This window comes from Malus domestica, chromosome 08 (genome assembly GCF_042453785.1).
Source record: "Malus domestica chromosome 08, GDT2T_hap1".
NCBI lineage: Eukaryota > Viridiplantae > Streptophyta > Magnoliopsida > Rosales > Rosaceae > Malus > Malus domestica.
Window position 1 is genome coordinate 4746041 of NC_091668.1, and position 70700 is coordinate 4816740.

Sequence of the window (70700 nt, forward strand, 5' to 3'; positions counted from 1 at the left end):
GTAAAAAAAATCCATGATCGAAAGCTTGAATTTTGAGTATACCCGGTGGTTTTTGGATGAAAATCCCAATTGGAGGAGACCCAAATCCAATATAACGCAGATAAATTACAGAAAAAAATTAAATCCATATTCGTTTTCTGGAAAATTGATAAAGTGAGAGAGGGATGAAGAAAAATGAAAAAACACAAAAGCTGAGAGGAAAGAAAGCAAGGTGTGGGGGCTGCAGAAAGAAGAAGAAGAAGAAGAAAAATGGAAATTGTAGAGAGAGATGTGATGGGGGAGAGATAGAGAGAGAGAGGGGGGGTTGGAAGGAATGACGAGCTACCAGGCGTCCAAATATAAAGTTCAAATATGAGCAGGATCACTGCACTTCCCAGCGCACCGATGGTGCATGCAAGGACCCAATTATGTTGCCATGAGTCCAAATATACAAGTTCCAAGTTCACAATGTGAAGAAATGGTAGAGAATTATTGTGATGCTCTAGGTGTTCTATCCGAAATTACAAATAAAATTATTTTGTATTATTTTATAAAATAAAAAATACTAATATTTTATTATCTATTGTCAGGGCTATTCAGTTTTAGGGGTGAAGATGCAAAATGCAATTACTGTTCATTAATGACAGTTACTGTTCACTAGGTGGATTAAATAGTGAATAGCCTTATGGGGCCTTTGCAACGGTGGAGTTGCTCTAAATAAGTACTCAAAGGTAGTGATGGGAGTAATAGGGACTCACATTGGAGATGCTCTACTCCTAATGTACATGCATACAAATACTATTATCAAATGTATATTCTGAGCTGGTTCAATTGGTAAGGTTGTTGTCTTGTATGTCACTCTACGAAGGTTTGAGTTTCGGTGCCAAAAATTTTGTGGTAGTGGGCGATCTTATAAAACCAAAAAAGGAGACACAGATTCTTCTGTAAATCCTCAAAAAGGTTTGTGGTATACCTTGGTACTGTGGTGGGGTAGCATGTCCTCCATCTAAACTCTCATTCACTGAAAGATCATATATTCTAAACTAATAATTTGAGGCTACGTGTTGTAATTTTTCACATATCGTCATATGATTTGTCTTAAAATCTTAATTTTTTGCAAAAAATTTCAGTGCAATATGTGTAAAAATTTTAAACTAAATAGAATCTGACATTAATTTTATTAATCTTATATCACTTGAGTTAAATCTTTTACGCAAAAATAAAGGCATTTAACTTCGACGTGTTCTCTTCTCGCATGTAATGAGAGGGATAAATTACAGAGAAGGCTCTATATATCGTTGGTGACACTAGCTCAAAATTATTAAAATACAAAAAAAAAAAAAAACTTTAACGAAAAGCACTTGATACTGTTCACTTTAACGAAAAATCACATTTTAAAACTAAAAAGTCAATCATGATACTATTCACTTTACCCTTTATTTTGTCCTTATCATTAAAACTCAAAATTTTCAAACTCTTTTAATTAGTTTTCATAAAAAAAACTGTACTGATAACATGTTGAATATTAAAAAAATAAAAACTAATGAAAAAAACTTAAAAGCTTAAAAATTTAACTGTAAAGATAAAATAAAGAAGACGAAAGAAAAATCAAACAGACACCGTGAATTACTACCGTGCGCGACTGTCTTTTATTGATAAAGAAGCGGGTGGATACGAAGTGGCGCGACGACCTTTTGACTTCTACATACTGTCATCTATTGATATATCACAGACAATTTTACACCATTGATTACCAACATCAATCCCACGTGGGATATTTATGGTCCTGACACGTCTGGCCTGTAGCCAAACCAAAACAACAAAACAAACGACTCGACGGGTCCATTCCGAAAGGGGCTTTTTCCACCACCACCACCACCACAAACCACCACCGCGAAGGTGCCGAACCAGTCAGTAACGTTTGTCGAAAAGAAAGTTGGCACTTCGTCGAACATATTCGAATCATTAGTAGAAAGAGGAAAGAAGCGCAGTGAGTGAGTGACTTTTAGAGAGAGAGAGAGAGAGGGATGGTGTGGATGGCAACTCAGCAGCTTGCAATCAGAGGGAAGAGAAGGCGGATATGGGGAGGAGCGTTTCTGTGTTGGGTTTTGTTAATTCTGGTCACTCCCAAGATTCCTCACTCCCCCAAACACCATCTGTACGCCGACATGCGCAATCTTCTGGGTAATTTTTCTCATTTTCTCTCTTTTTTTTCTGAAATTTATGTTTTTGTTTGATTTTATGATCTGGGTTTTTCACAGGAGTGCCTAATACCTTGAACGTGATCACAAATTTCCCCTTTTTGGTTGTTGGCGCTCTGGGTTTTGTGCTCTGCGTGCAAGGGGGGTTTTTCAACATCAGGTTTTGCACTTTCTGGATTATGTATTACTTCGTGCAGTGATTTTGTTTGTTGCATTGATTTGAATGGAGTTTTGAATATTTTTTTTTTTTTTTGTTGGTGTTGTTTGGAAACTGGTTTTAGTTTGCCAGGCGAGGTTTGGGGTTGGGCGCTATTCTATGCTGGAACAGCAGGGGTTGCATTTGGGTCTGCTTATTATCATTTGAAGCCTGCCGATAGTAGAGTAGCGTGGGACACCTTGCCGGTTAGTATTTCAATCAGTCTCAAGATCACTCGGTTTTAGCTGTTATTAGTGACACTTGCTCTGGTTGTTTGTTTGTTCATTTGTTTTCGTTTTCGTTTTCGTTGAGATGCTTGAGAGAGTTATTAGTGACACTTGCTCTAAAAATATCCATTAGTTGATGATGAATAATTGAGAAAACAATCCTGAAACATTCCCGAGTTGCAGTTTTGTACATGAATTCGAAAGTATATTCTGTTGTCTTTAGTCTTGAACTTCTGTTGCACCGTTGATCCTTCCGTTAATTTCAAAATCAGAAGTGTGTACTTAACAATTAATCAATTTTTCACTCAGAAGGGAAATATGAATGTGTTGTGGTGCAATTGTTTACCACGGGAGGTTCCTAGAAAGAGCATGAGTGAAAGAAAGTAATCAATTGTTGAGGTCCATGATTTTGTTGTTAACCAAGTATCTGGATCCTAGTCATGCACAATCCGTTTCTCTCTGTTTATTTTCATTGTTGAAGTAGATTCTGAATTGCAGATGATGATTGCATACTCCTCCCTTTTCTCTAGTTTTATAGTGGAGAGACTGGGAGGACGGATCGGTTTAAGCTGTCTGTTTGCACTTCTTTTCATTGCTTTTCTTAGCATTGCATATGACAGGTTAGTGTTGTGCTTTAAGTTTTGTATTATCTCCGCTGCGGTCTTGTGTTAAACACTTAATGGAGGTATGGATGAGTTTCTTTGCAGAACGTGTAATGATATCAGGTTGTACATGATGTTCCAGTTGATTCCGTGTATAGCAATTCCAACAATGTCATCTGTGTTCCCACCAAAATATACTCACTCAAGATATTGGCTTTGGGCCGCAGGTAGGCCATGTTCGTTAATCTTTATTTTCTTGAGTAAAAATAGTATGATTTGTTAATCAGTCCATTTACCGCTCCCTGCACAAGTGATTCTGTGTACAGAAATGGTATTTTTATTAGTCCGTTGTAAACCTTTTCGTTTGTGAGTGTAGCTTATTATAATATCTATATTACTAAAGCATTCCACCAAGGATCATTCCGATCCAATGAGAACTGTTGATTACTACAAAGTATAGAAGCAATTCATTCTTCAGTGAAAAATAAAAGCAAATTCTTTACAGGGGTTTACCTTCTCTCCAAATTTGAATCTGTTGCTGACAAAAAAATCTACCGTGCAAATCATTTCATTATCAGCGGACACTCGTTGGAGCATTTGTGTTTAGTGATGGTCCCTGTTCTGCTCAGTATTATGCTCATGAATAGAAAGATTAAATGTCAAAGGTGCGATAGTTTTGTATTTCGTTTGTACTTTTCTCACTATATCATAATCTGTATGAAATGAAAGGTTAAATTGTTTGCGTTTTCTTGTTGGTTTAAAATGGCTATCCCATGTTTCCGTTTTTTACTGATGTGATTGAATTTATCGGCTGAAACTTGGGGAAATTCGGGAAAGTACTTCCTCCTCTTACATAATAGTCTTGATAACAGAATAGACGCCCTTAAAGAATGCTTGTGATAGAGGCAAGGCAGAGATGATGGCGTTTTCTGCGCAGCGGCTATCAGATGCTCGAAAACTTTCTGTAAATGAGGAGTCATTGGAGGTAAAGACTGCTCCGTAGTACTCTCCAGTTTTAGTCAAACATGTGTCTCTGCCATTGAGCAATTAGATTAATCAATTTTGGGTTGAATAAATTATTATCCAAGTGCAAAACAAACATGAATTTAGTCAAGCATGTCCCTTCCCCTCTAATGAACTGCTCTCTCCCTGCGGCTGTGACGTGGTGACCGCCCATTGGCCGCCACAGCGCAGGGGAAAGTGAAAGAGGTTCAAAGGCCAAAGTTTTGTAACTGTAGTTACTGTAATTGTGTCAAACCCTAAATTTGAGTATGGATATAGTCTGTGCGAGGGCAGCCGACCTCACTTACTGGAATAAGACTTTGATGTTGTGGTTGTAGTAAAGCTTCTGAGGGAATAATTGAAATTACACATCACCTTTAGAGCACATGTATGGCATTGGCACAAAATTCCTTCACATGCATACATGTGCACAAAGGAACACAGGCATGTTTTTGTGTCATGTGATGTCAGCATTGTTTTAGAATTTAGGAAAGAGATCCTCTCCGGATCCCTTTCTCCTAATCCACCAAATCAGAGAATCTATGCCGTTAAAATTGGATCCAAAGGCTACAAACAGGGACTCACTTTAAAAGTTATAATAATTTCAATCGTTGGATCAATTTTTAATGGCACGGATCCCTTGGTTTGTTGGATTAGAATGAAGGGATCCGGAGAGGATCCCTTTCCTAGAATTTATTTGAACATTTATTTTTTAGAATATTATGTATTAAAAGTATATACACATATAATGTAACAATTATATTTTATGGACTGGAGGAAAGCAGCCCAAACCAACACATTCCCATTTCAACCCAGAATCCAAAGTTGGTGGACCCATCAGCATCAAACTTCTGTTTCCTTGGCAAAGCCCAAACTGATAAAAGAACGATGACAACTATACACCTCAAAGTGAACCGATATTGTAATCTACTCTAATTTACGGGGAATGAGATCCGAACTAGGGTACAAGAGAGTCAAGACACTGTCGTGATCAATTGTCGTAACTTGCATCTGTCATTTCCTTCCATCATTTTGTTGCTTAATCGAAGTGAAATTAGGGTTCATCAAAATCAGGTTCAACCGTTTTAAATGAAAATCTTGTGCAATTGGTGGATTGTCCTAGGATCAAACTCCGTCAGTTGATTGACATACAGCTGGTTCCAAAAGCGATAAAAAACTTTACGATACGAGGGGAATTTCCATAGAAACTTTACCAACAAAATTTGGTGGGCACAAGGCTTAGTATCCCATTATTGTCACACTCATATTAACAATGAGAGTAGGAGATAATTTTGTTAATTGTGTTCAAGACTTAGGAGTAAAGTTAATGCAACCACTGACTGAGCCACACTGAGCGTGATTAGTTAACTAATTACTGTGGAAGCTGCGTCAAAGTCATGATTAATAAATTATTGTTAACCTGCTACCTAGAGTCGTCGGTGGGGGTACTATTTGCTTTTATGGACCTTGCTTCCTTGTCTCTTCTCTCGTTTCCCTTACTATAAATAACATTTTACATATTTCCCAATTTTAAAAATAAAATTAAAATTGATCCTTCACCAACCAAAATGCTAAATGGGTCCAATTTAATGTCGTAATACAATATTTAAAATATAAAAAAAAAAATCATTTCTACACCATAACTTTCTTTTTATGCGCACGTCTTTTTTTTTTATCAAAATATATTATTTACATTAAGAGGGTGAGTGAGTGGGAGTGAGTTAAGGCTCACAATTGACTAACAATAATGTGACTCAAATTCATCTTTGGCAAGAATCGAACCTAAAACCTCTCACTTAAAGGTGAATAGGAATATTAGTAGACCGTAGTACTAAGTGGCCTCTCGGTTCAATAATAGCACGCACACGTCCGATTTAAGGTAAAAATTACACTAGTGTGTATATACAGAGAAAATGAGTGCATGAAAATCATTTTTATTAAAATTTAAGTTGTTTATAAGCATATAGGCTGATTTTGGTCATTCATGCATGTCAATGAAGATAGAGCTTTTGTGTTTGCAGATTCTCAAATTGCTGCTTTAGTGCCTGCTTCGTGGGGTGGTGAATCAGATACTTGGAAATTATTCTCAGAAGTATGAATTGTCAAGATCAGCTCACACGGTCGTGCTCCTAATACTTCGCCATTTAATATTCATATCATGTTCTTTTCTTAATGTCCGATTACAAATCAAATTATGCGCGTAACAAATACTCGACGCTTATTACAGCATGATCTGGTTACTTACCACCTACCTACCCTAAGTATGTTCATGAAAATATATAAAAATAAAGGTGATGTTATCCACACGCATTATTTTAGCTTCTACAGGCTACACACATCATGTTAATTTCTATTGTTTAATCATTTTTAATTCATTCAATTTGACAATTAAAAATTAAGGGAGATATGAAAAAAATAAAAAATAAGTGTGTGGATAGCACCGCTCGTAAATATGGAAATTGCCATTATGTCAATTTTTAAGGAAGGTTAGGCTCTGACCCAAAAAAAAAATGGAAGGTTAGGCATCAACATTTGAAGGAAAAATAGAAATCCATCAACAAAATGGAAATTATGCAGAAGAGATTGGACCCCGCATTTCTGACAATTCACTCCATCACATCTGGACCATACAAACTAGATCACATGTCGAAATCAAACATAGGAGGATTTATTTGTCTTCTCATTTGTATTATTTTTATTGAAAATTAATTATTGGAGGCTTTAGTTGGTAAGCTTGGAAGGGATCCTCTTCGAATCCCTTTCATCTAATTCTCCTCATCAAACAATTTAGATTCTTGAAATTTGATCTAACGACTGAAGTTATTATAACTTTTAAATATGCCTGTATTTTTAGCCGTTTGATCAAATTTCAAAGGTCCGGATTATTTGATGAGAAAATTAAGGTGAAAGGGATCAGGAGAGGATCCCTTTCCTATGAGGATCCCTTTCCTATAAGCTTAGTGGCAGCGATTAGTGATTAGTAATTAATGATTAGTGATTGGTAATATTTACAGGTGAAGAAATTTACAGGAAAGATCCATCTTAACATTGTGTGAGGTGGAAGCATCATCCCCCTATTTTTTTGGTTCCTCCGTTCTCTTTCCCTTCTCATCCTTCTCACTCCTCCATCTTCCCTCTCCAAAACCTCACAATTTCCACACCAATCCAGACCCTCTCTCTCAAATCCAATTCCAACCCATTTCTCGCCATGACAGACCGAGTCTACCCATCTTCCAAACCCAATGCCAACGGCGGCGCCGCCGCAGCACCCGCCGCACCCGCCGCCGCAACAACCGCCGGTACCACAGCCAACCCACCAAGTACCAAACCCCAACTCAGACAGCCATACCGCCCGAAACCCCAGTACCACAACCGTCACCACCGCCGGAGCAGCCGCAATTTATGCTGTTGCTGCTGCTTCTGGTCCTTCCTCATCCTCATAGCCGTCGCCCTCCTCGCCGCCATAGCTGGCGCCGCGGTCTACATCCTCTACCGCCCCCACCGCCCCGAGTTCACCCTCACGTCCGTCCGCATTGCGAAGCTCAACCTCACCACCACCGCCGACTTCTCGACATCCCACCTCGCCACCCTCTTCAACCTCACCCTCACCTCCGAAAACCCCAACAACCACCTCACCTTCTCCTACGATCCCTTCACTCTCTTACTCTCCACCACCAGAGACGTCCAAGTCGCAAACGGGTCGATCCCGGCGTTCACGAGCGCCACGAAGAACAGCACCTTCTTCCGCTCCGTACTGTCAACGTCGCAGGATCTCGACGTCGAGTCGGTGAAGTCGCTTAGATCGGATCTGAGGAAGCAGAGCGGGGTGGCGCTGAGGCTGCAGATAGACACCGAAGTGAAGCTGTCGATGGGGAAGCTGAGGAGCAAGAAGGTGGGGATTAGGGTTACGTGTGAAGGAATCAAAGGGGTTGTACCAAAAGGTAAGACACCGTCGGTGGCTTCCGTTTCCAACTCCAAGTGCAACGTTGATCTTCGGATCAAGATCTGGAAATGGACCTTTTAATCACTTTTATTTTCTTTATTACTTAAATCGTGGGTTTTTCGATGGGGGATTTGTAAACTTTTGAGAAGGAGGATTAAAAAGATAAAACAAAATGGTGATCACAAGAAAAATTAAGTAGGATTTTAAGTGCAAATTTGGGGTTCAAATTTGAATCCATCTCTTCTTTTTTCTTTTCATAATACTTTTTGGGGATTGTAAGTGATGAATTTGGCTTTTTTATGGCAATTAATTTTCATATTATTTTCTATTTCATGCTACATTATTATTATTATTATTATTAGTATTGTTGTGTAATTTGTCTTCCAATTATGTGGCATTTGGCTGAGTGTAATAAGTGCATACTTTTCAGTGAAGGCCAATGAACAGAGCATCACTAAAATGCCCTAATTAGAACACAACCTTTGATTACACGGTAGAATCTCTCGTAATTAGGCAGCTCGGTTGCATTTCTCGTAATTACGTGTAATTGTGCATTCAAGGATAACAGAACCAAAAATGCTAGCTGTTTTGCTTTGCTTTTAAGCTGTTTTTATGGTGTTATGATTCTTCTTCTCCGCTCTACGTTTTGTTTTGGAGCGATAATTTGTTTACCTATCTCTCTCATGTTCTTTGATTTGGAATCTTGATGCTAGAAACAAAAGAATAAGTGCAGAAGAAGAAGAATAATGAGTGCGAAATCACTTTGCTTGTATTCGTGTGTCCCATCAACTCAAGTTAGAGAACAAATTTCCTAGAAAAGTGCTTTTCTTGGGTAAAATACTTGTCTACGCATTTAGGTGGAAAAAGTAAAAGGCAGTGCTGTTCATGCACGCACCTCTTTTTATATTTCTCACATAATTTCTGTCATTTAATTTTCTTTAATTTATTTGTTTGCTCGACCGGATGTGTGAAAGATAAAAATTGTTTGCTCGACCGGATGTGTGAAAGATAAAAAATAATGTGTAGATAACATCATCTAAAGTAATAGCACAAAACCTGCGGAAATCTAGTGATCAGATGAAAAAAGAGGGGCGGTGGATTTTAGTGGCTGTCCTTACCAATTACGATGGACTTTTTACACAGAATCTCACAGATAGATACATTGACCTCTTTCGAGTCTCTCTGATTTGGTAACTGTGAGTTTTTCATGTTCACATTAATAAAGTGGCGTTATTTACACATTTATTTTTATCTTTCATATATTTTTTTATTTTTTATCGTCAGATTAAATGAATTTAATAAAATTAAAAGATAAAAATGTATAAAAAGTTAAAAAAAAAAAACGTATGTGAATAGTACTGCCCGAGGAGAATATATAATAAAACCCTAGTTGTTTTTGGCATTCAATAAGCTCACGCCACTCTCACTGACTCACTGGTTTTTGAGGTACTAGAAATCTAAGGGGTACCCACTTCTTTAGGTGACCTTAATGGATTTGATGGCCCTCTGGTCAACTCTCATATGCCCTATATACTTTCGGTAAAAAGGATATTATTGTTTACCAGCAAATGTGTCTTTGTGATATACTTTCGGTAAAAAGGATATTATTGTTTACCAGCAAATGTGTCTTTGTTGGTGCTGATTAGTATAGCACATCGTGCTCGAGTGCTCCAAATCCAATGTCCTCATTTTCTACTACCTTCAAATAACTAAGGACAAGGGGTCCTAGGTGACGTGGCGTCCTCGGGCGTGAGCTGATTATGATCGTTTATGTTTTGTGAGTTTCACATGCATGTATGGCTAGATTAGCTCGCATTTGTGTGCATGATTGATCTTAATCAGCATGTTTTTCAATAAGCATACGAATTAGGGAACATGTTGAGCAAGATCTTATGGATTCAAATGATATATTCATAACGGATTAATCGCACTTATGACAATTATCTTTTTGTTACATTAGAATGTCGAACTTTAAACCTATTTGTAATCCTAAAACATTTCCTCATTCTTCTGAGTCTTCTCACTACTTGTGCGCTCACTCTAGTGACAAAATGATAACTATTTTGTGGTCCGCTATCATATTACGCTCATATGTTGTATACTGAAGTTCCATATGACAAATTTGATTTGCCAGGCTGTTGTTTGTTAGAAATGAGAATAATAATAGCATCTGTTAGAACGTTTGCCTCTCTAAAAACGTACTTGATGTTTTTCAAGATACGATCGTGAAGGAGAAGAACCCACCCTTTTTCTTTTTGTGGGTAATAATAAGAATGGTATATAATTGGATTACATTTTGGTAAGTAGACTTGATTTGCAAGTAAAAACGTGATTACCCCAATCATGGTGGTGTCTACTGAAAATGATTAAGACTAGACCTTAGATATGCAAACTTGATCGCATTTTTGGTACATTATTTGTGAAACTATTTTTATAAAAGAATGATGCGTTAGTATTGCGATTAATTTTATGTGTCTAATTAGCATTACATTTTACAATAAATGATTTTGGTTTTGACAATAAAGCACTAAGTGTATTTGAAACAATGAGATGTCGTATATTCGAAACAACTATATTTAATGATTCATTTGTTTGCCTCCTTTCCTTTTGATTGGGATACATCGAACTATGGAAGACAAGTTCACTTAATCAACAAATATTAATAATGGCAAGTTGCCATTTGTCACAATGGTGAAAAGGTTATGAACTTTGCATAACAGCGTGAGTTCAAACCCCGTAGGTGACTAATCTAACAAAATATATCGTTTGACAAACAAACAAAAAATAATAATAATAATGCAGAAGACACCACACACACTCATAGTGGTTATAAGCAGACACAATTAAAGTAATGAAAATCAAAACAAATGAAGTTGTCTCTTTTAATACTTACTGGCAGTGGCCACCACCCTCCCTACCACCTCAGAGTCGACCTCCCAAAACGTGTTTATAGCAACAACAAAAAACCTGCACCAACAAATGAACCCTTATTTATTATAAATACTTTACCCCACTCACATATTAGGAAAAATCTTGTGTAGCGGTGTCTAATCAAGTTATCTGAATGTTTCGTTGCTTTCGCATAAGAATGTAGGACTATTATGTACGTCAATTTCACACGACGCTTTATTTGATAGTTGTTTTGTTAGAATATGAGTATGATTTTGAATGCTACGAACTGGTTGTAGCGTTTTAAATTGATATGTAAAGGTCTTGTTGAAGAGTTTAAACTTGCTCTAATCTGGTTTGGATTGAAACTTTAATTAAATCTTAATACTCAGCACTCATAGATGGGAATTGTGTATCGTCTTCTTACATTGATTTTAATAGGAACATTACAAGATTGTTTCAATATAGATAGTAATCGTTGCTCTCACAAAATAAACACTCAATATTGAACTAAAAACTATTATTAACTTAAATACTTTTAATTTTGCATGAGAGAAGAATGTGTACTATTTAGAGGTCTGCTTTTAACTTCTCCTTCTACGTTAGTCTTACACCTTCTAAGCAGACAGACCTATCGAATATCTCATCTAGAAACTCTCCCGCAGTTTTGGAACACTCTTTGGAGTCATGACAAATTAACAAGTGGACTCAACCCATTCTTGTTTACAAGAAATTTTTAGTTATAACGGGAACACAAATGGTACATCACGTGTTTTTATGTAAGTGGTGGGAAATTTTATTTTTTAAGTTATTAACTTTTTAACACACACATCTCACCATTTATATAACGACACGTGATGTACTATCTCATGTGACGGTTACATTGAAAAACGTCTCATCGTTTACCCAACGTCTCTTTTTTTTCCGTCTCAAGAGCTAGTTACTGGCCGTAATTTACCAATCTTGTAACTGACTCTCTTTTTGTTTGAGAGATTTTTTATTATGACCGAAATATAGAATAGTATATTACGTACAAACATGGTCCGAAATGCCGATAATATCGGCGATATATCGCCGATATTATCGGTTTTTAGGGGAACCGATTTTTTTTCAATATCCAAATGATTTTCGGGATAATATCGCGATATTATCGATAATATCGCGATATTATCGAAATTATCGATAATATCGGAACTGGCCTACTTGGAGAAGAACGCCGGAGCTGTAAAAGCTCCGACCGACTATAAAACAGGACCCTAGACTCCGATCTAGGTATGAAAATGAAATAGAAGACGAGATGAACGTTTTTATATATGAAGTTTGCCGTGAAACCGTCGGATGTGTTCGGAAAGTGAGTCGACACGCACGGCCTTGCTGGAGTTCGCCGAGTTGCAGAGACGAGAAGGAGAGGGAGAAAGACGAGATTGCTGATGATGATGGGTGTGCGTGTGTGTATGTGGGTCTCGGACCCTCGGTGCAGAGAGAAAGGAGAGAGACGACGGCGGCGACGAGGGAGAAGCAGAAGCTGATCTGCCGATGTGGGTCTCTGTGCGTGTGTGTGGGAGTGGGAGAAGGATAGATGATGATCAGTTGGGTGGGTGGGTGGGGGTGGTTTCTCAGGTGGGGGTGCCGAGATCTAGCGGAAGGGAGGGATAACGGAGGAAGGCGGAGGGGGTCGGACATGCGGAGAGTGAGGAATTTGAGAGAATATGGATGGAGAGAGAGAGATAGGCGACTAAAAGGCAAAGTGGGAATAAAAGGGAAAGAGTCTGACGGCAATAGGGATTTTGATAGGTTATGAAGAAAGATGCTGGGTTGGGATTTTTTGCATTTTTGGGAATTAAGTGGGACTCTTTCTTTGCAATTTTCTTAATGCCCATTTTGCATTTTGAAAATAAAATAAAATAAAATATTGTTTTCAATCACAATTTTACATAATTTAAGAGCATCTTCAATATAAATTTTAAATAAAACCCCCACAAACATATAATTCTTAAATCAAAAAAATAAAGGGTAATAAGTCACTCATGTATCTTACCATGCAATGTATAAAGTGTAAAATATTGTACTAATTCATTATATATAAATGATTATGATGTGTTTAAAATTCTTTCATTAATTACTACATATTTTCTACACTCACAATGTTTGTCAGCTCGTTATATAATCAACTTAAATTAGTTAAATCCATCATGCAATGCATTTCCTTCCAATTTTTTATGATAAACTAATAGATAATTGACTAAATAAACATCCTGCAAAGTTTCAATAAAAATTTCCAAGTTTTTCCTTACAATTTCCGTGGTTTCCATGTAATTTTTATCGATATCGATATTATCCCGATATTTCCATCGATATTTCCGTGTTTTCAGATTACCGATATTTTCAATATTACCGATATTTAATACCTTGCGTACAAATGATAGAATGCATTTGTTAAAAAGTTAATAACTTTTCTTAATACTACTGTATTCTGGTGCCAATGAAAATTTTCTGATTTTGTTTCCCTCTTCCTTCTCTTTCTTCCCCAACTTTCTTGAGAATCTGAAGCAAAATCAACAGAAAAATGTTGCAGAAGCAGAAGAGTTTTCATTTTTTCTCACTATTCTTATTCTTCTCCTTCTTCTCTCTCTCTCTCTCAAACCCAGAAACCACCGCCCTGCTGGCATTAAAATCCTCCACCGACACCTTCAATTCGCTCTCCTCTTGGGTCGCCTCCTCCGACCCCTGCTCCGGCACTTGGTTTGGCGTCGCTTGCGACCCGGCGACCCGCCGAGTCACCAGAATCGTTCTTGAGAACCTCAACCTGACCGGTTCGGCTCACCAGCTAACCCAACTCGCCCACCTCAAGCTTCTTAGCCTCAACCGCAATCGCCTCTCCTCCTCCCTCGACTTCTCCGCGTGGCACAACCTCAACCACATGTACCTCTCCCACAACCGCTTCGATGGAGCCCTTCCAGCCGGAATCTCCCGCCAACGCCACCTCCCGCGCCTCGACCTATCGCACAACCAATTCTCCGGCGAAATCCCACTGGCCGAGTTCGCTCAGCTGCCTCACTTGCTAACTCTCCGCCTCGAGTCCAACTCGTTCACCGGCGGGTCCCGTCTAGTGGCAATGGGCCTGGTGGTGGGCCCAGAGAAAGCGAAGACATGGCGGTGTTGGAAGGGTGCAGGGGAGTCGACAAGGTGGGCGATCTGCTGAAGGCGTCGGCGGCTATGAAGCATGGATACGGATACGGATACGGCGATATGATACGACACGACACGGTGATATGAAAAATCTCCAAAAATTAAAATACGATACGCTATGGATACGGTAAATAAAAATGTTTATATCAATAAAAATATACATTTTAAAACATAATTCATCATTCAAATTCAAGTACATTTGAGTTGTTAAAGAAAGAAAGTTCGAAATCTAATCCTCTTTATACAGTAGAAGAAGTGTGAGAGTCATATTCATGGTTTTAATTAGAGGGAAGCTCTTTGTATTTAGCAACTTTCAATTATAGATGTCTCATATTAATTTTCTTTTCCTCATTACCTTTTTTTGAAGGTGTAAATGTATCTTAAAAGCGGGATACGTGTATCCATCATATCAAATTCGTGTCCATCAACCAGAATACGTGTCGGACGAGATAGAATCGAGAGCATCGGGCAAGTTTCGTATCCGATCAACTATCGGATATGGGATACGGGAGGACCAAACAGAAGTATGCGTGCATCATAGGTCGGCGCAGATGCTGGGGAAGGGGAGCGTAGGGGCCACTTTCAAGGTGGTGATGGACAGCGGAGACACGGTGGTGGTGAAGAGGGTGAGGGAGAGGAGAAATGGCGAGAAGGAAATCGATGGGTTTTTGAGGCAGATTGGCGGGCTGAGGCACCCCAACATCGCCGCCCTCAGAGCCTACCACAATTCGAGCCACGAGCTGCTTTTGGTCTACGATTTCTTCCCGGGCGGAAGCTTGCATTCCGCGCTGCACGGAAACCGAGGACCTGGAAGAACGCCGCTTGCTTGGGCCGCAAGGTTGAAGCTCGCTGCCGGGTCTGCGGAGGGACTGGCCTTCCTCCATGGCTGCAGTAAATCCAAGCTCTTGCACGGAAACCTCACTTCGTCGAACATATTGGTGGATCGAATGGGGAACGCCTGCCTTGCCAACATCGGACTCCAGCAGCTCCTCCCTGCTCCGTTTTCATCAAGTGCATACAGAGCTCCTGAACTGATGGTGTCCAATGATAAAACTCCGAGAAAGTTTACACAGAAATGCGATGTTTATAGCTTTGGTGTGGTTCTGCTGGAGATTTCGACGGGGAGGATGCCGGCGGAAGAAGGAGAGACGAATTTGGCGGCGTGGGTTAAGACGGCGGTGCAGAAAGAGTGCAATACATGGGAAGTGTTGGATTTTGAGCTGTTTGGGGACAGAGCGTCGGAGGGCGAAATGTGGGCTCTTTTGGAGGTGGCCCTGCTCTGCCTGACTCCGTTGCCTAAAGATCGCCCGACGATCGGCGTTGTGCATCGGATGATCGACGGCATTCGGAACAAGGGTGTTAGAGAAGATGGGGCTAAGTTTATTTTAGATGAGCTCACTTCTGGTTCTTCTTCATCTTCGCATTCTGCAAGAACTTCATGATTCCCAAAAGCTTCACTGTGCCTAATTTAATGCATAGTGTGTTAAATGTTTTGTAAGAATCATTGAATAAAGAGAGTTTTGATTGTTTTAAATTGCGATAAGACGAGTCAAACCTAAAACCTGTTGACTTTAAGTTGTATCACAAAGTCAACGAGTTACAAGATGACTGACATTATGATAATTAGATATGAAAATAAATTCCAAACCTTCGTAGATGCGAAACGTTAATCACAATATCTTATCCGTGGATACGTTTGAGTCACGTTTCTAAATACACGCCGAATTCGCCGGCCGGAGAACACTATAAAAAGGCGCATGATGCCAAGGTCTTGCCCATCACTTTAATGGCTTTCTTTCCTTCGTCTATAGCGACGAATATATTGTAGCTAGAGTATTTAAGTTCAGCATTAGCTACGATTTTGTTACAGATTAATGCATACTTATGCTTGTTTGAAGAAATTTTATCGAATCAATGATTTACCAAAAGGAGATAAAATGAGCTTAACCATGAGCCCCTTACTTCCCCATCGTCGCCGATCAGAGGCGAAGCTCGACGGGGTTCTTGACAGTGTACCTGCCTCCACATCAGATTGCTCCTCTAATTAAGAACCATGTCAGCAGCATATAACAAAGTAGAGTTTGTCAAATACTGTGGTGATTAGTTAGACTAATCAGTCGTGTTAAGTTTAATTAATTGTATTTAGCTTGTACATAAATTATAGCTGAGTTTAGCCAAAGTATGTATTGAACGAGTTCATTTGTTTCAATTCAGAAAAGGGACTTCTATCTTTCGTCAATTCTGCACCAACACTGTCTTGTTTTTCTTGTTCTGGAAATAAGTTCTGCACCTGATGAAATTGTATATGATCACACACATTTCCGGTACGCACATTGTACTTAGAAAGTCCTCCAAAGTTTTCGCCATAACATCGCTGCCGCCGGGGCGCAATTCAAGCTGGTGGCGCACGCGGTCAAGTTCCGCCTGGTGCTGGTTGATGGAACAGAGTAGCGACCGGACAGCGGCCTGGCAGCTCCAACAGGGTTTTTGGCGCGCTGGTTGGCCTCGACGAAGATGGTAGACATGGCGGGGTTTCGGAGGTGGAGAGGAAGAGCGGTGACGAGTTGTTCGAGTCTTCCGACGCCGAACAGTTCGTGTGCGTTGTGAGAGTTGGTGGGGTAGTTGGAGGGGAAGTAGGGGGCCAGGGGCAGTCCCCTGTGCATTTTTTGCGCTGGTCTTTACAAGCGGCGCAACTTTGGGGCTTCGTCGTTGGGATTTTTTTAGGCTATTTTATGGGGGCTAACATCTGTACGGTACCGGAAGTTCAAGAAAGTTGGTGACCTGATGACAAGGGAGCCGGTGACAGAAGCTCCCATGAACGGCGGCCGTACCGTCCAAAGACAGTGACATTCCTTGTCGGCTAAGTTCCGACCCGCAGGAAAGGTGCAACGTTCTGGGATATACTTCGTGTAACACAATAAATGGCAAAACTGAATGCAATTTGCTTATAAAATGACCAAACGGTTCAGTTCTGAACACCAGAATTCCTCGGAACAATTTCTTGTAGGGGAGGGGGAATGAAAAGTGCAAAGGAAAAATAAAAAATTTGACCAAAATTTAGAATCCAGTACTTTTTATTGTATAAATAAAAACCATCAGAGGCCGAAATATGAAGAACAAAAAATAGACAGGGGATGTTATCCGGTGCCTTAATTAGAATTTATAACCCCTACACTGACTGATCGCAATTCAACTCGTCTAAATCCCAGTCATTCTGGCTACGGAGATACACAAAATATACCTCAGCGGCAGCAGCGTAATACAGTACGCCGAACAGATAGGCTGGTGAGAGTAAAATTTAACTATATGCACATTGACACGGGTAAATAGATGCCCGCAACTCATCAACCTGGCCTGTGCTAAGATCCGGCAGGAGCAATGCCTGTTGACTTGGCCGCAGCAGTTGCGGCAGCTGCAGCTGCGGCTGCAGCAGCAGCAGCAGATGCAGCCGCGTTGGGTGTGGAGGGTGGCACTGGCTTAGACTGCGAGTTATTCTTTGCTGCAACTACTTGCTGGTGCGGTTGCTGCTGCTGCTGTTGCTGGGAGTTTACTTGCGCGAGCAAGGACTTGATCTGAGTTCCGGTCAGTGTTTCCTCCTCTAGTAAAGCATTAGCGAGGGCGTAGAGTTCCTTGCTGTGTTCCGTGAGGATGGTTTTTGCATTGTTGTATGCCCTTTCCAAGAGGTTCTTTACTTCTTCTTCAATGAGCAGCCTAGTTTCTGTGCTCATACTCTTACCATTGTCGTCGTAATTGTGACTGACAAGCCCAACTTGTTTGCTCATACCATACTTTGTAACCATTGCTCTAGCAAGCGAAGTAGCTTGCCGGAGATCATCTGATGCACCGGAAGTAACTTCACTTTCTCCAAAGATGAGCTCTTCTGCAACACGCCCCCCCATACAAACGTCGAGCCGTGCAAGCATCTGTTTCCGGGAGACACTTGTCTCGTCCTTTTCGGGTAGCTGGGCAACCATGCCAAGCGACATACCCCTAGGAACTATTGTTGCCTTGTGAACTGGATGAGCACCATCGGTGTGGATAGCTACAAGTGCATGGCCACCCTCGTGAAAAGCTGTAAGCTTTCTTGACTCATCAGATATAACAGCCGACTTGCGTTCGCTTCCCATCATAATCTTGTCTTTTGCATATTCAAGGTCAGCCATGTTCACTGCTTTAGCACCGTCCATGGCAGCCTTCAGAGCAGCAATGTTGATCAAGTTCGCAAGATCAGCTCCAGAGAACCCTGGAGTTCCTCTAGCAATAATACTCAAATCAACGTCATTGGCCTTCAGAACCTGTCAAAATAACATCTTGATTAGTCATGGAATGACTTCTAGTTCTAAAGAATCTGCTGCACCAATGTGAGGATGTGGAGGTAAAAGAGTCCCACATCAGTGAAAGTAGAAACTTTGCAAGCGATTATAAGAGGTTGGGCTACTTCACATATTGCCAATTGGTTTTATGGACCTAAACTTCTTCAATCAATAAAATACAAAGTCATATAATGAAAACAATGACAACCAAAATATGCCCATAAACCATATTGCTCAAACATATTATGTTTCATTCCGATGTGTAATGCATGAGACTACTGCAGACGATGTTTGTAACCAAAGACCTTTCAAATTCTAGGCAGAGTCTATCAAAACCATCATAAAAAGATTACCTTCGACATGTGGGCTTCCATAATCTGCCTTCGCCCTTCAACATCAGGATTAGGGACAACAATGTGCCGGTCAAACCGTCCAGGTCTCACCAATGCCTTGTCCAAAGACTCTGGGAAATTAGTAGCAGCAATGACAATAATCCCTTCATTTTGTTTAAAACCATCAAGTTCAACAAGTAACTGATTAAGGGTCATCTTCATGTACTGCTGATCCTTTGGGTTCCGGCTTCCTCCTATTGCGTCTATCTCATCAATGAATATTATACATGGTGACCGTTTCTTTGCAGCCGAGAAAAGATCCCTCACCCTTCGAGCCCCAACACCAACAAACATCTCTTCAAACTCGCTGCCGCTGCATGAAAAGAAAGGCACCCCTGCTTCTCCAGCAATGGCTCTTGCTAACATGGTTTTTCCAGTGCCAGGTGGACCAACAAGCAAAACACCTTTTGGGAGCTTGCCACCTAGACGAGTAAAACGCTGCAACAAGGGAAATCTCATTAAGGGGTACGCTCTACAGTTATAAAAAAAGATAAATACAGTGCAAGCATTGGAAACAAATGGCACCAATTAAGATGGATTTGGCATATCATCTTCTCCACAAGATCAAGGTTTTTTAAGATTGTACTCTTGAATTGATTTAAGAACCACAATGCAAATGAGGGGAAATTTTATCGAGTGAATCGAAACCATTTCAAGCCCTTTGCTCCAATAGGTCACTTCCAAAATCACCACCTTATGTTGGATGAAGTAGCAATGATATTGCCCCCATCCCAGAAACCAGGAGACTTAGGGTAATGACTAAAAGGTCTTCATATTACATATTCTTCTATACATAATGTTGATTCATTTACCTTGGGATCTCGCAGATAGTGAACAATTTCCTCTAACTCGGATTTAGCTTCATCAACACCCTTTACATCACTAAATTTTGTGTTTGATTCCAGGCTAGGTTGAACCTCCTCATTTAGTCCAAGTCCTGAAATGTGGAAATGGAAAATTAAAAGGAAAAACTTTCACCATTTTCAAAATGCATCTTAATCAATTGGCAGAAGAGCCTAAAGCACCAAGAGATGGTAATACCTTTGCTTATTCCTCTATCCTCAATGAGTGCTCCTACACCAGATATCAAAAGAAAGGCCAGTGCGATAGTGCGAATCGTACGCCACAGCTGCTCCTTAAACTGACCACCTTCTCTAGCCACCATATGAATAGGAGCACTTGCAGTTCCAAGAATACCTTCTTTTGTTGATTTTCCAACATTACTGAGAACTGAGAAGCCAGCAAAGCTTTCTTCCTCCCTTGCAGAGTTGGCGACGCCTACAAAATTTGTAGACGAGGAGTCAAATTTATAAGCCAGGTCAAGGTGAAAAAACTCTAAAAAAGTAAGTGCTAAAAAAGTAAGTGCTAAGTGTAACATTGTTCGCACAGAAAATTCAACAGAAGGTTCAGATCCCTGTAAATTAACACAAGAAAAGGGAATTTAATTGTAAAAAAGCAGGGTACTAAAAAACCGTCATCCAACTAAGCTTCACTAAACTCTACTTCATCCATAAGCTTAGCACACTTTCAGACAAGTCTACAAGATAAAGACGAACTAGGGTATAATTTTGGTAGAAATTAAAAAGGAAACATAACCGTGTTCCATTACCCACCTCTCTGCAATGTCTTGAGTAACTCACTCTCATCCAGCCTGCCAACTCTTACTAATGCTTTCACATATTCAGAAAGTGCTGAAGGGTTAGAATGTAATGATGGCTGACTTTCAAATGCTCTTATCACTGCTTCATGATCACCCCGATGGTAAAGTTCTTTTAGATAGGAAATTTCACTAGCTTCATCGGTATCGCGTACTCTACGAGAAAAATTGCCAACATAACTGGACTTGAACCTTTCTTGAGTACTTAAAAACTTATTCCCTGCATAAGGTTTAAAAAAAAATGAGATCATTTCTATAAGTGAAGATAATGGAGAAGAGTATTCTGTCGTTCACTTAAAGCCTCACAATGAAGTACCTAAAGGAACAAATTGACAAGATAATGAACAAGAAACATAATTCTTTGCAAGTTTAAAATGAATGACAATAGAAATATACCAATCAAAATATTTTGAATATGTCCTACCTCCGGCACCTCCTCCTAACCTGTTGGCAGGAAAATAAGTTCTGGGAACCACTTTTGTCAATTGTCCCAACTCTGATCGATGCCTGGAAACCTGTTAACGAAAGAACATAGAGTTAAAAAGAGCCCGAAGAAACAACAGAAGTATGTCTAAGAAGGCAATTAAACGGTTCCATCCTTTTGCTCATTGAGATAGAAAATTAAAACTTAATTGGAAAAACACCCTCGAGCACAGCATTCATTAAGGCATTAATTGCAAGTTCTCAACGATGGAAAGGGAGGGACTTGGATGATAGTATACTCATTTTCCTCCTTCCAAGAAATATATCAATCCTCTTCATTCTTTTAAGATCAAACGAGGTGACCCGACCCTTAAAATATGACTACACAAACTCCTATTCAGAGGAACAACGCAACCTCAACCGATCCTAATAGGCCCTTAAACCACCTAAAAGGAATTATCAACTAACTCTTCCTTCATTTGCTGGTAGATAACACCCGATTTTCGTAACGAGTCCAAAAGGTCCACCTCATACTGGGTTCCCGATAGGTACAGATATCAACATCTAAATTACAAATTTCCAACGTCTCCACAATGTAAGCATCTCCTTATTTTAAACCCACAAAACTCAAGATCGAAACAAACCCGTATACCGCAACATCGTAAACATGAACAAAACGGGTGCAGAAATTAACCTAATACCAAACTCCTAAACTACTGAACAATCAAAATACAGGAATTAGGGTTTCCGAGATTAAGTAACAGAAACAAGCTATTTCATTGGGAAAACAATTCTATCGCATATAAAAAATTGCATAAATTTTATAGATTTGGGAACCCCCAGCTGAGAGATTCAACCGACCTGAGTGATCAGGCGCCTCAAAGCCATCTCTTGCTTGAAGACCAAAAATGTCTGACTGCTTCTCTCTCTAGATTCACCGGGCCTTTCTCTCTCTTAATCAAAACACCGGAGGCGTTGATGGGTCGGTTCAGAAGCTGGCGGTGGTGTTTGGCTGGCAAGAAAATGGGAAGGAAAACGGGGGAAAGACCGGAGCTTTGGAAGATTAAAAGGTTTTTGGGGGTAAGGGAAGGGGGGAGGAGAGAGGTATTTTAGGGTCCAAAGAGCGTGATTAGATGTGAAATGTCCATGTTGCCCTCGTGGGATGGATATTTAGAACCCCATTTTACCCTTGGAGGAGTGGATATTTGGAATTCCACATTGCCCTTGGAGGGATGGATTCTTTTTGAGTTCCATGGATGGACACCGACCTTCCTTTTTGCCTTGAAATTCATCGTCCGCTAATTTTTTTAGGGTTTTGTTAATTGTTATTGATAGACATTTGCTTTTTGTAACTTTGGGGTTCGTTCGTGGTATGGAAAGTGTTCCTACAAAAGCATTGTCTATACAAACTATATGGGAAGATAGAGATTCGGATTGAGTTACATATTATAATTATGTATAAAATTCGTTATTCATAAAAATCGAATTTGATGCCTCCCAACTTAGCAAACAAAGCGTGTGTAGCTTGAGTAGTGCTAGTGGGTTTAGTAGATAGTTTTATTCTTGTGCACATATGCATAACGAGCTTAGAATTTGTAGCTCAAATAATAATGTTTAATCTTTGGATCATGTGTTCGTTTCTTTCCTCCATTTTTTTTTTTTTGAGTTTTTTTAACCAAAATGGTCTCTGAGATTGACCTAACTCGTCACTTTGGTCTATGAGATTTGAAATTGATAGAAGTAGTCCCTGAATTTGTTCACCGTCAATTATTTTGATTATTTTGTGAAAAATCTTAGTTAAATAAATACCAAAAGAACAAATGCCCTTAGTATAATAAACAATGGGTCAAACTGATTTGACAAAAATTAAGGTAATTTTGTCATCTTCGACGGAATGAAAAAGACATATATGGTAGAAATGCAACTGTAGGGATGGTGAGAAAATATATAATTTTCATTTTTCATGATATTATGCGTGGATCAGATGTATCATGGTGAATTCTAACCCTCAATTTTTTTTCTTCTTATTTTAACAGAGATTTTTCATGGAATGATCAAAATAATTGGCAGTGGACAACTCAGAGACAATTTCTATCAAATTTAAGTCTCAAATACCAAAATGGAGAGTTATATGCCAATTTAAGGGACTATTTTGAATAAAAAAAACCTTAACTTCTGTGTCAAAAGTTAAAACTAGTAAGCTTATATCATTGCCTTGGTTCCCATAAATTAATGAAAAGGATAACAAGTTCCCCTCCTAAATAAAAAAATGATAAAAAAAAAAAAAAGTCTATTAAAAAAGGTGGGGAAATGGGAGTGTAGAATCTAGAATGTGGTGCAACCTTCACCGGCCGATCTTCATATGGTTATTATTGTCATAGATTGATTGAAGCAACAGCCCAATATAAATAAGACAATTGCCTTGGCCCAACCCAAATCCTTAGTCGTCAAGTAACTGGCTGCCAAGGCCCAAGGGTTGGAAAAGGAAGACACCACAACAATGGCAATTTTCTGTCTCCCTCGACCGAGAGATTTTTTAGTGTGTCCGAATCACAAGTAATACGCCACATGTTATTATACAAATGAAGGAACACTTGAAAAATAAAACTTCCTCCCATTTATATAATGACATGTGATTTACCATTCTCATGTTTTGAGCATACTGAAAAATTTCTCCTTAAGATTAGGACTATTCTAATCGAAGCTACATGCATCTTACCTCTTTCTTTAGGAGAGCTTATCTCCATGCAAAGCTCTTCGCCTTGCATACTGTATCGGCTTGACTTTTCAGAAGTGGAGCCAGAATAAAGCGTCCATAATAAAGACGAGGTCGTGTACAAAAATTTTAACCGCAAAAGCTTGGGGTTGGGCTTACCTCCATCCCTAGAGAAGCCATATGAGGAGGAAGCTTCATGTACATTTTTTAAGCCGAGCCTTTCCCGGAAATGCCATACAATGAATCTAAGCCTTCTGCCCTTGCCTTTTGCCTCCCTCGAGTATTCAGATGAGCTTTCAAGACTTTAGATTGCTAAACATATCCGAATATGACTCAACTAAGAAATCCATGCAAGAGACTCCTCTTCTTAACCATCCCTGAAATACAAGAAGGTTTTCTATGGTTGTTCACTACTCGTACATGAAGGTAAGAACTACTTTTTTCTTGGAATGAATCATTTTTTTTTCTCAATCAAGAATAACATGCTATTATCACTCTTAGAATTCGTTTAAGACTATTTATGTACGAAGTATTTTAGCAGTTTTATAATAAATATGTTGAAGTTTGTATTAAAAAGTCAAGTGTTTCTTCAAAAAAATACTTGGGAAGTACTTTATGATGAATAAGTATATTCCAGAAACAAAAAAGCTTTCATGTACATATGATATGAACACATCAATATTCAGTATTGCAGTACTCGACTCTTGAATCTTTCTCAGTACTGTACTTGGTCTACTTACTAAATTTACTAGTTCCTTCAACAAATTGGATCCATTACAAACTCTGAAACAAATTGGTCGATGTAATCCGTGGTTTTAATTAGACAACACTTTGCTTCCAATATAGTAGTTGCTAAGAGTAAAATTTGGAAAAAAAGAGCTGGATGTATGGGAAATACTTGAGGAAGTTATGACAGAGCATCTCGTATTACTAAATAGGACGCCTACTCCGCATAGATTAGGCATATAGGCGTTCCAACCCCTTTAGTAGGACATGTTATTTGTTTACATCCATTAGTTTGGATAGGATTCAATGCAGACTTTGATGGTAATCAAATGGTTGTTCATGTACTTAATCTTTGGAGGCTCAAGCAGATGATTGTATGGAACAGGTACACGACTACACGGTACACCACTAATGTGGCGTCCAGCTCCAATTACAAAGACGTTTGATAGTTTCTCTCTATGTGACCTGTATCATTGGCATGAGACGCTATCACGGCGGTGTTCATTGTGCCCTACATACAAGTTGATCTTCCAGTTGGGGAATGGAAGTATTGTCTTAATAGTAATTTAGGTTTTGTTACCATTAATTTGAAAAATAAATTGAAAATTACCTGCTTAATAGATTAATGTAGGCAGATGTGGATTTGGTTAGTAATCAGTTCTCGAACAACTTACTAATCTTTAGTTACTTGTGTACTTTTATTCCTACTTAAAACTCAAAAACTGAGAAATATCAAAACACATTGGCCTGTTCTTCCTGAGGCTGCGGAGGAACTCCTGCACCAATATTGCCTTGTTCTTCTTGCTCTTGAGAACCTTTCTTCTGCACCTGATGAAATTGTATATGATCGTACACATTCCACATACCCACATTGTCCTTAAAGTCCTCCAACGTCTGCGCTATCGCCATAGCGACCGGACGACGGCGTGGCAGCCGCCAACAGGGTCTTTGGCGTGGTGGTCGGCTCGACAAAGATGGTGGACATGGTGGGGCTTCGGAGGTGGGGAGGGAGGGCGGTGACGAGTTTGTCGAGTCTACGACTCTACTGACGCCGAACAGTTTGTGTGCGTTGTGAAAGTTTGTGGGGTAGCTGGAGGGGAAGTAGGGGGCCAAGGGGCAGTCCACTGTGCATTTTTTTCGCTGGTGTTGACAAGTGGCGCAACTTTGGGGGTTCGTCATCGGGATTTTTGTAGGCTATTTTTATCGGTTTGAGAAGTGATCGGAGAATTTTGAGGGAGGGCAGAGAGATTCCAGTAGAGAGAGTAGGGTTTGTTGGTGTTGGTGTTGGATAGTGGCCAAATTTGTGGCCAACTTGGCATTCAATTTCGGCTAGTAAATTAAACAAAGAAAAGTTTGGTGGACATCATCATGAGTAAAGACACAATGATTATGTTTGGTGAAAAGAAAAAGGAAGGTCATGATGATGTTTGTAAAGCAATGATTATTCCTTTACTTTGGATTTTTTATTGGTTGCTTTTGTATGGATAAAGGTTGCAACCGAATGTGGGAGGGAAGTGGGGGAGCGGCAGATGAGAGAAACCAGCCCATTTGAATATGAGCTGCTCATTCCCACCATTTGTAATAATCCCATTTTGTTAGTAATCACTCAATCAAATGTTGGTGCTACTTGTGTAGCTTTTGGGAGAGAAGGATTTTGATATGTGTTTCTTCTTCTCCATTTGTTTCTTAGTTTGAGTGAGAGCTATTGATTGTATGTGGGATTTGGGTTTGAGAGTTAAAACTCTATTTGTAATCTCCTTTTGATATTAGTGGAATTTCCACGCCGTCTCGGAACTGGACGTAGGCTTACGCCGAACCAGTATAAATCCTTGTGTTTTGGATTATTTATATTGTCATATTTTGCAGTTGTAACTTATTGGTTTCATATTTGACGCTTCCGCACAACAAGTGGTATCAGAGCTCTGGGTTTCGGCTTGGGGTTTTGTATTAGTATGTCTATGAAATCTTCGAATGACGGTGAAATATGTTTTTTTGAAAAAATTGGACAGGAGGAATGACTTTGGCATTTGGTCAATTGGAGATGCAGAGTTTGGCTGCAAAATGCGTGGCGTTGAAGAAGGATAGTAAGGGACTATGCTGCAGTCACTGAGCTCGCAGATTGGAGAATGGTTTCGGAAACAGCGTGTCTGCTGTAATGTTGCCGTCGATGTTGTTGAAGTGTTGGTGTTCGACAGCTGCAGGTGTAGTGTACTGCTTTTGGTGGGTTTTCCGTTGGTCATCGTTGCACCGGAGGTGTTTGTGGGCTGTTGTCTACGAGTTGAGTGGGAAGGAGAAAAGTAGAAGCAGTTGAAAATTTGAAAGAAAATGTTGGTTCTTTTTCTTTCGGCATTTGTTTTGGCAGAAGGACATCATGATGACAAATGATGTTGTTGGTTGGAAGAAAAGGGAAAAAGGCTAAGGCTAAGTTTTCTTTTCTTTGGCATTTTTTCAATGGCAGAAATTGTTTGGTTGTTTTTTCACTCCCATTGGTTGCCTTTGGAGCAAGTTGCTGAAGACATTGGAGGAGTTTGTGAGGGCCAATTTGTTAAGTTCTGCAAGTTTGGATAGTGAGACACCACACTATTTTGGAGACACCTAATGCGGAACATTTGTGTGGAACCCTCTTGTAGAAGGCAAGTTATATGCTTTCTAACTTTGGTCTATGGACATTTGGTTGGATTTGTTTGCCACTGCTATTTGGTCTGTTGGTCTCCATCATCTGCAATTAGTTTTCTTGAAGACTCTAGTTGAGGTATGGTTTTGGATCTCCTGCTGATTATTTGAATTTGAAATTTTGGTTGTCCTGTTGGTGCTCATGTGATGATGGTAAACTTGAGTGAAGGGCATATTTTTTTATGTGGTATGTGAGACCTTGTTGCCAAATTTGTAATCAATTTTGACTTGGAGAATGTGCCATGCTATGTGAATGAGTCTATTGGTGCAGTTTAAGACCATGGTGTTTGTGAGCAGGTGGAGTTCGTTGTGTGTCCAACTTTGGTATGGTGTGCTTGATCTTTTGTTGGCGATATTGAAGAATTTCAGTTCTTCGTTTGAATCACCTTTTGTTTTGATCAAGGCACTTATGGTTTGCAAATTTGGAGAAGACGGTAGAGAAATGTTTACTTTCATTGGCTTTGGTATAGTTTGAGTCGAGGTGGAAATTGTTATGAGTATCGGAAAGTTTGGGGAATTTGATTTAGTTCCCATTGTCTTTAGTTTGTACTTTGGGTGCTTATGGTGATTGTTGATTCGATTCTCTATGATGTTTTCGGAATTTGGCCAAGGTGGAGATTGTTGGATAGTGGCCAAATTTGTGGCCAACTTGGCATTCACTTTCGGCTAGTAAATTAAACAAAGAAAAGTTTGGTGGACATCATCATGAGTAAAAACACAATGATTATGTTTGTTGAAAAGAAAAAGGAAGGTCATGATGATGTTTGTAAATGAATGATTATTCCTTTACTTTGGATTTTTTATTGGTTGCTTTTGTATGGATAAAGGTTGCAACCGAATGTGGGAGGGAAGTGGGGGAGCGGCAGATGAGAGAAACCAGGGAGAGCATTCGGCTCTCCCATTTGAATATGAGCTGCTCCTTCCCACCATTTGTAATAATCCCATTTTGTTAGTAATCACTTAATCAAAGATGTTGGTGCTACTTGTGTAGCTTTTAGGAGAGAAGGATTTTAATATGTGTTTCTTCTTCTCCATTTGTTTCTTAGTTTGAGTGAGAGCTATTGATTGTATGTGGGATTTGGGTTTGAGAGTTAAAACTCTATTTGTAATCTCCTTTTGATATTAGTGGAATTTCCTCGCCGTCTCGGAACTGGACGTAGGTTTACGCCGAACCAGTATAAATCCTTGTGTTTTGGATTATTTGTCTTGTCATATTTTGCCGTTGTAACTTATTGGTTTCATATTTGACGCTTCCGCACAACAGTTGGGAGAAAAGTCAGGGACGCAGGTGTTGGTTATAGACGGTAGAGGATCCTCTCCTAAGCTCAGGATAGATCCTAGTTCATCTGGATAGTTCAAACTTAATCCAACGGTTGCAATTATTATAATTTTTAGAGGGTCCCATGTTTGGAGCCGTTGGATTAAATTTGAATGGCCCAGATGGGCGGGTCAAGAGGATCTCAATCCTGAGCTCAGGAGAGGACCCTCTTCCGTTATAGACTTTGGATTTGGATCTTCTCCTGACCAAAGAACTTGGGCTCTTGAATCGTTGTAGCCGTTGGATTTTCATCTAGGCTCAGGAGATGATCTAAGTCCATAGACTATAACTTATAGTCCACGTGGTTGTACCATTTAAGAAATTTGAAAATTAGACCCTAACGATAAAAAAGTAATGCTAGAGAAATTAATTTTTTGTAAATCACTTGATGTTGTTGTTGGCGATGGAATTAAGTGTCAATTAATGTACAAATCATATGGTGTGCAAGTCTGGTCTAAAATTTGCATTGCGATATTGCACATTTTTTTGCACTAAAAAGAGGTATGGTTTGAAACCAGAACATAGTGGTTGAAGTAAAATACCCTAAGCACCAAATCAATTCACTTCCTTACTAACCCAAATGTGTCAATACCATGCTGCTCATTAGTCCACTTGCTGAGCAGGATTCCGCTTTTCAATCATTTGCTTAATTGTTTTTTACGTTTTTTTTTAAATTTTTTTAGTCCAAAAAAGTTCTCTTGTCATACAGCACTTGTACCATCTTTCTAATAGAGGTAGAGTCATCGACACATGTGAGTCTCATCTCTATTAAAGATGCAATACAAATGTGGTTGAAAAATATGGTAAGAAGCATTTTATTTATATTATGGATGGCAACACAAAGAATTTCAATATTTTTTTAATTTGGGAATATCAATAGATGACACAACATTCAAGTGGGAACTTACCTTGCATTTGGAACTAAGGGCTAGTTTGGTATTGCTGTGCTTTGAAAAAAAAACTGCTTCTACTGTGCTGTGAGAATAAACGGCTGTGAAATAAAGTTGTAAAGTGTTTGGTAAACTTTTTTGTAAAAATGCTTTTGAAAAAAAAAACAGTATTATAGTGTTTGGTAAATTTTTATGTAAAACAAATATGAAAAAAAAACCGGTTTTTCAAAGCTGTATTTTGCAGCTTCTTGTTTTTGGCTTTTTTTACCCAAAACTGTGAAAAAAAGCTGAAGCTGAATGTTTACCTAACACAAAAAAGCTCCTAGCTTTTTTTTATACCAGTTTTTTTTCAGAATCACCTCAGTATCAAACCAGGGTTAAGACTATACTTTTTAGGAATGCACTGTAAAACAGAATGGAAGTGATTAACAAGCTCCTTAAGAGCAACTCCACCCATGAAGCCCTCCCCCTGGCAATCCACTATTGAATCCACCCTATTGAACAGTAACTGCCTTTAATGAATAGTAACTGCCATTAATGAACAGTAATTGTCATTTGCATCTCTACCCTTGGAGCCTTCCCCCTGGCAATAGACAATAAAATATTAGTTTTTTTTGTTTGTTTAATTAATACAAAATAAAATTATTTGTAATTTGGGATAAGATTTTTTAAATCATTCTCGTTGCGCCACGTGTTATTTTATAAAAAAAAAACAATTATTTAGCGATGGAGTTCGATGAGTTTTTTATCCAATGTCATCGTGCCACGTGTCATTATCTTTTGAGAATCTTTGACGATAGATTTCGATCAGATTTTAACTCATTCAAAATTGCGCCACGTGTCATTATTCGAAAAGATAATTATTGGAGATCGATTTCGATAAGATTTTTATCCAATACGATCGTGCCACGTGTCATTATCTTTTCAGAATCTTTGAGGATAGATTTCGATCAAATTTTTAACGAATGACGGCATGCCACGTGGCCTCATCTACAATTCGATCCTTTCTGAATCGTCCATATAATCCACCATTCATCCTCACAAATCTCACACCAATTTTCTCAACATCTCTATCTCATTATTCATAGTTTCTGCTTCTTCTTCACCATTCATCCTTACAATGTCTTCTTCTTCATCAAGGATGATGTGGGAAATCGATCAGCAAGAGGAAGAATTGTTTAACCAATCTGAAGGAATGTTCAACCTTCAGATAGCCGAAAATGAGATGAAAGAGGATGAGGAGCGTAGAAGGAGAGATGACGAAACAAGAATGGCCAGGGCCTCACATTCCCGTCGAGTCATCCAGACTGTTGCTTAGATATGCAGGCCCAACCGTTCAAGAAACTTTGATAGAAGCAGGCAACGACGAGGTGAAGAGCTGTTGGACGATTACTTTATCCATAACAGTGCATTTCCTGATACGTACTTCAGACGTCGTTTTAGAATGGAACGACATTTGTTTAACAGAATCATGACTGATGTTTGCAACCATGATTCTTACTTTGTGCAAAAGAAGGATGCTTGTGGTGTTATGGGTCTTCTGCCTCAACAAAATATCAATGCTGCGTTGCGGATGCTTGCGTATGGAGCATCTGCAGACCAACTGGATGAAATAACGAGGATGGGGAAATCAACCATTCTTGAGGCCCTGATGAGGTTTTGCGGAGCAGTCGAATCTTTGTACACCGCAGAGTACCTCCGAAAACCTACTCGCATGGACTTGCAAAGGCTTCTGAAGAAGTACGAGATGCGAGGTTTTCCTGGGATGATAGGAAGCATCGATTGTATGCACTGGACGTGGAAAAATTGTCCAAGTGCATGGCAAGGCGCATATGGGGACAGAAAATGAGCAAAATCTATCATTTTGGAGGCAGTGGCATCTTTTGATACATGGATATGGCACGCCTTTTTCGGGGTTCCGGGGGCTCAAAATGATCTCAACGTCCTTGCCCAATCCCCAGTGTTCAACGACGTCCTGCAAGGAAAGGCACCAAAAGTCACGTACGTCGTCAACGAACATAGGTATGACAGGCCATACTACCTAACTGACGGCATTTACCCACGGTGGGAAACATTTGTCAAAACAGTGCCACGTCCGCGAAGTGCAAAGGAAAAACACTTTGCAAGCTGTCAAGAAGGGTGCAAGAAGGATGTGGAGCGTTGTTTTGGTATCCTTCAAGCTCGTTGGCCGATCGTCAGGGGTGCTGCCAGAATGTTCGATGTAGAGTCACTTCGATCCATCATGATGACGTGCGTCATTCTTCACAACATGATTGTGGAAGATGAGTTCGATTATGATGCGGTTGATGAATATGAGCCAGAGCCGGACACGATGAACAATTCAAGAACACAGATATATTATGCGCATGATGCCACCGAAGAACCCGTGCAACACGAGCCATTAGAAAGGGATGGACGTTACAATGAAAGGGTCATTCAACGATATACTGCACTTCAAAGGTCATCTATGCACAATGATCGGCAAATTGACTTGATTGAGCACCAGTGGGCATTGAAACAAGCTGAAGATACTTAAGTTTATTTAGTATGTTTGTTTGTATTTGGTGTGTTTATGTAATTTTATTTGGTGTGTTTTTTGTAGTGAGTTTTTTATTATTTCGTATGATTATGTAATTTTATTTGGTGTGTTTTTTGTAGCGAGTTTTTTATTATTTCGTATGTTTATGTAATTTTATTTGGTGTGTTTATGTAATTGTTTTTAAGTTTTATTTGGTGTGTTTTATAATTTCATTATACGTGAACAATTTGATGAATAAATATTCTATTATTAGGATAAATATATTACGAAATTAAATAAATGTACTCTCACTTTAAATAAAGTACTAACTTTAATAAATTGGAAACAACATAAATAATAAATTACAACCCAAAGTGATTGGAAAACTATGGGCTCCGATTACAAAAAGTACCATATTCATCATCACTTAGCCAATCTGTGGTGCTAGGATCATCTTGTCTTGTTGTGCTAGGACCATCTTGTCTTGATCTCGCTTGTCTTGATCTCGCTTGTCTTGCACGCCTCATTTGCACCACATCCGCTTTCTCTGATTGCCAAAAATATTTAGAATTTGAAGACATCCCTTCTAAACGCGTGTTCATAATGTCACGATCTCGTTGTGCAATTCTTTCTTCTCTAAGCAACTCCTTTTCTTGCCTAAGTAACTCTCTTTCCCTCTGTTCAGCTTGAAATGCTTGTTGAATAGCTGCAACTTTTGCCTCATCTCTAGCCTTTTCAGCCTCATATTTTGCCAATTCCCGTGCCAACGTCAATTCACCTTGACGAGCAAGTTCTTGCATGTACTTTCCATAATCATTCTTGGAAGCACTCCCTTTCCTCTTTGAAGCCTTCTTACCTAGAGGCCTAATTGGATAACGGGTCGACCCCGACGCTTGTTCAGGAATGGGTGTTTCAGGCACTTCTTCTCCATCTTCTTCATCAACATGGGAGCCATGATCGGGTGTAGAGTGTGGAGGGGTGCTGTGTACAAAGGTGTTGTATAGAGGGGTGCTGTTCATGCATACTTCTGGACCAACATGCACAACTTTGAATTTAGGACAATCTTTAACAATATTCCAACATTCCCACCGGTGGAATGATTTGTTTCTTGATTTGATTTTGGCAGCATACCATGCTTGTGCTTGAAGTTGCTACAAATGAATAATAATGAAATTATTAGGTAACAAATAAATAATACAAACAAATAATAATAATGAAATTATTAGGTAACAAATAAATAATACAAACAAATAATAATAATGAAATTATTATTAGGTAACAAATAAATAATACAAACAAATAATAATAATGAAATTATTAGGTAACAAATAAATAATACAAACAAATAATAATAAGGAAATTATCAGGTAACAAATAAATAATACAAACAAATAATACTAATGAAATTATTATGTCACAGCCCGTCCCGGAATTATTAATTCCGAGGACGTGAGATGACCAATGTGACCTTAAACGGGATTAAGGTGTGTAAATGTATGACATTTGTTTTACTTTAAGATCCTAAACTAGGGTTAGATTTATATTTGTATGTGTTAATTTGTGCTTGGACTTAGGTAGGACCTCCTACCCTGAATTCCCTCCCTAAAACCCGTAACCTTTCTTCTCTCTTCTTCTTTCATTCCAGACTCTCTCTCTCTCTTATTCTTTTCTGAAAACTCTCTCATTCTCTCTCTTACTCTCGAACTCACGGCAACCACCAAGAACCACCACAATATTGTACCAACGTTCCATTTAAGACCACCATCGTGATCCTGGGGACTTCACGAGCACGGGGATACCAATTTCAGGTGAGTTTCACTTCGAAAACCCTAGTTCTAAAGTTGCCGTGAGATGACACTGTTCATGAGCTTTGAATTGGTTACGTTTTAGGCTAAAACAAGATCACAGCGAGTTTAGTAAGGTCCCAAGGAAGCTCGGAGTGCTTCGTTGGAAGTTTTTGGACGTAAGAACACGGAGATCGACAAGTTCAAAGTTTGGCCGGAGCTTTCGAGGCGTTTTCCGGCGAATCCCCGGCGAGTTAGGAGTCGAGGTAGGTATCAATCTCTTCGTATCGTCAAGTAATACAACTTTCCTTTTTGTTTCACTCAATTTCGTTGAGTATTGAAGAAGTTATACTCATTTGAAAAATACCCAGTTTCCGGCGACCTCCGAGGCTTTCGAGGCAGTTTCCGGCCAAACCACGGCGAACTAGGTGTTGTGCAAGGTACCATTATCTTTGTCTCTTCAAGGGATACAACTTTCGTTTTTGAATCACTTGATTTCGTTGAGAAATGACAAAGTTATGGCAATTTGAAAAACTGCCCAGAAAACGGCCGCCGGAAAAACCAGTCCGGCGACCCAAGGAAGAAGAAGGTGCTACAGTAAAAATAAAAATAAAATTATTTTAAAAATATGTCGACGTCCGTGACGTCGAGTAGATCACTGTGTTATATTCATATACCTAAATTGAACACCGTATGAGAAAGTTATTGAGGATTGTTGGTTAGGTGTTCAAATAACGTTTTATAGTTTTCACATTTAGGTGAAAATGTGAATTGATGATCCGACCGTTGGATCGTCACCAAAATTTGATACGTTGTAATACGTAATATTTGAGGATTATTGGAACTTACGGATTGGGAATCCGAGTTACGGATCTTCCGGAATTGGAATTGTAAGTCCATAATATAAAATGTTAACCGTCACTTAGTTTTGGAAATTGACGGAGATCCGACCGTTGGATGGTAATGAAATTTTAGGATGTTGTCCTAGAGGTATAATGTGGACCTCTGGAAGTTATGGATTTAAAATCTGAGTGGCAGATCTTCCGGATCGATCAACGTAGTGACGTATTTTATATAAGTTATGTATTCTATCGATATGAATTCTGAGCCTGGATTTGATTACTATTCTAGGCGGCGATCGTCATGACGCCTTGATGTGTGGTGCTAGGGAGTTGTTGGACGAACTCCAGGTGAGTGGGCAGTTTTGTTTTCCGTATATATATATACTTGACGTTTCCCAGAAATTGAATTGAAATGAAAATATGTTTAAAATGAAATGCATATGAGTTATGTGGAAAAACGGGAAGTGAAATACCATGCATAGAATTGATATGAAAAGTATATAGAAATGTGAGTTGAAATGCCATGCATGAATTAATATATGATGCATATGTATGAATTGGTGCGGTGGACGCACATGTAAGAATTGATTTATGATGCATATGTATGAATTGGTGCGGTGGACGCACAGGTAAGAATTGATTTATGATGCATATGTATGAATTGGTGCGGTGGACGCACAGGTAAGAATTGATTTATGATGCATATGTATGAAATGGTGCGGTGGACGCACAGATGAGTATTTAATTACTGTTATGATGATGATGATATATATTGAGCTCAAATCCTGCACCATGGTTTAGTGCTTATAGTATTCACCGCATCGCACGCTCGCCTTGGATCCAAGTAGATGCTAGTCGTACAGTCCACGCGGAGTGGGTACGACAGACCAGTCGCGAGAGTGTTAGTGAGATTCCGACTGGTGGGTGACCTTAGATTATGTGCACAGATGATTTATGAGAAGCACTAGAGCGTAACTTGTGTGCAGAAGGCCGGACGGGTCACAGAGGTGACTCCGGTAGAGTGATAATGATAGATTTTGAGCTCTAGGTTCAACCGTATAGGGCTATTAGAGGGCCTACGGTTGATTACTTTCTTGCACCTGATATGATTATGTTGATGCATTCATACCTTATTACTGTTGAGATGATGTGGCATGGCATAATTAATATGAGAAATGTTGAGATGACATGGCATGGCATGATTGATAAAGAGATAATGTTGAGATAGTAAAAATGAAGTTTTGAGAATATATATGTATATTTATATTTTACATTTCTGGGAAAGTATACAGGTTTTACGGAGAGGGGTTACAACGTTTTGAGAAATGTTTGGATTTGGAAAAGAATTGTTTTACTGACCCACTCAATTTTGGTTTTGCGCCCCTCCAGGTTCAGGAATCACAAAGGTGTGGTGACTACGAGGAATGCAGCGGGGTTCTGACAGATTGGACAAAATTAGGACTCACCTTCGGGTGTATCAACTTATAAATTGTATAATTAAAGCTTCCGTACTGTGCAAATGGTTACGTCACTCTCACGTGACGGCCAGCATGCCCTCCTTCGGGACGGGGTGTGTCAGTTGGTATCAGAGCATGGTTGCAATCTTGGACATCTTGAGAAGTTTATAGTGAATTCTGTCAGAACTACACCGCCTCGTAGCAAACCACGTAGTTAGAGGAATTTAGTCTCCCTGATTTAGCGGTTTGGGGGAAACTATTATTATGGTGATTCAGTATATTATCAAAATGGACATTTTAAGACGGGTTATGAGTTGAATTTGAATCACTTAAGAGAAATGATGAACCTGAGGGAACAAAGTGACGGATTAACCAATTGGAAAAGATGTTTCGGAATATGCAAGTCAAAGGAAATTTCCTTCTGACAGGTGGGTCGAGACGACTACCTGGTTTTGGGTATGAATTTGCATCCTGGTGGAAACAGGAATGTTAATTGTTGTCACCAGAGGAATCAGCCGATTTAAAATTTTTTAAGGAAAAGTTTATCCCTCCGGCATTTATTGATGGTAGTAAACAAGAGTTTACAAATATGAGACAAGGAAGGTGATGATCGAGGGATATTGTAGAAAGTTTTCAGACTTGCCTCGTTCCATCCAGATATTGTTGTTAATTTGGTGGAGGTGTTATGTTGTTTTAAGCTGGGTGGCAAAAAGGGAAGTGGTATTTTGGGTGACCACTATCCATTGTAGTTCTTATCAGGAGTATGCTAGATGTTGTTGAGCCTTGAGGACTCTGAGAACATGAGCAACGAGAATAAAGAAGAATAAGAAAAGAATGGGAATTAAAAGAAGACAATAAAGTTAATGATTCGTCATATCAAGAATATCGAAGGATTCAGAGCTTCGAAAGAAGTGAAGCTAGAGTTAATTCTTCCAGCTGAGGTTTTAATGTCGCTGGTCAGAGTAAAAGTGATGGATATACTGGTAATCCCAGATATTTGAGACAAGGTGTCTCGAGTAAAGGAAATGTACTTTGTGCAGCAGGTACAAAATTAACACTTTGGGAAATGTGAAATTAATGAATGTGTTTATGTGAACAGAGGGGACACAGAATTGTGAATCGTCCCTAGAATCAGTTGTACTCAATAATTTTCCATGATATCATAGTGTCGATTCAGCAGAGTTATGGATTTAGTAGTTTGGTCGGATTGACCGTGAGTACAGAGATATTTGATGAGTTATATGTTCAGCCGTACGGACCATGAGAAATGGATTTAACTGACACATGCGAAATTTGTGAGTTATAGGCTCGGCCGTACCGACCACGCGGAGTGGATCCGGCCGACGTATTATTGAGATAAGAGTTGAATCAACCGTATTGGTCATTCTAGTTGACTTCGGCTGATATATTTCTTATTATGTATGTTATTACCTAGAGAGTAGTAAATAAATGTAGTTGAGATGAGTGTATGTATTTTGCATTGAGTGACAAAATAGTAATGTTATATCTTTGAGAGTGGTTGCCTACTTATCGAGACAACGATGATTTATCAGTATTGCGGGCTGCAGACCGTAATATTAATAACTCATTCGTGGATTCGTTAAGCAAGCAAACCGGTAGATTATTTTATTTTAGTATTGTACTTATTTGGAATGCTTAATAATAATAGAATATATATTGTATCACTTAATTCTGTTCCTTTAGATTGGTTGGTTATAATTGTGACAAGACGAAATGTTATGGGAAACCAGTACTTTCCATCGATCTGGATGAACAGAGATTACTTTTGTAAGTATGCAAAATGGATTGAGTCAGGCTGTTATTTATGTTGTGAGAGCAAAGAGATTGTTTTCGAAAGGCTGTCAAAAATACTTAGCTCATGTGGTGCTAAATGATGTTGTTTGGAGTAGTGTGAATAATGTCGAAAGAGTTAGACTTTTCTTGATGTCTTCTCTGAAAGTATACCTGGATTGTCTTCAGGCAGAGATATGAGGTTCATTATTGATTTGTTGCCAGGTATAAATTTATATTGGAGATTGGTTCAGGATGAGTTAAGGGAATTGGAAATTCAGTTGAGAGAATTGGTTGATAAAAGTTTTATTCAACCTAGTACAACACTGTTGAGGAGCACCAGTTTGTTGGTGAGAAAGAAAATGGACTTTAAAGACTATTCCTTGATTATAGATAATGGAGTCGGGTAACGATTGAGAACCGTTATCCATGGTGATGTACTGATGTTTATTTAACCAGCTCAGAAGTAATTGCGAAGATTCAAAGATTGAATTGAGATCTGGTTACTACCAATTGAATATTATAAGTGACATTGATCATAAGATGGTTTTCTGGACTCGTTATAGTCTTTATGAAGTTTGGTGATGCTATATGGATACTCATGCTGTTTTATGAGTTATTGGATGAAGTATTCCAATAATGCCTTGATAATTGATATCATTTTCATTGAAGATATTCTGGCATACTCTAAGCCTAGAGCAGAGCATGTAAACGTATTAAGTCGGTGAAGCAAAGATTAAGAGAACGTTGGTTGTATGCTAAGTTTAGCAAATGCGAATGTTGGATGGATCAAGTGGCATTCTAAAATTTGTTATGTCTGCTTAAGGTATTCAAGTGAATCCTTAAAGGATTGCAGGAATTGAGAAATTGGAACAACCACAAGCCATAATTGAGATTCGGAAATTCTTAACTTATCAGGCTATTTTGGATGGTTGTGAAATAATTTTTAGTCATTGTTTTGTCATTGATGAGACTGTTGAGAAAAGAGGTTAGGTATGAGTGGGAAGGAATTGTAAGCAAAGGATTCAACAACTGAAGTATTTCCTCACTCATGCACGTATTTTGGTATTCCCAGAGAATAGTGGTAATCATAAATTTTTAGTGATGTTTCTTGAATGGTATTGGAGGCATGTTGATGCAAATGTTAGGGTGATTGCATACGTTTCACGATAAATGGAATCTCATAAGATGAATTACCCTACTGGTGATTTGGAAGTCACGATTACCATTCTTGCTGTGAAGTTATGGAGACATTATATTTTAGTGGGAATGCAAGATTTTTTTTTACGAATCCAAAAAGTCTTCAATATCCATTACTTGGAAGGAATTTGATATGAGGCAGCGAAAGTGAATTGTATTGCTTAATGAACATGATTGTACGATCAGGGTGATCGTAAAGTTTGTTCTAGCTGAAGCACTTGGTGAGAAGACTACAGTAAGATTAATATCTGGCACGTTTGCCAAAAGTATCATCTTGTGGATTGAAAACCAACGGAAGAAAAATTAAGAATGGAAGATCGAGAAGAAGTTATACTTGTTAAGTAACAAGTTAGTACATTTACTCCAGTGTTGAGTAACAACCTTTCCCAGACAGTGCAACATTACTTATTTGTTTTATGGAAAAGAGAATTGGTTTACGGAACTGCTGAGTTTCTTAAGTATGTTGGTTGTGCAGTTTCCGAAGTAACGCCATAAGGACCATGAAATGTGTCACGTGAGTCGGTTTTTGATGACTTGTGAATGGAATGTTTCTGGGTAGAGAAAGATTCGATCAAGAAAGAGTTTTAGTAGACCCTGAGACTATGGATGAGTCTCCTCAAAGTATTCAGGTGATTAAGTTAACCTGAAGTAACCAGGAATGGCAAAAGAGATCAACAGATGGATATGCCACTAATCGAGTTTGTAAGGTAAATGGTTTGATATTTTTGGAAAATTCACCGCGAACAGAAATGACGAGAATTGGAAAAGAGACAAGATAAGATTTAGACACATCAGACCATTTTTTTTTTTTTTTTTCACTAAAGGAATCAATAAAGTTGCATACAAGTTTGTGATGCCTTCAGAATTGGCTAAGGCACATAATGTATTTTGTGTTCGATGCGTTGTCACTAAGTGGCAGAGTCGTTACATGGGACTTTGGTGCAACTATTGAGAATTAAGCCGGATCTGATTGGTGAGGAACTAATGTCGACTTTGGATTGGAAAAAGAAGGTCCTAAGAATTAAGACAGAGTAAGTAGTAAAAGCTTTGTGAAGGAAATCATTCAGTAGAAAATTACATGGGAGACAGAAGAACGGATGAGAGTTATGTATCCGAGACTATTTTATGAGTTTTGATGTTCTGGTTGGTGATTGGAATTTCGGGGACGAAATTCTATAAGGAGGGGAGATTGTCACAGCCCGTCCCGGAATTATTAATTCCGAGGACGTGAGATGACCAATGTGACCTTAAACGGGATTAAGGTGTGTAAATGTATGACATTTGTTTTACTTTAAGATCCTAAACTAGGGTTAGATTTATATTTGTATGTGTTAATTTGTGCTTGGACTTAGGTAGGACCTCCTACCCTGAATTCCCTCCCTAAAACCCGTAACCTTTCTTCTCTCTTCTTCTTTCATTCCAGACTCTCTCTCTCTCTTATTCTTTTCTGAAAACTCTCTCATTCTCTCTCTTACTCTCGAACTCACGGCAACCACCAAGAACCACCACAATATTGTACCAACGTTCCATTTAAGACCACCATCGTGATCCTGGGGACTTCACGAGCACGGGGATACCAATTTCAGGTGAGTTTCACTTCGAAAACCCTAGTTCTAAAGTTGCCGTGAGATGACACTGTTCATGAGCTTTGAATTGGTTACGTTTTAGGCTAAAACAAGATCACAGCGAGTTTAGTAAGGTCCCAAGGAAGCTCGGAGTGCTTCGTTGGAAGTTTTTGGACGTAAGAACACGGAGATCGACAAGTTCAAAGTTTGGCCGGAGCTTTCGAGGCGTTTTCCGGCGAATCCCCGGCGAGTTAGGAGTCGAGGTAGGTATCAATCTCTTCGTATCGTCAAGTAATACAACTTTCCTTTTTGTTTCACTCAATTTCGTTGAGTATTGAAGAAGTTATACTCATTTGAAAAATACCCAGTTTCCGGCGACCTCCGAGGCTTTCGAGGCAGTTTCCGGCCAAACCACGGCGAACTAGGTGTTGTGCAAGGTACCATTATCTTTGTCTCTTCAAGGGCTACAACTTTCGTTTTTGAATCACTTGATTTCGTTGAGAAATGACAAAGTTATGGCAATTTGAAAAACTGCCCAGAAAACGGCCGCCGGAAAAACCAGTCCGGCGACCCAAGGAAGAAGAAGGTGCTACAGTAAAAATAAAAATAAAATTATTTTAAAAATATGTCGACGTCCGTGACGTCGAGTAGATCACTGTGTTATATTCATATACCTAAATTGAACACCGTATGAGAAAGTTATTGAGGATTGTTGGTTAGGTGTTCAAATAACGTTTTATAGTTTTCACATTTAGGTGAAAATGTGAATTGATGATCCGACCGTTGGATCGTCACCAAAATTTGATACGTTGTAATACGTAATATTTGAGGATTATTGGAACTTACGGATTGGGAATCCGAGTTACGGATCTTCCGGAATTGGAATTGTAAGTCCATAATATAAAATGTTAACCGTCACTTAGTTTTGGAAATTGACGGAGATCCGACCGTTGGATGGTAATGAAATTTTAGGATGTTGTCCTAGAGGTATAATGTGGACCTCTGGAAGTTATGGATTTAAAATCTGAGTGGCAGATCTTCCGGATCGATCAACGTAGTGACGTATTTTATATAAGTTATGTATTCTATCGATATGAATTCTGAGCCTGGATTTGATTACTATTCTAGGCGGCGATCGTCATGACGCCTTGATGTGTGGTGCTAGGGAGTTGTTGGACGAACTCCAGGTGAGTGGGCAGTTTTGTTTTCCGTATATATATATACTTGACGTTTCCCAGAAATTGAATTGAAATGAAAATATGTTTAAAATGAAATGCATATGAGTTATGTGGAAAAACGGGAAGTGAAATACCATGCATAGAATTGATATGAAAAGTATATAGAAATGTGAGTTGAAATGCCATGCATGAATTAATATATGATGCATATGTATGAATTGGTGCGGTGGACGCACATGTAAGAATTGATTTATGATGCATATGTATGAATTGGTGCGGTGGACGCACAGGTAAGAATTGATTTATGATGCATATGTATGAATTGGTGCGGTGGACGCACAGGTAAGAATTGATTTATGATGCATATGTATGAAATGGTGCGGTGGACGCACAGATGAGTATTTAATTACTGTTATGATGATGATGATATATATTGAGCTCAAATCCTGCACCATGGTTTAGTGCTTATAGTATTCACCGCATCGCACGCTCGCCTTGGATCCAAGTAGATGCTAGTCGTACAGTCCACGCGGAGTGGGTACGACAGACCAGTCGCGAGAGTGTTAGTGAGATTCCGACTGGTGGGTGACCTTAGATTATGTGCACAGATGATTTATGAGAAGCACTAGAGCGTAACTTGTGTGCAGAAGGCCGGACGGGTCACAGAGGTGACTCCGGTAGAGTGATAATGATAGATTTTGAGCTCTAGGTTCAACCGTATAGGGCTATTAGAGGGCCTACGGTTGATTACTTTCTTGCACCTGATATGATTATGTTGATGCATTCATACCTTATTACTGTTGAGATGATGTGGCATGGCATAATTAATATGAGAAATGTTGAGATGACATGGCATGGCATGATTGATAAAGAGATAATGTTGAGATAGTAAAAATGAAGTTTTGAGAATATATATGTATATTTATATTTTACATTTCTGGGAAAGTATACAGGTTTTACGGAGAGGGGTTACAACGTTTTGAGAAATGTTTGGATTTGGAAAAGAATTGTTTTACTGACCCACTCAATTTTGGTTTTGCGCCCCTCCAGGTTCAGGAATCACAAAGGTGTGGTGACTACGAGGAATGCAGCGGGGTTCTGACAGATTGGACAAAATTAGGACTCACCTTCGGGTGTATCAACTTATAAATTGTATAATTAAAGCTTCCGTACTGTGCAAATGGTTACGTCACTCTCACGTGACGGCCAGCATGCCCTCCTTCGGGACGGGGTGTGTCAATTAGGTAACAAATAAATAATACAAACAAATAATAATAATGAAATTAGGTCACAAATAAATAATACAAACAAATAATAATAATGAAATTAGGTAACAAATAAATAATACAAACAAATAATTATAATCAAATTAGGTAACAAAATAATAATACAAACAAATAATTATAATATATTCTTACCTCATCCGCATAATTTGCCCCACTTCGAACATTACTACTAGCTTGTGTCAAGGCATCTCTCCACGTACTAAAGGAATGGCAAAGTATTTTCCAACGACTGGACATCGATTCTTTGGTTTTTTTCCCACCTATTTGCTCAAGAAATTTGGTATGAATTAAACTCCACATTTCTCACAACTGCATCTCATTACCCGTAAGGGAATTATGAGTAACTTCAACCCAGCTAGTGCACAACCCAACATCTTCAAGAAGCGACCAATTCGTACATGTATCAATAGTTATTTTGTAGAAAAAAATTGGATTGAAACTTTGAGAGAAAGATAGGAATTTGATTGAAAGTAGTTGAGAAAATATGAAATTGTGGTGTAAAGTAGATGGAGAAGAAGTGGTATTTATAGAAAAGTAAAAACAATTTTTTTTCAGATTTTTTACAATTTTTTCGGATTTTTTTCAATTTTTTTTTAATTTTTATTCAAATAATTAATCTCTACCATTGGATTTTAAAAAATTTGAATTCCAACACTCCAGATTGTGCCACGTGTCATAACGGTAACTTTTCTTAATTTTAAAACTATTTTTTCTTTTTTTTTTTAATTTATAACGCAGATTAATATCAATCGTTGATCTTAGATCGAACGGTTGATATAAAATCAGTTTTTTTTATTACCGTTGCAAATCGGACAGCTCGTATTAAAGAGCCGTTGGGATCGAACGGACCGTGGGAAGCCACGTGGCTTCCCAACGGTAACTGGGTGAGCGGGCCACTTGCCTGAAATCCTGTCGGGCGACGCGCCCCCACTCGCGAGTGAGGGGCACGCACCTGACACAAAAAAAATAAAAATAAAAAGCCCGGACCCAGGCCTGACGTCATGGGCCTCGGGCCACATGCCTATCAATTGCCCACCCCCCCCGGCCCTCGGGCTCCCACCCTCACTCGGGCTCTCCATGGCTAGAGAAGAACTAACCGGCCCTCGGGCCCTTTCCTGCAGCTCGTCCCCCCAGCAAAGAGCGAGGCTGGACTTGCTCTAAGTGTTCCAGTTGGCGAAGAAGAATTAGAGCGAATTGAAAATGACTTGATGTGATATGCTTCACGTAACTTTTATATTGCACCTTGAAAGTCGTCATTTTGAGATTTTATTTGTTTGCTATCGTCAGTGTTGCTCTTATAGTGCATTTTTGACAATTGAACTATTACGTTCCATGAAAATAAAGCCCCTCGTCAATACATAAGGTTTGTTTTGGAATTGGATCTGAACCAATGCCATCAAAGGTGACATCAACTAATCCCAACTAGCACAAAAAGGAACAGTGAAAGGGAGAGGGGGAGGGAGAGAGAGAGCAAAAGCACCAATGAAATGGTAAACTGAGCTATCAGAAACAAACTAATCAAAGCAAACAATGGTTTACATCTCCAATCTCCAGCTCTGAATATGTGATTTTGAACACGAATTAGAGGATTAAGAAGTACATTAGCAGACGTGCGCTAAAATTTGATGTGGTAGAAACTAACACAAACTAAACCCTGTTGAAGAAGTAATTGTAGTACGAGGAAGCAATGATCGTTCTATTCCGAGGATTAGAAGAGCTGCTAATTAGCACAAACTAAACAAATACTAAAAACTAACTTAAACAAACAAACAATTAGGGATTTGAATGAATTGAACTTAAATTGAAAACTGAAATTAACAACTAAACGAAGAGAAACGACAGCAATGAAATTGAAGTTTGAGCGATCAACGGATGAAAGCTAGTTAAATGATTCTTCTCAACACATAAGCACAACTTAATCTCCAATTATTCATTCTATAAACCGTGAACAACAACGATTCAAATTAGCCGCAAACAACACTGGTTAACCCTCCTACTACAAACTTGCACAATAAGTTTATATATAAACAAGAATTTTGGAAGCAATCCTAAAAGATGATTATTATTTTGTTCCAATTGAAATCAAGGCTCTCACCACTCTCAAAGATATCAATCAAAATTAAGTTACCATACCCCTCTGACAACAACAACATTATTGTCCTTAGGCACAAATAACCACACCATCCAAAATCTCACAAAAAGCTTCACATTCAAACGTTCTTCATCCGGTCTCAACCAACAGAGTGTACAGCTTCCCAAACTAAATTCTTTGGAACCGGGCTGGCAAGATCGCGAGCCTGCAGCGCTGCCTTGCGCAGCGTCCCAACGGTGAGTTCATTGGCCTTGTAGAATGACACACTTGTGTAAAGCAGCTTGTGCTTCTTGCAGAGTTCCTTGACAAGGGGGGCAACTTTCCTGAGGTTGCCTCGAGGCAACCGCGGAAACAAATGGTGCTCGATCTGGAACTGCAATCCTCCGTGGAACCAGTCCATCCACGGGTGGCAGACTATATTGAGCGATCCATTCGTCTGATTTTCGCACCAATCGTTCCCTGCAGGGGTTCCGACATAAACACTTGAAGAGAAATGGTTCAAGCAGAACTGCACATGTTGGATTCCAGTGACGGAAAAGCTTGCCACAACGAACATTACTCTTTCACCCCAATTGGGGAGGTAAGAAACCAGCAGAGGATACCAAATCCAAAACACCAAAAGCCCGAAGATTTCTTGGATCCTATTTTTTACCCTCAATCTTTTGGATGACAGCAGTAAAAATGACTGAGCAAAAAGGTTAATCCTAGCAAGACACATGACAGGGTAAAAAGTCCAGTGCTGGTAACTAACCATGAACCTAGTAAAAGCATCGAAATTCATCTTCCTGTCGTAGTAATAAGAGGCGAGGGAGCTGAACAGTTTCGAATTCACCGCGAAAAATGGCATGTGCTGGAGATCCGGATCGAATTCGAGGCTGTTGACGGAAATGTGGTGGGCGTTGTGGTTGCGCTTCCACCACGCAATACTGATGCCGGCGAGGCAGTTTCCGGTGAGGATCTGGGCGAATCTGTTCACCTTTTTGCTTCTGATGATCTGGTAGTGACCCGAATCGTGGCCGAGCCACCCGCTTTGAATCCAGAGAAAACCCATCAATACGCCGGAACCCAGATGAACCCAGCCGCTGTCGGAGCACAAGACGCCGTAGATGCTCAGAGTAAACAGCATTGCCACCAGAAACAGATAGAAATGGACGCTGTGTCCACTGTTTTCGAAAAGCCCCATTTTCGTAAACTCGTTGACGAGCTTCCTGTAATCTTTGGAAACTTCGGAAACAGAATAGTCTTCGAGATGGAATCCGGTGAAGAACTGGTCGAGGTGCTGCCAGGCGGAGCCGGGGTGGTAGGCGACGAACGCATCCGTGACGTCTTGGCCGGCGAGGCTGAGCAACGGGAGCTCGCCGCCGGGATGGTGGTTGGCCCAATCGGAGACGTTGTAGATCTTGCCCTGTATCGAGATCCATAGATCTCCAGGCTTGTTGTGGGTGCTGAGTTTTTCCTGGGAAATGTACTTCTTTGACTCTGCCGCCATTGGACAGATCTGGGAGGAAAAACGCTTTCGATTCCCAACTGAACTCCTCCTCTCTGGGTTTTCCAAAAGGAAGAGACTTTTCTGTGGATTGATAATTATTGCATGTTGGGGAGGAAAGGATTTGAATTCGGATGTTTTCTTTTTTTGAATTTCTCGAGCTCACTCTGCTTTCTCTGTTTTTCGGTTTCTGATGCTGTTCTGTAGTTTTTGAAGGGGATACGATTACGACTTGCGCAATTGGTGGGGATATTGGAATTGAACAAGCACCGCAGACTTGTATTGTTTTAACAACTCTTTAAAGTATTAAACTTTTGCTACTCCACTACGAGGTTAAATTAATTTTTTTATGAGTAAATTGTAGTTATAATCCTTTAATTTTAATTTTATTGGAGCTATGGTCTATCAACTAAAAATTCATTATCATTGGTTCTCAACTCATCAAAACGTGCAGCTATGGTCCCTCAACTAAAAATTAATTACCATTGGTCCCTCAACTTTAATTCAACTGGATAAATGGTCTCTTAACTTTAATCTAATTGTAGCAATGGTCATTCCAACATAACTCGTTTTAACAAAAAATTTGACGTAGTTGACGAAAATGACCATAATTACACACTTTGATGAGTTGAGGGACCCTAATTATATAAATTGTTATTCCAACATAACTTCTTTTGACAAAATTTTGACGAAATTGATGAAAATGACTATAGCTACACATTTTGATAAGTTGAGGGACCAATGGTAATGAATTTTTAGTTGAGGGACCATTGCTATAATTTACTCTTTTTTTATTCAGTAAATAATATCATTTGTTCAAATTTCTTTTTTCTGTTTTTCAGAGTTTTGTCAGTGGCTTAAAATAAGATAATTCTAACGAAACACTATCATACGGTTTTTTTTAATGAAAAAGACATTTTTACTTTAAAAATTCACGCATGATGTTCTTCACTTACAATACATTTTTGTCATTTTGATTAAAAATCAAAACTTTCAAATCTTTTTCATTAGTTTCCCTTTAAAATAATCATATCACATTATATATGTTAATGTAAAACAGTAAAACATTGTGTAACGTTATAATTAAAGGGGTGTGCTATCCACACACCATTTTTTACTTCTCATACATCCTTGTCAATTTATGTCCATTGATCTTTTTTATTTTATCTGATCCGACAATCGAAAATTAAAAGAATATGTGGATATTACATTCCTAATTAAAACAGATAAATAGTTTGAGTCAGTGCAACATTGACATCTTGTATCGTGTAGGTCGGAATTCAGTGGACCTTCTCGTCAAAAGATTCCTACACTTTTGAATGCTGCCACCCACCACGTTAAGGATTGAAACATGTAGATTTGGACCATTTGGTGAATCCAGAAAAGGCGAAAAGATGTCGCTTTTTCATGCTAAATACGGCATTTCCATGATTATTAAAACTAATCATGTGGTGTTCAATATTATATTCGAAATTCTGTGATCCAATTTTTTATTTTTTTTTATATTCTACATCAAAAATGATAAATTCTGCATCTCTGTGTTATCATAGAGATTTTTCAGTGTGATCGGTATACAAAGTAGTACACCAAGTGTCATTATACGAATAATGTGATATGTGTGCTAAAAAGTTAATAATTTTAAAAATAAAATTTCTCATCACTTCTAATAAAACAAGTGTTGTACTACTCATCACAATTAAAAATTGAAAGTTTTAACAAAACACTCCCAATACTGTTCATTTTTAACAAAAAAACCACATTTATACATATCCCTGATATATTTACTATACTTTTAAAAATAAATTTTCATTAAAAATGAAATTTTTTAAAATTTTTCGTTAATTTTCTTTTAAAAAATTTATCCTGTTACCAATCAAAATATTTTTTTTTTGGGAAACTATCAAAATATCTTTATGTGTTGTAAAATCGACGGTGGGTGCAGCGGAATAAATGAAACAAGACACAAAATTTACGAGGTTCCTCTACAGTCAGTGTGACTGGAGTACGTCCTCGGGGCAGCAGTGGTGCTTTCATTATAATCTGAAATAATAGGAGTACAAAGATAACTCTCTTTAATCTCCCCCTCATTTTCTCTTCTTCCTCTCTTCCTCTTCTTTCCTCTCTCTCTCTCTTCTCTCTTCTTTTCCTTCCTTTCTCTCCCGTGAACCTCTCTTCATTCATCCCCTCTTCTTTCTTTATATAAACAAAAGAAAGCACTATTCACTTTACAAATTTTCCACAAATGAATAGTGAAAATACTGTGCATAAATAGTAACAAACTATTCATGTGGACCATCCACGTAATATTTACAACACTCCCCCTTGGATGGCCACAAGTCTTCGATTGACTCGTTAAAATCTTGATCTGTCTTGGATGCTCCCCTTGATGAGTATCTCCCCCTGATTTCAAATCATTTAGGTTGATCGTTGATTGTTCTGCTTTAGTCTCTTAGTAAGAAGAGTTGCTAAAAGAGTTGCTTTACTTATTGTTAACTTTCCACAGCCTTTTTCTTGAACTGGGTTGTAGGACTTTCTGCTAGACTTGCATCCAAAGGTCTGAATTTACTCCTTTGATCTGGAGCAGATTTGATTCAAGTGTGGTGGACACTTAATCTTGAATCGGACTTGTAATTTCTTTAAGGACCTTCGAAGCTTGATCTTGAATGAAATTGGACCATAAGGAGCTTCACGTGACAAGGGTTCTTCGGTTTAGTTGTGGATGAATCAACACGTGTTCATTGCACTTGTCTCCACATGCTTCAATGTATCATTTTCACTTTCCTTACTTGCTCCCCTGGCTTCAGTAGTATTTTCCCTGGTTTTCCCCCATGCATATGTGGCATCTTCTCTTGTAGGATTTGTCCCCTGATGCAGGAGTGGAATGCAAACCCTTGCATTTGAATGGTTCATCACTTCTTGGTGACTGGGGACCCAACTCCAACCGTTGAAGATGACTACTCGAGAGCAATACTAGGTAAGCAATCAGGAAAGGTTCCAGGCAGTCGGTTCCTTACCTGGAGTTTGAGTGGAGGTTCCGACATACTGCTTTCTTTATCCTTGTCTTTGCAGGCAAGAACATGGACAAAGGAAAGGACAGGGAGATTGCATGATATGAGATAATCTTGCTCTGGTCCCTGAAGATATGTGATAATCTTGCTCTGGTGTGACATGTTTGAAGAGGTATTCTCGGAGAGGAAGAAAACTAAGTATTTCGAGATGCTATGTTGAAGATGCATTCTCGGAGATGAGGAAGAGTTAGGTATTCTTGCAGTGTTGCAGGTCTGCCTTGTTATGGAGAACAGAGGTCGACATATATAGAGATTTCCCAATAGCAAGTGGTGGTGCTGTGCTTTTACTCTTGTCAGCAACTGTGGTGTAAATAGAACAGTAAGATTTACGCGTTTTCAACTTTGTCAGAGATCTTTGACAAAATTGCACGCGACATCTGAAAAAGTTGGGATTACGTCTGAAAAATGTCAACGAACTTTATTCAGGAAAATCTGGCTTTTGAAATTCGGAGAGCGGTGCCTCTTCGATCTTTGAACAAGTGGCTCTGCTGCCTCTTCTTTTATAGAGACATCAATTGTGTTCAAGGGTATGCTCAGAAAGTTGCTGCCTGTAGAAATTTCCCCTTCTTGCATTTCTGAAATTTTATTTGACCTCTGTTTTTCCTTCATCATTTCTGAAAAATGACTTGCCCATCTAACATTTGCTTAGATTTGAGTCTTAGGAGTGATACAGACAAGCAGCGTCAGGATAATATATGGCGCCCGTCCTTCTTATCTTCTAATGGTCCTCTTACGGTTGGGGACTCTATGATGAAGAATAACATAACCGATACTGTGGTAGCTAGGAATCTTCTCACTCCAAGGGATAACAAGATCCTTTCAGAACGGTCCGAAGAGTCGGCTGTTCAAGACTCCTTGGCTCTCAGTGTTCAGTGTGCTGGCTCTGTTTCCAATATGGGCCAACGCCTACTTGCTCAAACTCGCCAAATTAAATCATTGATGGCGGAGGTGGCAAGTCTTAAACAAGAGATCAGAGGGCTCAAGCACGAGAATAGGGTGTTACACGTGCTTGCAAATAGTTACTCTACGAGCATGAAAAGAAAGCTCGACCAACTGCAGGAATCTGAAAGTCGAATTCAAAGTGATCACCAGAGGTTTGTTGCTAGATTCCGAAAGCAACTGATGCCTTCCCCTTCTGGTGTTTTGCTAAGTACTGGGGTGCCACATGAGCAATCTCCAGTGCCTCCCCCTTCTGGGGTACTTCCGAGTACTGAGGCTTCACATGAGCAACCTTTGTGAAGGCTTCATCCTGTTTGTTTGTTTTAACTCATGTGTATGTATATATCTGTAATTTCTTGGAGATATTAATAAATAAGCTTTATTTCATTCAATGTATTGTGCCAAATACAATAAAGCATATACTTCACTAAGATGTGGTACTTCTGGACCAAATATTAATTTATCTTTACCCTCACGAAGATAAATGATTATTCTTAGTGTCTTCATCATATGAGTATTCAACTCATAATCTTCAATCCATATGGTTCTTTTAATATCATAAATATCATGGATAAGATTCGTGTTGGTAGATTGTTCGATCTGCAGCTCGAGACAATAATTCCTTCAACACTTTATAATTTTTCTAGACTCTTCAGGAGTCCCAATTTAATATTATCAACTCTTCAAGAGTTATAATTTACTGTCATTGACTCTTGCAAGAGATTTTAGTATGTTGCAACAATATCATAATGATAGTACTCACTAAGGCAATTTATATCATCCATTGATATTGAGTACATAATTTATGCTTTACCCTTCGGGGGCTTACTTCAAGCAATTTGAATCATTCAGAGATTTTCTACACTTCATGACACATTTTCCTTTGGAATTTATACAGAGCAATTTGCTCCCATGTATATTTGAGGGATTTACTTATGGAGATATGATGTGGGTGACTCACAACCCTTCATATATAATTCTCCATTTATATGAACTCGTTTACAACCTTGTGTCATATCATGTAAGTGTATTACACTGTATTACAAATGCCATATATAATCTCCTTGGTTCAACATCTTTTGGCTATTTGTATTGTATTCAAATATATATAGGTTCATTTGCCCACGTTCTTACAAAATTGTAATGGAATTGCCTTTCTCCATTTTGGCCAATAATTTTTCTTTTGTCGACGAACAAAAGAACGTGACTCAATATTAACACAGCTCATTGATGAATTTAGTAGCTACTTGTAAAAACCAAAATTACCATCGGTTATCATCAATCCGTGATCCCATATTCTCATGTGCATGCGCATGCATAAAAGCTTTTCATTTCTTTGGATATCCATTGCCTCTTCAAGGGCATTACACTATCTCTTCCAGGATAGTCATAGTTTAGAGAATGCGGATCATAACCTCTTCTTGAGTGTTATAGAGCTTGAATTTTAATCTCCACTTCCAAGAGTTGAGTCATTTAGAACCTATACGTCAATCATGCTTCATGCATGAGACATCAATATTCCCATGTCTGTGGATTGTCCTATCTGGGACGTGTATCCACGCGGCGACTGTCATGCTTCTGGCATGCAACAGTTATGCTTCGGGAATGCAATAGTTCAGTAGTGCCATATTATTCTTCTTTCGAATAACTGAACCTTTTGAGTCTAAAAATCTGCCACGCTTCAGGCGTGCAACAGATAAATCATTTACTGTCTCATTATTTTATCCAACAGAGACATCAATTCTTGTAGGCACATTTGCAGTAAGTATATATGATTTCATCACTTTCGTTGCATCATTCAATTATTCATATTTCATTTTCTTATTGATTGCTTCGTGAATCAAAATAAGACAAATTCTCTTCGTTCTTCTGGAACGGTCTTTTCTCATCATTCTTTTGGAATGATATTTTCTCATCGTTCTTCTGGAACGATATTATTTTCTCCCCCTAATGGCATGAAAATTGTCTTATCAAAATGACAGTCCGCAAACCATGCGGTAAACATATCCCCAATCAAGAATTCCAAATATTGAATGATAGATGGTGTTCAACATCAATGCCTAATCTGCAATGATGCCTCATTTCAGTACGTTGTGGCAGTCTTACAGGCACATAGACAACACAACCAAAAACTCGTAAATGTATAATGTTTGGTTGGTTCCAAACCCGAGTTGTACTGAGAAGTATTGATGGTCGGTAACATGTCTCAACCGAATTAATAATGCATCATGTAAAGTTTACATGTCCCCATGTAGAAAATTGGCAATTTCGTTTTCATGAGCAGAGTGCGGGAAATCAATTTCATTCGCTTAATAAAGGCTTCTGCTAAACCATTTTGAGTATGGACATAAGGAACTTCTGGTCCATATTTAATAGTCTGTAAACTAAGACTCTTATGGCTTTTATTACAATTAAGTTAAGGCACTGCGGCACTTCAAACTTACGGTACTCATCTAGGAACTTCATGTCCTGATCTTCAGGATCAAGGGACTTCATGCCAGATCCTTTTGTATGATGGAACTTCGGGTCCAATCATTTTATATGATGAGGATCAAGAAACTGCAGGTTCTGATCTGATCAAGGAACTTCAGGTCCTGTATATACTCATAGTAACAAAAGATAAGTACAATAAATAAATTAAAGCACTAGGCGGTAATTCCAACCATAGTAAATAAATTGCATTTAAGTAAATAAAGCTTGTGACAAGGGCTTTAATTCAGCACCATTCACAGAAATCAAAACTTAAAGCAGTAGGTGGTAAAACCGTCCATGATAAATAAATTGCTTTAAAGTAAATAGAACTTGTGACATGGGCTTTAAACCAACACCATGCACATAAATATCAAAACTTTAAAGCAAAGGGTAATAATGCTACCCACTGTAAATAAATTGCTTTAAATAAATAGAGCTTGTGAAAGTGTTTTAAGCCAACACCATTCACATAAATAAATATATATTTTCGTTTCTTATTCATTCACATGGTGCCGTGTACCATCCAATAATATTTGTTCTTTTCTCCTTTTGTGACAACATCATGCACCAACAATCCACCTTTCCAATTTTTTTATTTTTATTTTTTTTGTTTTTATTATTTTTTTTTTTTCAGAATGGTGCAACTCACTTCCAAAACCTTTTTGTTTTCTTTAAATAGTCCAACCGACACACCATCCATTTGCTCCCTTTTTCAATTTATATATATATTTTTCTTTCTTTCCAACTACCCAAAATAATCACACTTTTCTTTGTCTGCCACTTATAAGAAGATCAAACCGTTAGATTTAACTCAAAATTTAGTATGATATGGATAATAAGATACCAAACAACTTTCGTGAAGAAACAGTTTCGAGCTGAGCTTCTGAAAATGAAGGTTTGGTACTCATAAGATGGCTGTCCAGTTTTCTGCGGAAATGGAAGCTGAGTTGAAGTTTCAGTCATCTACGACGATCGCACCGTTGACAATTTCTGAAATTTGGATATGTTCTATGTACGAGGCGGACAAACAACTTTCAAGAAGAAAGTATTTCACTCGGATGTCAGGAAGTTGGAGTTGCAAAGCTCATATGACTGTGAGATTTTCTGCCAATAATAATGACAATACTTATATAACCACATGTATATTTACTTTAAGAAAATTAGTTATTTAAAGATATGAGAATGAAATGAAAAGATTTTCTTATCTGTGAGATTCCAGCCGATAGAGGTGAGAGGTAAGTAGTGCTTTCCACCGACATGAGAGCTTCTCGTGCTGATAACGTGTTGTAAAATCGACGGTGGGTGCAGCGGAATAAATGAAACAAGACACAAAATTTACGAGGTTCCTCTACAGTCAGTGTGACTGAAGTACGTCCTCGGGGCAGCAGTGGTGCTTTCATTATAATCTGAAATAATAGGAGTACAAAGATAACTCTCTTTAATCTCCCCCTCATTTTCTCTTCTTCCTCTCTTCCTCTTCTTTCCTCTCTCTCTCTCTTCTCTCTTCTTTTCCTTCCTTTCTCTCCCGTGAACCTCTCTTCATTCATCCCCTCTTCTTTCTTTATATAAACAAAAGAAAGCACTATTCACTTTACAAATTTTCCACAAATGAATAGTGAAAATACTGTGCATAAATAGTAACAAACTATTCATGTGGACCATCCACGTAATATTTACAACATTATGCAAGTTGGAGTATACCCACTTGGCCGACCAAAAATTAAAATAAGAATATGCTATATGGATACGCCACGTATATGAGAAATTATCTTCATCCCCATTGGCACAATCATTACCCATGAAATAGTTTTGCAACTCATGGGCACACTTTACATTGAATCTTGTTCATATGCATATAATTTATTTTTAGTTACACTATTTGAAACTCGATTCGATTTTGATTTTATTTTGCTTTTTATAATTTAAAATTCATAATTTTATTTTATGAAATTTAAAATTCGTTTCATTTTAACTTGTAAACTCTATTTTCTTTCTAAAACTTAAAAGTCGCATCTTAGAACATACATGAGATCCACCACCCAATAAAACTACACCATTTGTACCAATGAATGTGATTATAAATCTCCAATATCTGTTAACATTCAACAATCATAAAATATTAAGTAAAAGAAATTCAAGAGATGAAAAGAAATTGATTAGCCTGGTGTATCAAAATCAAATCCACATAATAGAATTAACAGAATTAAGCCAATGTGCAATGAATTTTGTATTTTATAGAGTAAAATGACGATTTTTGAGTTTCAAGGTTAAAATGGACTCAAAATCAAGTTCCAAGAAAGTTGAGCAAATTTTGAGTTTTAGAGAGTAAAGTGACAACTTTTGAGTTACAGGAGACAAAATGAGATTAAAATCTAGTTTCAGAGACCGTAGCTAAAACTAAGCTTATATATTATAGGGTAGTGCTATTCACACAATTATTTTTATTTCTCACACACCGCTTAACTTTTGGCTGTCATAGCGAATGAATTGAAAAAGATCAATGCTAAAAAATAACAAAAATATGTGGGAAGTAAAATGATGTGTGAAATCCTATTTATATTACGAATCCATAATATTAATAGCGGTGTTGTGTTGACTCCTATAATAACATGGGATGGTTTGACTATAACATCTAAAAAAATCTCCGTAGAAAACTGATGATTCATTGAAAGGGGTGATTTCTACACTTCTCCTTTCATCTTTGCACTATTATGTTTGTTTTTCTGAATCACTAAAGGGACTTTGATTATTATTTTTTATTATTATTTCGTTCTCAGTTTTTTGTTTTTGTTTTTATCTTTTTAAAAATTGAAAAACTTGTTTTGTAATTACTTTCAGTTTTCAACATTTGAAACAAAATAAAAATCATAAACTGAAAACTACTTCCATGAGTTTCAAAGTTTGGCCTTGAATTTTCACTATTTTGGTTTTAAGTTTTTAATTTTTTTTAAACTAAAAAATAAAAGTTGTTACCAAATAAAATTTTAATTTTGAAAAAAGTGAAACCTGAAAACCATTTAAAACTTAAACTTAAAAATAAAAAAACTGAAAACTAAATAAAATAGTTATCCAACCCTCCCTAAATAAAACAAATGAAAAAAGAAATAATACACATAATTAAGATTAAAAGTAAATTGCGTAATAAAAAAGAGTGCATAAATCACTTGTGAGAAACTTTAGAATATTTATGGGTTGTAACCCAATGTAAATTCGAACACATGGGCCCACTTGAGCATTGAATTGGGCTTTTCTTGTTATAGATTAGTTTGTATTTTAGAAAAATAGATAAAAGGGATAACTTTACCACTTAGTACTACGGTTTAGTAGTATTCATTTTCACTTGTAAGTGGGAAGTCTTAAGTTCAATTCTCGCCAAAGGCGAATTTGGACCATATTATTACTAACCCATTGTGAGACTAAACCTACTCCCTCTCTCTTAATGTAGATAATATCGTTTGTTACAAGAAGAATAAAAAAGGGATAACCTATGTGCTTTCGATTCTTCTCCTTCCTCCCCTCAACACACCAAACAGAAAATCATCCCTTCATCACACTTATTTCCCACAACCTCTGCTGATCCTGTCATAGTAAGAACTCACTCTAATACTTCTTTTTATTTTTTATTTATCTTCTCAATTAAGTTTTTTATTTGTTCTGCTTTTGTTCCATGACTTTCAAGCTAGTTTAGTTATGTTCTTTAATTGAAGCATTGTTCTACAAATTCCTGCCTAGGCCCCGCCAATGTTCCTTTTACGTCTTGCCTAGGTGTTAGATGGCATAATTAATCTCTAGATGTTTGAGAAATAAGAGAATGCGCCTAAGTCGCCTAGGTCTAGGTGATGACAATAGCCAATAGGTAACTTATATTTTGCATTTTATGTATTCTAATATAATTATATATTTTTATAGATATAAATAGGCATTTATTTCTATGTCATGTAATAAATTTTTCTAAATTTAAAAAACCATCTAGGTTCCCCGCTTAACGCCTAGGCACTAAGTCCATGCCTGCTAACCTTAAATTGAAGAGAGAGCAAAAGAGTGTAAATTTGATAGAAATGTAATGGGGTGTCTAAAGAATTATGCTTTAGGTGTGAATATTTCTGTGCAAAAGATTATTGGGTGTTTGCTGCATTGGAAATATTTGCTTTCTTTGTTATGCTGTCATGAAATCACTACATGAAACTTATTAGGACTTAAACAGACGGATTTTCGATTATCGCAGTTTGAACCCAAGTTCGAATCCTTATATTAGAGTAGATTAGAATATATATCGTCTTGTCAAAGAAACAAATGAAGGATTTTAACAGTTTGGATAATGCCTTGCAGGTATATGTGAATATCAGTAAAGTATAAGAGGAAGCAAACACATTGATGGCACATTTGCTTTCAACTTCCTGCTCTCTAAATTTCTCCTCTGGTGGTACTTGCACGGTGCGTGCAACCACACTCTCTCCAAGTAGGGAAGCCCCAAATGAACCCAGCTATGGCGCCAATGAGAGCTCCGGTGGAGATTTAAATCACAGCGAGTAATGGTCTTTGGTGGAGATGGCTACTGTGGTTGGGCCACAGCCCTTCACCTCTCCAAGAAGGGTTATGAGGTTGCCATTGTTGATAGCCTTGTACGCCGTCTGTTTGACCATCAGCTTGGTCTTGGTTCCCTGACTCCAATCGCCTCCATCCATGATCGCATCCGTTGTTGGAAAGCTCTCACTGGAAAGTCCATTGAACTCTACATTGGTGATGTTTGTGATTTCGACTTCTTGTCAGAAGCCTTCAAATCATTTGAGCCTGATTCCGAGGTCCATTTCGAGGAACAGCGGTCTGCCCCTTACTCCATGATTGATCGGTCAAGAGCAGTATTCACGCAGAATAACTACGTGATTGGAACTCTGAATGTTCTCTTTGCTATAAAAGAGTTCTGAGAGGAGTGCCATCTCGTGATGCTCGGGACGATGGGAGAATACGGGACTCCAAATATTGACATGGAGGAGGGTTTCATTGCAATTACACATAATGGGAGAATATCTCTTTGCCCTACCCGAAGCAAGCGAGCTCTTTCTATCATTTGAGCAAGTTTCATGAGTCGAATAACATAGCCTTCACTTGCAAGGCTTGGGGGATTAGAGCCACTTCCAACATAAATCTCTTGAAACTCTCCGCCGCTGCATGAAAAGAAAGGTACCCCTGCTTCTCCAGCAATGGCTCCTGCTAACATGGTTTTTCTAGTACCAGGTGGACCAACAAGCAAAACACCTTTTGGGAGCTTGCCACCTAGACGAGTGAAACGCTGCAACAAGGGAAATGATTAAGGAGCACGCCCTACAGTACAAAAAAGATAAATACAGTGCAAGCATTGGAAACGAATGGCACCAATCAAGATGGATTTGGCATATCATCTTCTCCACAAGATCAAGGTTTTTTAAGATTGTACTCCTGAATTGATTTTAAGAAACACAATGCAAATGAGGGAATTTTTATCGAGTGAATCGAGACCATTTCAAGCCTTTGCCCCAATAGGTCACTTCCAAAATCACCATCTTATATCGGATGAAATAGCAATGATATTGCCCCCACCCCAGAAATCAGGAGACTGTTTGAAATGGTACCAGGCATATCGTTTAGGTTGATAAAAGATTGAAACTTTGAGCAAGGGTTTGAAGAAATTTGTTTCTTTCAAGAGAAGATAGGAAGAGCAAGAGTCTATGTATTTCATATATCTCAAAATGACAGATTACTAAAGACTATATCTTTTTACCAGCCGGTCTAAAACAGATCCTACATCTAGGGACCTAGAACTCCTCTCCAACCATAAATGGTTATTGGAGGATATCATCCATCCACTTGGAAGAAGATGGGAAGACTCAGATCAATTAACAAAACAAAAGAAAAACACCAGCTGTAACTTTCTAAAACTGGAAAAAGGAACTAGCCGTTGAAATTCAATGGCTCCTCCTGATTTAGTAAAGCCTTCATTACTTCACATTTCTCAGCTCCTTTTTGATTTCATCTGCAGGTTTAGCTTCTGCAGGGTAACTTCTAAAGCAAGAATGCAGCTTAATTCTCAACAGCCTCTCCTAAGCTGCTTACTGGCTTTACTCCTAACTTCATCCTCAAGTAATTAAATCGATCTTTAGGCAAAGCTTTTGTAAATATATCTGCCAACTGCTCTTCACTTCTGCAGTACTTCACATCAATGGATCCTTGCTGCAATGCTTCTCGAATGAAATGATATTTCCTGTTTATGTGTCTGGTTCTCTGATGAAAAACAGGATTTTTGACCATTGATATTGCAGACATGTTATCACAAAACAATGGTGTTGCATCAGCTTGCAATTCACCAAAATCATCCAAAACAAATCTTAGCCAGATGGCTTGAGCTGTTGCTCCTGCTGCTGAGACATACTCAGCTTCTGCAGTTGACAATGCAACTGTGTTTTGCTTGACTGAGGCCCATGAAAATGTACCACTACCAAAACTGAATGCATACCCGGATGTGCTCCTACTGTCATCTTCACTGCCAGCCCAATCTGAGTCACAAAATCCAATCAAAACAGCATCCTTGTCCCTTGTAAATTCAATGCCATAGCTGAGAGTACCTTGAATGTATCTAAGAACTCTTTTAGCTATTCCCATGTGCTTCTTCGTGGGACCATGCATGAACCGTGATAGCAAACTGGCTGCATACATTATGTCAGGCCTAGTTGCAGTTAAATATAGCAAACTGCCAACTATTTTCCTGAATAAACCTTCATCAGTTAACTCACTTCCATCCACCTTCTTTAGTCTCTCACCAGTGGGAAGAGGGATTGACACTGACTTACAATCCTCGAGACCAAACTTTACAAGTAAGGACTTTGCATATTTGCTTTGATGAATAAAAACCCCTCTTTCAGTTTGTAGAACTCCCATTCCCAAGAAATGATGTAAGAGTCCTAAGTCAGTCATCTCATATTTCTGCATCATGTCTCTTTTAAACTCACTGAGCAGTGTATTGCTACCTCCAGTGTATACTATATCATCAACATATATAGAGACTATGATCATATTTCCTTCATCATCAGTTCTAGTGTATAAGGTAGCCTCACTTATGCTTCTTTTGAAATTGCAGTTTGTGAGATAAGTGTCAATCTCACTGTACCAGGCTCTAGGAGCCTGCTTCAAACCATAGAGAGCCTTCTTCAACTTATAGACCTTGTGACTTGCATTTTTTACTTCAAAACCCTCGGGTTGCTCAGTGTAAACCTCCTCCTCAAGCACTCCATTTAAGAAGGCTGACTTAACATCTAGTTGGAACAATTTCCAACCCTTTTGTGCTGCAAGTGCAATCAAGGTTCGAATTGTATCCAACCTTGCCACTGGGGCAAAGGTTTCATTGTAGTCAATACCAGGTTTCTGAGCATACCCTTTTGCCACAAGTCTAGCCTTGTGTTTTTGAACTGATCCATCGAGATTCAGTTTGGTTTTGAACACCCATTTGACTCCTATGACAGGCTTGTCTGCAGGTCTTTCCACCAGCTCCCAAGTTCCATTTTTCTCAATAGTTTCAATCTCAGAATTCATTGCTTCCTTCCATGCATTGTCTTCAATGGCTTCATGATAAGTTTCAGGTTCAATAATGGTCATGTTACATCTTGCATAAATGTCCTCCAAGCTTCTCAGCTTTACTGGTGTATTGCTTGGTGTTGAGCCTTGACTTGTACTGACAATGTTGCTTCCAGAAACATGTTCATCATCTGAGATTAATTGAGTAGGATTTGAAGAGTCAATACTATGAGGTTCATGAAAATGTTCTTCAGTTTCTGTCATCTCAGTGTTTTCATTTCCAATAGTGAGAGGTATGTAGACAGATTCATCTTGCTTGCTTTGCCAGTTCCAGGTCTTATTCTCATCAAACACTACACTTCTTGAGAGAATAATCTTCTCTGTTTGAAGATTATAAATCCTGTAACCTTTCTCACAACTGCCATACCCCATAAAAATTCCTTTGCTTGCTTTGTCATCAAACTTCTGTCTAAGCTTGGATGGAATGTGACTATAACAGATACATCCGAACATTCTCATGTGTTTTACACCTGGCTTTCTTCCTGTGAAGGCTTCAAATGGAGTCTTGCCCTTTACAGAGATTGTAGGACATCTATTTTGCAGATATACTGAAGTTCCAACTGCTTCAGCCCAGAAAATCACAGGAATGTTCTTCTCAGCCATCATAGATTTTGCCATTTCACAAATGGTTCTATTTCTTCTCTCAGCAACTCCATTTTGCTGAGGAGAATATGCTACTGTCAATTGCCTCTCCATTCCAGTGCTGGAACAGAAGTCTGAGAATTCATGGGATGTATATTCACCTCCTCTGTCACTTCTCAGCTTCTTGAGCTTAAAACCACTTTGTAGTTCCACAAGGACTTTGAATTTTTTAAACACATTGAACACATCAGATTTGTTTCTAAGAAAGTACACCCAACACATTCTTGAGAAATCATCTATGAATGTTATGAAATATCTGTTGCCACCAATGGATTCATTCTGCATTGGTCCACAAACATCTGTGTGTACCAGTTCTAATGGATTACTAGCTCTCCAAGCTTTCTCTTTATCAAATGGTTCCCTATGCATCTTCCCAGACACACAACTCTCACAGATTTATTTCATTTCAGATAGTTCAGGCAAACCAAGCACCAACCCTTCTTTCTGCATCCTTTTCAGACTTGCAAAGTTCAAGTGACCTAGCCTTTTATGCCAGATCCAAGACTCTTCTTCAATTGATGCTTTTCTGGCCACTGGATTTATAGATTCAAGAGACAATGGAAAGCATCTGTTCCCTGTCATTACTACCTTGGCTACCACATTCTCAAGGTTGTTGTCATCGAAGATCACAGCCATGTTGCCTCCAAACAGAACATAGTAACCGTGTTCCATCATTTGACCAACACTCAGCAGGTTTTCATCTAATCCTGGAACTAACAGGACTTCGTTGATGTATCTCTTCCCATGCTTTGTATTTACTACCAGTGTTCCCTTGCCTGTTGCTTGAACCAAATCTCCAGTCCCCATTTTAACTCTACAAGTCACTGATCTGTCAAGATTCAATAGAAGAGACTCTTGAGAAGTCATGTGATTGCTACAAGCACTATCCACAAACCACACAGATTTATCTTGTTCTATTGATGCTGAGTGACAAGCATAGAACATTGTACCAGTGGTTACATCTTCTTCCTTGGCACAGTTAGCCACTTGTCTGTTGTTATCACAGTCTTTTGCCATATGACCAAACCTATTGCACTTTCCACACTTAGCTTTTCCTTTATATCTACACACACCAAAATGGTATTTCTCGCAGACTTGACACTGTGGTTTCACACCACTTTGACTATTACTCCCTTGCTTGTTCTGTGGATTGAACTTATTGTTCCAACTTCCTCCAGAGTTGTTGTTCCAGTTTGATCCACTGGTATTGCTCCAGTTCCCATTCTGAGACCAGTTCTTCCCCTTTTTATATTGAGTCCATTTTGAGTTTGTCTTATACTGAGAGCCTTTGAAATTTCCATTACTGCTTCCGTTTCCTCCAACCTTGAGACTGCTGAATGCCCTCTCTGTACCAGTGTATTTATCTCTTTCATCATGCAAGTCTTCTCTTTTATCATAGACTTTTACTGAGGCTAGGACTTCTTCAACTCTAATACTGTCCAGATCTCTGGTTTCCTCAATGATTGACACTATGGACTTATATCTCCTATTTAGACTCATCAACAGCTTTTGAACAATCCTTTTTTCGGTTACATCTTCTCCTAGAGATTTCAGGTTGTTTACTATCTCAAAGAACCGAGCCAAATAGTCATCCAGAGATTCAACATCATTCATCCTTAAATATTCAAAATCTGCTCTAATGGCTTGTAATTTCACAGCTCGTACCTTTTTATCTCCTCTGAACTCTCTTCTCAAGATTTCCCAGGCACCCTTTGCAGTCTTCTCATTTCGGATTCTGGGAAAAAGCTCATCAGTGATTGCACTTTGGATGAGACTCAACGCCTTGGCATTCTTGATCCTCTCCTCCTTTGTAACAACAGGAGCTTCAACCGGAATGTTTTCCGTCTCGCTTTCTCTTTCTTCCTCAGAGCCTTCTTCTCTGGGAGTTTGTTGTTCACGTAACCCAGCTTCAACCACATCCCATAGATCGTAGGCTATGAGAATGGTTTCCATTTTAATGGCCCAAAAATCGTAGTTTGATCCATTAAATTGTGGTGTTCGTAAATCACCACCAGATGTGCTCGATCCAGCCATTTCTTGAGCTAGAATACGAAGAGTCACAATAAAAGAATCACCTTTAAGGTTTTCTGGTTTTTTTTCGGAGTTGGATTTCTCTCACAGTATAACGCCCTTTCTTCGGAATCAGACCAATAGCTCTGATACCATGTTTGAAATGGTACCAGGCATATCGTTTAGGTTGATAAAAGATTGAAACTTTGAGCAAGGGTTTGAAGAAATTTGTTTCTTTCAAGAGAAGATAGGAAGAGCAAGAGTCTATGTATTTCATATATCTCAAAATGACAGATTACTAAAGACTATATCTTTTTACCAGCCGGTCTAAAACAGATCCTACATCTAGGGACCTAGAACTCATCTCCAACCATAAATGGTTATTGGAGGATATCATCCATCCACTTGGAAGAAGATGGGAAGACTCAGATCAATTAACAAAACAAAAGAAAAACACCAGCTGTAACTTTCTAAAACTGGAAAAAGGAACTAGCCGTTGAAATTCAATGGCTCCTCCTGATTTAGTAAAGCCTTCATTACTTCACATTTCTCAGCTCCTTTTTGATTTCATCTGCAGGTTTAGCTTCTGCAGGGTAACTTCTAAAGCAAGAATGCAGCTTAATTCTCAACAGAGACTGGGGGTGATGACTAAAAGGTCTTCTTACATATTCTTCTGTACATAACGTTGATGCATTTACCTTGGGATGTCGAAGATAACGAACGATTTCCTCTAACTCGGATTTAGCCCCATCAGCACCCTTTACATTGCTAAATTTTGTGTTTGATTCCATGCTAGGTTGAACTTCCTTATCTAGTCCGAGTGCTGAAATGTAGAAAGGCGAAATTAAAAGGAAAAACTTTCATCATTTTAAAATTGCATCTTAAAATGATGCAATTTTAAAATTGCATCTTAATCAATTGGCAAAAGGCTTTTTGTTTTCATACGCATAGAATATTTCTTAGCTCTAATTTTGACCGTTAGAGATCTATATTTACGTATTCTCTCTCTCTAAAAACCCACTCTTTGAAAAAGCTCCAAAAGTTTCCCCTTCTAAGCCGCCGGCCCTAGCCTTAGACTTTTGGGTCGGTGGCAATCCTCGTTTCTCTCTTCCTTTCTTTTGTTTTTCCTTCTTCTCTTCCTTTTATTCTCTGTTTCCATGCTTTTTTATGAGCTATGTCTCATATATGAGCTCTTGTCTCATTTTTGTACCCGTTCCTCAACCAACTGCTGCTCACCGCCATCCCCCTCCTCCCTCCCCATCACATCCTTTTCTCCTACCTCCCTCTTCCTGCCCTTCATCTTTTCCAACTCTTAACCAAGAATTAGATCTCAGAGTGTTGGGTTCTATCTTGATTCTAGGCCCAACCTTCATAGCTCACTGTCAATCCGGCTTATCGGAAAAATTGGGTGAAGTGTGGAACGATTCACGTAGGAACAAGGGTGTTTTACACACCCCCTTGGCCCTCCACCTCCTCCTGTTACTTTTGGTGACTTTTCCTGCAGGTGTGGTTATGGAGGCTTGGGCTCTTGGTGGATTGACTGTGCTTAATACTCTCAGATCTAGTTTTTGGTTAGAGTGCATTTTTCAGTTTGGTGTGATGTCTTCCTTCGCAGAGGTAGCAGCGGTTGTGGCGGTGGTGGTTGAGTTTTGGCACTTGGAGATTAGGGTTTTTCTGTTCACTGCTTCTTTTGTAGCCTACATGCCTAAATTTGTGTGGGCCTCCCTTTGTGGCTGGGGTAGTAGCTTTTTTTTTTTTTAGCTTGGTTTCTTTTTTATGTTTGCTTTGTTGTGTAGGACTTTGTGTTTTGTTTAGGTTTAGGCCTTTCTTAACACAAATTGTATTTCTCTTTCATTAATGAAGCTTCATTCTTGTCCAACCAAAAAAAAAAAAAAAAATCAATTGGCAGAAGAGCCTAAAGCAGCAACAAGAGATGGTAATACCTTTTTCTCCATCCTCAGTGTACTCTCTTATACCAAATATCAAAAGAAAGGCCACTGCGATAGTGCGAATTGTACACCACAGCAGCTCTTTAAACTGACCTCCTTCTGTAGCCACCACATGAATAGGATCACTTTCAGTTCCAAGAATGCCTTCTTCTGTTGATTTTCCAACGTTCCTGAGAACTGATGTAGACAAGGGGCTAAATTTATAAGCCAGGTCAAGGTGAAAAAACTCCAATAAAAATGTGCTAAGCGTAACATTGTTTGCACAGAAAATTCAACAGAAGTTCAGATCCCTGTAAATTAACACAAGAAAAAGGGAATTTAATTCTAAAAAACCAGGGTACTACAAAACCGTCATCCATTTAAAACTATATAAACTCTACTTTATCCATAAGCTTAGCACACTTTCAGACAAGTCTACAAGATAAAGACAAACTAGGGTAAAATTTTGGTAGAAACAATTGAAAAGGAAACATAACCATGACCCGTTACCCACCTTTCTGCAATGTCGTGAGTAACTCATCTCATCCAGCCTGCCAACTCTTACTAATGCTTTCACATAGTCAGAAACTGCTGAAGAGTTGGAACGTAATATGATGGTTGACTTTAAAATGCTCTTATCACTGCTTCATAATCCCTCCAATGGTAGAGTTCTTTTAGATAGGAAATTCACTAGCTTCATCGGTATCGCGTACTCTACAAGCAAAATTGCCAACATAACTCGACTTGAACAATTCTTGAGTACTTAAAAACTTATTCCCTGCATAAGTTTAAAAGACAGCGATCGTTTCTATAAGTGAAGATAATAGAGAAGAGTATTCTGTCGTTCACTTAAAACCTACACAATGAAGTACCTAAAGGAACAAAATTGACAATATAGTAAACAAGAAACATAATTCTTTACAAGTTTAAAATGAACGACAAAAGAAATTTTCCAATCAAAACGTTTTGAATATGTCATACCTCCGGCACCTCCTCCTAACCTGTTGGCAGGGAAATAAGTTCAGGTAACCACTTTTGTCAGTTGTCCCAACTCCGATTGATGCCTTGAAACCTGTTAACGAAAGAACATAGAGTTAAAAAGAGCCCGAAGAAACAACAGAAAGTATGTCTAAGAAGACAATTAAATGGTTCCATCTATTGGAAAACCACCCTCGAGCACAGCATTCATTAAGGCATTAACTGCAAGTTCTCTGTGAAAAAATAAATAAATAAATACTGCAAGTTCTCAATGATGGAAAAGGAGGGATTTGGATGATGGTATAGTCATTTTCCTCCCAACAAATATGTCAATCCTCTTCAGTTTTTTTAAGATCAAAAGAGGTGACCCAACCCTTAAAATATGACTACACAAACACTGGCGGATGCATTAAGGCGCAGGGGGGTCAGCTGACCCCCTGAACTTCAGTAAATATCCAGGGATAATTTGAGTGCTGACCCTTCGAATTTCGGTGAATTTTCATGGATAATTTAGGTGCTATCCCTTTAAAGGTTGGAGTTGCCCTTCATATATGCCCTTCAACTGCTTGATAAAATGCATTAGAGAGGTGTTGCCCTTTTATAGTCTAGTCCTAAAATTATTTACCTCTAGCTTGTTTGTTAGTTGTGATTACAATTGTAGACAGAAAAAAAGAACCAATTAAAAAACTATCCAAAAATGTAAGTAAATGAAATGGTGATCTCAGAGAATAACAAAGCATCATCATTCTTGGACAAACATATTAATGGGATGCAATGATATCAAACATTGTTAGTGTGTTCAAGATAAGTGTGTTTCCTTGTTATAGTATTCATATGGGAGCAGCCTCATAATATGTTAGTTATCCACGCAAATGAAGCATTAAATATGCTTTTCCAAATAACTTCAGGCCTACCAAAACTCGATGAAATGACGATATGCATGTTATTTCTGTTAAAAAAAAATTACGCGTTACGTACGCCATTCTTACTAACCCCCTTAATATTATTTCCTGAATCCGCCACTGTACACAAACTCCTATTCCAAGGAACAACCAACCCCAACCGATCATAATCGGCCTTTATACCACCTAAAAGGAGTTGACAACAAACTCTTCCTTCATTTGCTGATAGATAGAACCAAGCTAAGAGGAGAGGAAAATTCAGATAACATCCGATTTTCGTAAGGAGTCCATCTCCTATTGGGTTCCCAATTGGTACAGATTTTAACATTTTTAAATTACAAATTTCCAACGTTCTCCTTATAGTAAACCCACAAGACTCAAGCCGAAACAAACCCGTGTACTGCAACACCGTAAATATGAACAAAATGGGTGCAGAAATTAACCTAATTACCAAACTCCTAAACAATCAAAATGCAGGAATTAGGGTTTCCGAGATCAGCTAAAAGAAACGTACTATGTCATTGGGAAGACAACTCTATCACATATAAAAAGCTGACAATTGCATAAAATCTATAGATTTGGGAGCCCCCAGCTGAGAGATTCAATCTACCTGAGTGACCAGGCGCCTCAAAGCCACCTCTTGCTTGAAGACCGAAAATGTATGATTGTTATGTTGGGACCAATTTGGACTTATACACTGAGATAAGAAGAATTAATAAGAGTTATTATGAAAATAAATCACAACCCAACCCTTATTTTGAGGACATTTAGGTTAACATGATTAAAAATAGGACCGTCTCAAAGATTTTGGGGGTTCTATGCGAAATTTATAAAAGGGCCATTCCTCAAGATAGTTTTAAAAAAAAGGTAGGACAATGTATTCACGCTAGAAAACAATTATTTAAATCAAAATAAAGTTTAGCACTCATTGATTGCAAGTTTAAAAATGTCATTAATAATAAGTATAAAGAGCTACAAACATAATGTTCACTAAATAATCAAAAGTAGTTCAATCTTAAAAAAATTAAAATTAAAAAAAAAAAACTTCAAAAGCTCTAACTTTGAAGTTTCACTTGAATATATAACATTATTATATGATAAAATTGAAAGAAAAAAAAAACCATTTTTAAGTGTTATTATTTGTACTCAAAATATCTCATTATACTCCAAATTTTTATACTTAAAAGGAAAAAATTACGTTTATAAGGAGTGCACAATAAAATTTAAAGTGCTAACAAAAATAATTTTTAAATATAGAACATTATTACATAATAAAAGCAATTTTTAAATTTGGAACATTATTTCATATAAATATTAGATGATAAAAATTTTGGGGACCCTTTCAAATTTAGAACCATGTGCGACTGCACTTTTCGATCCCTCTCAACACCCCCTCTGATAAAAGACATGGAAACATGGCAAACCCCATTCACATTTCGAACCAGGATAAAAGACATGGAAGCATGGCATACCGCATAATAAGTGGGAGTTAGTTATGGTTTGTGTCTATAAAAAAAAGCGTCCCAGGCCCAGCTCACATAATATAACTCTATCCAGAAACCTAGCACTATCAATAGTAGAGTACTAAGGATACAGCGAGTAGGAGAAAGTTTCTTTTCTTGGTGTTATTCTCCACATGGCTGCTCCAGGTCACACTAATCTCAGATACATGTGCTTACATTTGTGATCTAGGGTTCTTGCTAATTGTAAAGTTTCCAACATGTTTATCTCTCTAACTCAACTCCGGAGGCGTTGATGGGTTGGTTCAGCAGCTGGCGGTGGTGTTTTGACGGCGAGCAAATGAGAAGGAAAATGGGGAAAGAGCGGAGCTTTTGAAAGGAGGAGGCTTGAGGAGAGAGATACTAGGGTCCGAGCCTCCGAGGAGCGTGATTAGAGGGAAAATTTCCATGTTAGCCTCGAGGATGGATAATTTTAGCACCATTTTATCCCGGAGGAGTGGAAATTTGGAGTTCCACATTGCCCTTGAAGGGATGGATTCCATGGATGGACACCGACCCTTCTTTTGCCTGAAATTCATCGTCCGCTTATTTATTTATTTTTTTTGTTGGGGTTTTGTTAATTGTTATTGATGGAATTTTGCTATATATTGCTAGCTTTGGAGTTGGAGGTATGGAAAGTATTCCTACACAAGCATTGTCTACAAACGATACCGAGGATTAGAGATTTGGGTTAAGTAACAAAATGAGTTGGTCATTATAATTAGATATTAAATTCGTCATTCATAATAGTCGAACTTAAGGCCTCCCAAGTTAGCAAACAAAGAATGTGTATTGTGTAGCTCAAGTAGTACTAATGGGTTCGATAGACATATCATTTTATTCTTGAGCAAATATGCATAACAAGCTTAGAATATGTAACTAAAATAGTAAAGAATATTTACTTTTAATATCGATGTCATATATTCGATTCTTCTTTGTCATTATCTTTCGTCAAAACTTAAAACTAATAAAGTTTACATCATTGCCTTGGTTCTTAATCAAAAACGAAAAGTAAATGAAATAAAAACAGTCTATCAAACAAGGTGGGGAAACGGGAGTCTAGAATCTAGAATGTGGTGCAAATTTCACCGGCCAATCTTCATAAGGTTATTTCTGGGACCTGTGATTGTGATTGACACTACATATAATCTCATAAAGTGATTGAACCAACAACCCAATATAAATGAGACCATTGCCTCGGCCGAATCCAAATCCTTAGTCATCAAGTAACCAGTTGCCAAGGCCCAAAGGGTGGGAAAAGAAAGAAAACATCCACAATGGCATATTTTTGTCTCTATTTGGCTCGTTTGGATGTGCTTTTAAAATAACTGAAAGCGTTTTTGGATGTACTTTTAGATAAAATGTTTTTTGGTTCCAAAACCAAGTGTTTTTCCATAATTTACTTGTATTTTTACTAAGAATTGGTTCCAAAAATATTTTCACCAAAAGCTCTTTTAGTCATTTTAAAAGCACATCCAAACGAGCTCGTATTATAACTTATTTCTAGCATCAATCTCTTAGGATTCATTTGAGATGTTTATGTACGAAGTATTTTATCAGTGCTTTTATAGTAAATTGTTGAAATTTGTATTAACAAGTCAAGCGTTCCTTAGGAAAAACTTGAGAAGTACTTCATGAATAAGTGTTTATTCAACAAACACTTTTACAATGTATAAGCTTTGTAAAACCTTTTTTTTTACTAAACGTAGTCACAAGTACAAGTCGCAGTATGAACATGATCAGTTTCCAAAGGAGATGCTAACTCGGTGGGGTTTGTACATTGCTTTTATATTTTCACAGCCTCGGGATTGAAACTAACACGAGAGCTATGGAGCAGCTGCGCACTGCACAGGCATCTACTTTTTGCGTTGAACATGCACATGTAAATCAGATATACAATATTCCGGAAAGAAAAAAAAGCTTACATGTATATGATATGAACACATCAATATTCAGTACTGCAGTACACTACTCTCGAATCTTTCTCAGTACTGTATTTGGTCTGGTCACTAATTGTATTATAGTTCCTTTGATAATCTGGATACATCACAAATTCTGAAACAAGTTCATATAAAGCTTGTTATTAGGGTGGGATATGTGCATTTTCTTTTTTGGGGAGAAC

The 70700-nt window shown here is 38.4% G+C and overlaps 7 protein-coding genes and 3 long non-coding RNA genes across 16 annotated transcripts; 6 read left to right on the forward strand and 4 right to left on the reverse strand.

The window, feature by feature from the left end:
* Positions 1–1721: 1721 nt before the first annotated feature.
* On the forward strand, positions 1722–6513 carry LOC103440765 (uncharacterized). Of its 5 annotated transcripts, none has more exons than XR_530146.4 (8): positions 1788–2163; positions 2241–2340; positions 2462–2582; positions 3102–3223; positions 3311–3432; positions 3711–3870; positions 4078–4190; positions 6229–6513. XR_530146.4 is itself a non-coding variant. In XM_008379464.4 (7 exons), the coding sequence occupies exons 1-7, from the start codon at positions 2007–2009 to the stop codon at positions 4103–4105; spliced, it is 810 nt and encodes a 269-aa protein (XP_008377686.3). In that variant the 5' UTR covers positions 1722–2006; the 3' UTR covers positions 4106–4549. The 5 variants fall into 5 exon arrangements, 2 of the variants coding, with proteins under 2 accessions (XP_008377686.3, XP_008377687.3); XR_011583982.1 differs by having other exon boundaries at positions 1796–2163; positions 3784–3870; XM_008379464.4 differs by lacking the exon at positions 6229–6513 and having other exon boundaries at positions 1722–2163; positions 4078–4549.
* Positions 6514–7092: 579 nt separating this feature from the next.
* Positions 7093–8471, forward strand: LOC103440764 (NDR1/HIN1-like protein 13). Its single transcript, XM_008379463.4, has one exon. It carries the CDS (start codon positions 7416–7418, stop codon positions 8229–8231), a length of 816 nt encoding a protein of 271 aa, XP_008377685.3. The 5' UTR covers positions 7093–7415; the 3' UTR covers positions 8232–8471.
* A 5097-nt stretch (positions 8472–13568) lies between these two features.
* On the forward strand, positions 13569–15762 carry LOC139187575 (probable leucine-rich repeat receptor-like protein kinase At1g68400). The gene is made up of 2 exons (XM_070827051.1): positions 13569–14355; positions 14596–15762. Exons 1-2 carry the CDS (start codon positions 14312–14314, stop codon positions 15668–15670), a joined length of 1119 nt encoding a protein of 372 aa, XP_070683152.1. The 5' UTR covers positions 13569–14311; the 3' UTR covers positions 15671–15762.
* Positions 13606–14241, forward strand: LOC103440860 (probable leucine-rich repeat receptor-like protein kinase At1g68400). The gene has a single exon (XM_070826808.1). The coding sequence runs from the start codon at positions 13606–13608 to the stop codon at positions 14239–14241; it is 636 nt and encodes a 211-aa protein (XP_070682909.1).
* Positions 15763–17284: 1522 nt separating the features above from the next.
* Positions 17285–22271, reverse strand: LOC103440766 (ATP-dependent zinc metalloprotease FTSH 4, mitochondrial-like). Its single transcript, XM_008379466.4, has 7 exons — positions 21875–22271; positions 21015–21105; positions 20547–20810; positions 19975–20211; positions 19746–19870; positions 18895–19371; positions 17285–18523 (listed from the first exon to the last, which is right to left on the reverse strand). Exons 1-7 carry the CDS (start codon positions 21899–21901, stop codon positions 17588–17590), a joined length of 2157 nt encoding a protein of 718 aa, XP_008377688.3. The 5' UTR covers positions 21902–22271; the 3' UTR covers positions 17285–17587.
* Positions 22272–25187: 2916 nt separating this feature from the next.
* Positions 25188–25634, reverse strand: LOC139198306 (LOB domain-containing protein 22-like). Its single transcript, XM_070826809.1, has one exon. It carries the CDS (start codon positions 25632–25634, stop codon positions 25188–25190), a length of 447 nt encoding a protein of 148 aa, XP_070682910.1.
* A 7853-nt stretch (positions 25635–33487) lies between these two features.
* LOC139198455 (uncharacterized) lies at positions 33488–36128 on the forward strand. Of its 2 annotated transcripts, none has more exons than XR_011583984.1 (5): positions 33488–33662; positions 33745–33904; positions 34010–34078; positions 34770–35057; positions 35110–36128. It is a non-coding gene; the product is annotated as an uncharacterized lncRNA (long non-coding RNA). The 2 variants fall into 2 exon arrangements; XR_011583983.1 differs by having other exon boundaries at positions 34770–34828; positions 35870–36128.
* A 657-nt stretch (positions 36129–36785) lies between these two features.
* LOC139198456 (uncharacterized) lies at positions 36786–42949 on the forward strand. Of its 2 annotated transcripts, none has more exons than XR_011583985.1 (5): positions 36786–40514; positions 40597–40756; positions 40862–40930; positions 41622–41680; positions 42722–42949. It is a non-coding gene; the product is annotated as an uncharacterized lncRNA (long non-coding RNA). The 2 variants fall into 2 exon arrangements; XR_011583986.1 differs by lacking the exon at positions 42722–42949 and adding an exon at positions 41962–42546 and having other exon boundaries at positions 41622–41909.
* Positions 42950–44862: 1913 nt separating this feature from the next.
* On the reverse strand, positions 44863–46832 carry LOC103440767 (acyl-lipid (9-3)-desaturase-like). Its single transcript, XM_008379467.4, has one exon. The coding sequence runs from the start codon at positions 46536–46538 to the stop codon at positions 45189–45191; it is 1350 nt and encodes a 449-aa protein (XP_008377689.3). The 5' UTR covers positions 46539–46832; the 3' UTR covers positions 44863–45188.
* A 5996-nt stretch (positions 46833–52828) lies between these two features.
* Positions 52829–54550, reverse strand: LOC139198457 (uncharacterized). The gene is made up of 2 exons (XR_011583987.1): positions 53859–54550; positions 52829–53136 (listed from the first exon to the last, which is right to left on the reverse strand). It is a non-coding gene; the product is annotated as an uncharacterized lncRNA (long non-coding RNA).
* Between the last annotated feature and the right edge of the window lie 16150 nt (positions 54551–70700).

What these genes read in the sequence shown, in the direction of transcription:
- LOC103440765 (XM_008379464.4), top strand. Translation starts at nt 2,007, where the DNA reads ATGGTGTGGATGGCAACTCAGCAGCTTGCAATCAGAGGGAAGAGAAGG. An exon ending in TAGCGTGGGACACCTTGCCG is followed by an intron (nt 2,583 to 3,101) that starts GTTAGTATTTCA and finishes TCTGAATTGCAG; the next exon opens with ATGATGATTGCATACTCCTC. An exon ending in CTTAGCATTGCATATGACAG is followed by an intron (nt 3,224 to 3,310) that starts GTTAGTGTTGTG and finishes GTTTCTTTGCAG; the next exon opens with AACGTGTAATGATATCAGGT.
- LOC103440764 (XM_008379463.4), top strand. Translation starts at nt 7,416, where the DNA reads ATGACAGACCGAGTCTACCCATCTTCCAAACCCAATGCCAACGGCGGC.
- LOC103440860 (XM_070826808.1), top strand. Translation starts at nt 13,606, where the DNA reads ATGTTGCAGAAGCAGAAGAGTTTTCATTTTTTCTCACTATTCTTATTC.
- LOC139187575 (XM_070827051.1), top strand. Translation starts at nt 14,312, where the DNA reads ATGAAAAATCTCCAAAAATTAAAATACGATACGCTATGGATACG. An exon ending in TACGATACGCTATGGATACG is followed by an intron (nt 14,356 to 14,595) that starts GTAAATAAAAAT and finishes CTTTTTTTGAAG; the next exon opens with GTGTAAATGTATCTTAAAAG.
- LOC103440766 (XM_008379466.4), bottom strand. Translation starts at nt 21,901, where the DNA reads ATGGCTTTGAGGCGCCTGATCACTCAG. An exon ending in ACTCAAGACATTGCAGAGAG is followed by an intron (nt 20,212 to 20,546) that starts GTGGGTAATGGA and finishes CAAATTTTGTAG; the next exon opens with GCGTCGCCAACTCTGCAAGG. An exon ending in ACTATCTGCGAGATCCCAAG is followed by an intron (nt 19,372 to 19,745) that starts GTAAATGAATCA and finishes CCCTTGTTGCAG; the next exon opens with CGTTTTACTCGTCTAGGTGG.
- LOC139198306 (XM_070826809.1), bottom strand. Translation starts at nt 25,634, where the DNA reads ATGACGAACCCCCAAAGTTGCGCCACTTGTCAACACCAGCGAAAAAAA.
- LOC103440767 (XM_008379467.4), bottom strand. Translation starts at nt 46,538, where the DNA reads ATGGCGGCAGAGTCAAAGAAGTACATTTCCCAGGAAAAACTCAGCACC.